At 45.4% G+C, this 60,948-nt stretch overlaps 1 protein-coding gene across 1 annotated transcript; it reads right to left on the reverse strand.

Moving 5' to 3' along the window:
- Window positions 1–31,437: 31,437 nt before the first annotated feature.
- On the reverse strand, window positions 31,438–53,529 carry WNT5A (Wnt family member 5A). The gene is made up of 5 exons (XM_088798508.1): window positions 52,206–53,529; window positions 45,994–46,127; window positions 44,527–44,777; window positions 39,616–39,908; window positions 31,438–35,822 (listed from the first exon to the last, which is right to left on the reverse strand). The coding sequence occupies exons 1-5, from the start codon at window positions 52,209–52,211 to the stop codon at window positions 35,364–35,366; spliced, it is 1,143 nt and encodes a 380-aa protein (XP_088654634.1). The 5' UTR covers window positions 52,212–53,529; the 3' UTR covers window positions 31,438–35,363.
- Between the last annotated feature and the right edge of the window lie 7,419 nt (window positions 53,530–60,948).

Raw genomic sequence — 60,948 nt, forward strand, 5'->3', positions numbered from 1 at the left:
GCATCCCTGAGCCTAGAAAATATAGATCATGTGTTGTCAATTGTCACCTTGGCTAGAGGCAGAAGGATGGACTTAATGTCCAGACCTTCCTGTTGACAGGTCTTCAGATGCTCCTCTCCAAGGTTACCCTTCCTCAGAAACATGGCGGTCCCATGTTGGAGATAAGTCCAATTTGCTCCAAGTACCTGGAAAGTTCCTGAACAGTCTCCTGTACCTTTGTTTATTCCTCAGATATTTAATGAGCATTTTCTAAGTGCCAAGAACTGTTATACAGTTGACATACTGTGATGGACAAGACGGACAGACCCTGGTCTCATAGGGCTTACATTGTAGAACAGGGCTTGGCAATCTACAACCTACAGGTCAAATCTGTCTCACTGTGTTTTTCTGTAAGGTTCAAGACCTAAGAATGGTTTTCACATCTTAAAATATTTTTTTAAATCAAATGGAGACTACTTCATGACACACAAAAATTATATGAATTCCAAATTTCAGTGTCCACAAATAAAGTATTGGAACACAGCCGTATCCATTCATTTCCATATTGTCTAACTGTGCTCTTTCACACTGAAACAGCAGAGTTGAATCATTGTGACAGAAGACTGTATGGCCACAAAGCTTAAAATATTTTCTATCTGGCCCTTTACTGAAAAAGTTTACTGTTTAGAAGGCAGACTAAACAGGAAAATATGATGATTATAGACTGAGGAAGACACTCTGAAGAACATCATTGGGGTGAGATGCTGAGAAGCGCTGATGCCAGGGGGTCAGGAAAGGTGTCCCTGGAGATGGGATTTGAACTGAGACCTCAAGGGAGACAAAAAAAATAGTTTCTGAAGGGTCACTGGGGGAAAAAAAATCCAAACAGTAGATGTAGCAAGTCCCAAGACGCCGAGGCAGTCAGAAAACAGCATGTGCTGGGGCAAGCAGGAATGGGAGGCAGGAAGGCGACGGAGAAGAGATGCCAGTCAGGCAGGACAGGATCGCTCCGATCATAAGAGTGAGACTAGGAGCAGAGGGTAACTGACTACTCCAGTAACCTCAGAGAAAAGTGAACATGGCGCAGACCAGAGCGGTGGCATGGAAAAGCAGATACCGGATAGAGTCCAGATCTTTTTTGGATGCAACGCCCACAAAACTTAGTGCTAGATTGGCTGTGGGGAAAAAAGAGTTGAGGGTGGGGGCCAGATGTCCAGCTTAAACTAGGCAGTTGATGGCACCATTGGTAAGATGGGAAGGCCTGGGGAATTACAGTTTGCATAAGCGTAGGGGGAGAAATTGAGAACTTGTCTTTAAGATGTCCAAGGAAAGATGCCAAATAGGGGTTAGATCTAAGTGTCTGCAGCTCAGGGGAAATGTTGGGGATAGAGATAGAAAATCTGACAAGCCCACCCTTTGAGGCTGTATGTTTAAAGAGACTCATTCTGAAGATCTCACTCATGAATCAGCCACTTCCTGCCCACAGGCCGTGGGGTTTCAATGGCCACCAGCAACCAGATGCTCTAAGTATGCCCCACCCCTCCCAGCCAGAGGAACACCCAGCACACATCCATTTGGCCATCTGACAAACATTTATGAGCATCTTTTAGTCTCTTTATCTCCTCAAGTCACACATGTTGGTTACTGCCTACTGTCCCTAGGCATTAAGTAGAGTTCCTGGAGGGAGGACAAGTTTTCATTACAAGAGGTCACCACACCTCATTATACAGAGCTCGTGAAAAATGTCATGTGCTCAACTTGAAGCAACCCTGGGCCTAGGAAAACCTACCTCCTGCTTTCAGAAGGAGAGCTCAGCTTAGAAATGCCAGGGCGGTTAGTTAGACAAGAGAGGGCTCTATGGACTTCTGCAAGCATTTTGACTCATTTGGGTCACTGAGAAATTATTAGCAAGGTCACCTCTCAGGCACCACTGGCACCAGCTCCCCACCTCCTTGGCAAGCACCGTCTTACAAGTATACAAGCATAAAATTATTCAATTTGTACCCCGGAGACCCCTCTGCATTCTTTCAGGCTGTGAGGACCTCCCAACATCAGTTTGACAGAGGTGTTTATCAGTTCCCAGTGGTGAAGGTCCAGTGCAGGCCCTAAGGCCTTCAATCTCCACCCCCACTCCATGGCCCTAAGTAAAGACATTGCAAGTACCATTAAAACCTTCAAATGACAATGGTCTTGACAAAATTCAAGGTGTCATGCACTGCCATGGAAACATCACTGGCTCAAATCTAGAACCTGGGGTTCCTCCACTGCCTCTCCCACCAGATGGCTGTTTGGGCGCAGAGCGTGCCCACTTTGGGTCTCAGGCTCCTCATCTGTAACAGGAAGAAGCTTATTCCCTATTTCAAAGGCATTGGGTGAGCATGAGCTATGCCAGGCCCTTAGGATACAGATATTGGTAGACAGTTGCCTGCCCTCAAGGAAACTAGAGTTTAAATTGGATCCTTGCTCAAGGTGGCCTGGGCACAAAGATGGTAGCCATGATCGCCAATTGACATGCTACACTAGGTATGCTCAGGGCTAAGCAGATTACATGAATGACCATCTCACTCTGCAATCCTCTGAAGGAGGCATTTTACTACCCCATTTTAACAGATGGGAAAACTGAGATCTAGAGAGGGAAAGCAACTTGTCCAATGAGGTCACATACACAGCAAGTAAGAGGCAAAGCCAGGACTCAATCCCAGGCAGGCTGATTATTACTGCCCTTACTCTTCTGCACTTGAAGGGCCTCTCAGTCAGGTTGGTCTTCCCAGGGAAGGCTCATCCTGTGATTCCAGTGCCATCTTTCAGGCAGCCCCTGACTGGAGGCCCCCGGCTGCTTTGTAAGTTCTGATAGTTATGTGCTCTGCCACTTTATCAGCATCTCGGGACCTCAGTTCCCCCAGAAGCAGCTCAGGATGTCCAACATAGGAAGAGCCTCTGTGGGGGCAGAGCCCCAGAAAGTAGTTTCCAGGCTCTCGGCCTCACATAGACAGGTGCTGGCTCAGGTAGTAAATGGCCATCAACTGTGATTGCATGGCCATCAGCTGTGGCTAGTTGGCCGTCAGCTGTAACCAGTGAGCCATTGGCCACTAATATAACTGCTGTGGCTACGCTAGGAGAGCCGAGGAGAGTGGAGGAGAGTGAAAGAGAGTCGTCGGTGGGTTGCACACAAAACGGACAGCAGGTCGCACGTCCAGTGAACCCAGCCTCCAGTGAGACCGTAGTGGTATGACTCCCCTACCTATGGCTCCGTGGGTGTTCCTTTTTGGCCTCACCATATCCTGCGTTATGAGGGGAGCGGGACCAGAGACCCTGCAGGCCGCCCAGCACGACAGCCTCTGAAGCCATCAAGGCAAATCCTCTCATTCTAACAGATGGGGACACTGAGGCAGTGGGATGAAAATGAGCAGAAGAACCATCCCAGGGTCTCGGGGGAAGTCTCACCTCATGGTCACATTCTTCTCTACTATCCCTCTCAGGCATTTTATCATCATTTAGCAAAAGAAAAAACTGGGGAGCCGACGCAGGAATTGGCTTAGCCAAAGTCCCCCGGACAGAACGTAGCACTGTGAGGAGTGGAAACCATTTATTGCTAGAGGCAACATGGAGACCAGCTGAGAGTGTGGACTTTGGAATCAGCTGGAGCTGGATTTGGACCTGCTAACTATGTGACCATAGGCGGTTGCCCCGACACCTGCAAATGGGAACAACTTTAGTGGCACCATCATCAGGTTATTGTGAGGATAATAAGACTGTACATATAAAGGGTTGAGCACACTGCCTGGCAAACAGCAATCCCAGCAAATATTGAGCATCTCCTGAGTGCCAGGGACAATTCCAAGTGTTTTGATCCTTCTTAACAGCCTACCGGGGAGGTGCTGTTATCTCAATTCTCAGACAGGTGAATTGTAGTAAGTCACTCACCCGAGTTACTCGGCTGTGAGCTGGTGAAGCCCGGATTGCTAGCTGTGCAGTCCAGCTCCGGATGCCCGAACTCTTCCTTGCCAAGCTCTGCTCCTGTCTGCACCTGGTTTCAGTGCTGCAGTAGAACAGGTACTGGCTGGCACAGGTGGCATTCCTTCCACCACATAGCAAACAAAGCTGTGGGGATGAGCAGGAAAAGAAGCCATGGATGGGCAGGTCATTCCGTGCAGGAAAGCAGGAAGCAGTCATTCCCAGGACAACAGAGTATTGAATGCATCCCTGGCCACGCAAGCTCTCAGTAGCCCAGAAGGCCAGTGAGAAGAGGCCTGGGCCCCCATTCTCACAATCCACCTTCAGGTGAACCCACTGGCAAAAAAGCGAGTTGGGTGGGCTTTGTGGTGTGGCCAGCATCTGGAGAGAGCCCCGCTTTTGCAGATTTTGCGGAAGCAAGTTTTACTGAATAGGAAGGGCTGTGTCCAGCCCGGCCATCCATAGCCCAGCAGTGGGCAGGGTTAGGAGGGGTCTGTCCTCTTCCGAGTAAGTGACCGCTGTGCGCTCTGAAGCTACAAGATCCGCATCATTTAGAGCAACCGAGCCTGCCTCCCGCAACTTGTGTTGTGTTCTTTCTAGTAGTTTGTCCCTTCTTCAGAGCTGGGTGATGTGATGGCTGTTGTGCTCACCCGTGTGCTTTAGAAAATAGAGTGGAGAATGGCAGGAGGGTCTTCTCTGCTTTTGTTGAAACCCACATGCATCATATTTTCTTAAAGTGAAAAAAAGGGTCACGGACATTAGATTTGCACTTTTCTGACTTTATTATTCCCTTCTGGTTTCCTTACCAAGAGTGAAGGATAATCCATTTGGGTAACTGCTCTCTCAACTCCAATTTCCCCATCACAGTGCATGCATGAGCACAGCCCAAAGAGCCCCTCGTCCAGGATGCACAGATGGACAGGGACAGTGGACACCACCTGAATCACATGGGCTTTAAGACAGGTAAATGCCCAGCGCCTCTGCCAATGCTAAGATGCTATGCTTCCCAAAGCCTCATTTGTAGTGGGTAGGATGGAATGAGCATCTCCTTGTATGTGAGGAATTTGTCGATAATAATAAAGCCCTATAACTGTACATACAACTCATTGAATCTCTACAACAATCTTATGTAGACCCTAGGATTATTCCTATTATAGGGATGTGTGAACTAAGGCATAAGGTAACTGATCCAAGGTCACACAGGTAGTTCATAGCAGAGCTGAGATCTGAGCCCAGGCAGACAGGCTCTAGAAACTGTATTTTTAAACTCTAAGCAGTGCAGACTCTCTAAAGTGGTTCAAAAACATGAAATGCCCTGCCCACAAGATACAGAATCATGGCTTAGAATCCAGCTTGTGATCTTAACAAACCACAATGGGTTAAAGCTCAGGGCAAACTGGTGTGATCCACCCACACTGCACTGGATGACCAGTGCCCTTCCCAGTCTCCCCAGCCGTCCAAGTACACTCTTCCCATGCCCACCAAAGCCTACGTTGTCTCGTTTCCAGATTTGAGCCTCCTGTTCTTCCTCCTGGGGCACACATACCTTCCCCTGTGCCTGGATCCCCTACCCATCCTTCAAGACTGAACTTTCACCTGCCTGCCACCTTGACTTTCCCAATCTGAGTTTTTGCCCCTCCTGCATGCACACCCAACTCCCTCACCTCTGCACATATCCCAGTAATGCTGTCCCCCTTCCAGACTGTCAGCTCTAAGAGGGAAGAGCTGATTTCTGTACTTGGCATGTGACAGCATCTCAGTACATTTTTAATGCAGGAATTTAAGGGGACTGTGAAGCTTGTGGCTGCCCAAGTATACCTCAGGCAGAGGTCTTCTTTCAGTTCCTCTAAGGTATCATGCTGGACCTTTGCACATACTTTGCCCATGTCCTAAACACTCTCTAATGTCCTTTTTTATTAAGTCTCCTGTCCCCAAGCCTGGATTGGGTTGTTTTGTGTTCTCATAGTCCCATGTGCTTTTTCTTTAAGCAGTAGTTTCCAAAGTGTGGTCCCTGGACTTCTGGGAGGTCCCCAAGACCCTTTCAGTGAGTCCACAAGATCAAAAATACTTTTATAAATCACTAATTATTAAGAAGATACCGTACACCTGAAACTAAAATACTGTTGTATGTCAATTATGTTGCAATGAAAAAGAAAATACAAAGCCAATTATAGTAGGTGCTCAAAAAACAATCAGAAAATGAGTGAACCAAAGCCCCACTGATGAGCCTGAGAGTCGATGTGTGTGCCTGAGACAAACCCCATCACCCCAAGGGCAGCTCTAAATGCCACACTTGGGAAGGGGCTGTGGAAGACTCCTCCTTGCGTAGAGAAGGGGAGGGGAAGGAGAAGAGGCAACCCCTCCCCTAGAACAGGGCGCCCAACTGGCAAAACCTTCAGGCCCAACATGGTGCTATAAATATGCGACTTCCCATTTGGCTCTGCTTTTTTCCAATTTCTTGCAAATGCATCTGGAACACATTAGAAAGGGGTCAGACTGGTTTGGAAAATGTTTGGGTAACTCTGGACATGGGAGGTGGAACTGGAAACCTGTGGGGAAGAGCATGACCACCCCCGACAGAGTTCACGGTTATGGCTGGAGAGCTGCTGCCTGCCAGCCCAGGACAGCTCCCGGGGCCTCTCCCTCTCTTGCCCTACCCATCTGGAGGCCTCTGGCTCCACCTTCATGCCTCACAGATCCCCTTTCAGACTGGCTTTGTAAGGAGACAGCCTTCCCTCCGCCTCTCCCCCCATTATCCTTCTCCCATTGCCTCTCCTGACCAAAACCACAACTCTACCGGACCGTGCTCCATGAATAATAAATGGTAATGACAGTCATCATAACCCATAAATTATTTCCCATCTGTTGAGCCCTCATGTCCCAGGTAAACAGCTTCACACTCTTCCACGCTCATTTTAGCCTTTGAATAAACCCTCAAATCATATGTATTCATGTTACCACATAGCAGATAAGGAAACTGAGGGGCAGAAAGACAGCCTAACTCTCCCATGGTCACAAAGCTGAACCTGCAGCCCAGAATTACCCAGGACCAAAGTTTGTTTTGTGATCTCTCCGGCACACCAATATCCCAAGAACATAAAAGAATCAGTTTAGAAGCAGATTCCTTTTCTCCTGAATCAAGGAGATGCAGAAGCAGCTAAGAGAAGGAGCTTGAAAGCCAAGGGAAGTTTCCCACGCGAAGCACCTGGGCAGCTGTGACAAAGGGCTGCTGCTTGAAATGTAGCCTCCTCTACCCTCAACTGTAGCTCCTAGTCAACTCTAGTTTTCAAATTAAATTTCCAACACTATCCCCATGAGTTATCGGGATGTAAGCAGCTACAATGGACTCAAAAACCCCACTTCCTCAGCCTACCCCACTCCCCAGAAGAAAGGAGTACTTCAGAATAGAGATAAGTTAATTTTCAAAACACAAGTTCTTTCTCTTGGACTATCCCTGAGAAATCCAGGGTTAATGTTTCATTCTGGGCATGCAGTGGAGACCAGCCCAGCCCACAGGCTCAGCAGAGCAGAGAGAAAGGCAGCTGGCCAGGGGTGCTTCCCTGCTCCTGGCTCCTGGCCAGAGGATAGCACAGTTCTCTAGCCTTCCAGTGGCAGTCAAAAAGGGGCTGAAATGGAAACCCGGGGAAAGGACCTAACTGCAACCAACTTCACACCAACTTTTCCCAGGTCTAGACCTGCGCTGTCCCAGAGAGCCACCATGAGCCTGTTGTAACTACCACAATGTGTCTAGTCTGAATCTAGAAGTCCCGTGTGAAATATACTCCAGATCTCAAAGATTTAGCACAAGAGAAAATATGACTTATCTCACTAATGCTGTTCATGTGGATGCTGAAACGGTAAATATCTTTGATATATTGGGTTAAGTAAATTACCAGAATTAAGTTCACGTCTCTCTTTTTGCTGTTTTTAATGGGCCATTAGACAATTTGAAATTCCATAGGTGGTTAGCATTCTATTTCTATTTGACAGCCCTGCCCTGGGCTGCGTGGTAACTCCCAGAGGCGAGGCGCTGGACACAACCACCCCTGGTGCTTCTTCCTCCCACTCCAGCCCCCTGGCTCAGTCACCAGCCACACCCTCCTCCCCTTTGAAGCCTGCCCCTCCCTTGCTCCAGAGCTTGCCAGGCTCCCCATTTCAGGTCCTATCAACCCTAAGCCTCTCTCCCCAGCCTTCCAGGCTGCCCTGGTGGATTCACTGGCCCTGTTCTGACCTTAGCTAGTGACCCCGGAAATCATCTCCATCCTCCTTTAATCCCTCTGCCTTCCTGGCACTGCGGTAGGGCCCCAGGTAGAGGACAGCCTCCCTCCTGCCTCCACTCCTCCTGTGGTCATTACCTTCAGAAGTTTGCATATAATTGCTCCTTCCCCTCCTCTTTAATGAGCTCCTGGCTCCCAGGGTGGAGGGAACATGGGCCCAGACTTGCCCTCCCACTGGAGCTGGTTGCTACCTAGCCACACCCACCTCACCCTGGTGTTCATGCCTAACAGGTGTGGGCCCACTGAGCCCAGGCTCGCACCCTGAGCTGCTCAGCTGTCAGGTATTGACCCTCAGGCAGAGCCAGAGTGATAAACTGAATGCTCCCTGTTCCCATGACTTCTCCCCAGGAGCTCCTTTGCTAGCAGTGATCTCCCTGCCTGCCCTTCCTCCAAGAATTCAGACTCTGCCTCCTGTGGAAGCCCTCTCCCACCACCCCAGGCTTTCTTCCATCAGCTCAACCGAGCTTGCTCTTAGAAACTCCAAAAGCACTTACCACTGGGGCAGGAGGAAGCCCCTAATGTTTGCAGTCCTTTGACACTCACCAGGCACTTTCACTAGCAGAGTTTAATTCTTCCAGCAATTCTGAAACCGGGCCTGGTTGGCACCCCCATAGTAGAGGCTGCTCCATGCCCCTGGCCTTGCCTTTCCTTGACCTATCTGGCGCTTAACAGTAGATCATCCCCCTGCGGCTTGAGCTTGGAATGTCCCTTGTCCCACCCAGTTCCCTGTTTTAGAAAATTACCCTGAAACTTATGGTTAATACCTTTAGGCTTATTGATCACAATCTCTACGGTCTAGCATTCTTCCTAGGCTACTCCCATCATTGTTCCTGGGTTCCTGACTCCACCAGAGAATCACATGGCCAGAGGGAAGGCTCCATACAGACCTCAGGAACCATCACATACACCTTAGAGGAACACCCAGATTTTCCTTTAAATACACAAGCTGGTCTGAGGATGGTAAGGCAGCTTTTGGAGGTGTTAACCTGCTGCCTTCTCAGACCACCGGTGCTCTGATAATAAACATTTATTCTATGACCCAACTCCTGTGTCAATCTATTGGCTGAGAGGCTCAGGCAGCATGAGTCCCGGACTCATTTGGCCTCTGGTTTAAATTCCATGTGGCAACAATCATGTCCATTTTACAGATGAAGAAGCTGAGGTTCGTTGATAAAGGAACTTGCTCAGGATCATGTGGAGCCAGGCTCTGAAGCCAAGCAGCCGGTCTCTAAACTTCCACACTATTGAGTATTGTAAGACCAGCACAAATGGACCAAGATTTGAATCCCAGCTTTATCATTTTCAAGACCTATGACTGTGCAAGCTTCTTAATTCCTCTTTGCCTCAGTTTTATTTGTAAAATGTCAGTAATACCCCAGAGTTGTTATGAGGGTTAAGTGAGTTGGTGCCGGGTTTACATTTGAAACATCGCCTACAGGAGCCATGTAATAAGTCCTCGATAAGTAGGAGCTATTGATGATAGTGAGTGCGTAGTCTTCTCCAGCAGGCTGGGAGCTCCTGGCATAGGGAGCCTGGGCCATTCTTGGTCTCCTTACCCTGGTCTCCAGTGATGGTCTTGAGCGCGCTGTGATAATGACAGCAAGATGGAGGGATCCAGGTGAATATAGGTGTGGACTAAATGTTTGTGTCCCCCCCCCACCCCCCAAATTCATATGTTGAAGCCCAAACTTCCAATTGGTGGTATTTGGTTTTGGGGCCTTTGGGAGGTAATCAGGGTTAGATGATGTCGTGAGGGTGGGACTCTTGATGGGATTAGTGTCTTGACAAGAAGAGACACTAGAGAGCTCTCTTTACTCTCCCCCCCTCCCCTCCCTCTCTTCCTTCTCCTTCCCCCCCCCCCCCCACTTCCCCTGCCTGTGCTGTCCCTATCTTGAATAGACACAGTGACAAGCTGGCCATCTACAAGCCAGGAAGAGGGCTCTTACCAGAACCTCACCACGCTGGCTCACTGATCTTAGACTCCCTGCCTCCAGAACTGTGAGAATCAAGGTCTGCTGTTTAAGCCTCCCAGTGTGTGGCATTTTGTTATGGCAGCCTGAGCTGACTGAGACAGTGGGTCAGCCTGCTTTTGATCCTTGTTAAGAAAAGCCCAGAGAGTGAGAAATGGTGCTGCCCAGCCTCACAGGACTCCCCAAACCTCAGCGCCCCTTTGCATGGAGCACCTCATAGCTGTGGCAGAAAGATAATCTTCTCTTCACCTCTGTTGGACCCCTTCACCAAGAAAACAATAAATTGAAACAGTCTGTGTATGAGAAACACGTTCAGGGATGTATCATCCGCACACTGACTAAGTGGGGGAGCAGGGGGTCCCCCTGAAGAATTTGCACACCGTGGAATCCAGACCATGCTTTAAAAAACAACTACTACAATACAATTCCTTTTCTTGATTCCAAAAGGAATAATGCACATTGTAGAAAATATTTTAAGGATGAAGCAAATACATGTTAATTATACCATCAAGAGACAACACACCATTAATTTATTGCGCATTTTCCCCCATCTTTTCAAGGCCCATATGAAGAGCCTTTCCATAAGGTTTTTCCATAGATAAGTTCAGGCTACAGATACTCTTCCATGATCTGCCTTTCCCCTTCAATATTCCATCAGAAATATTTTCCTTTGTCATTGAAATTTCTTTGTAAATTACATTTTAAGGATGAAATATTTCATCATCGGGTTGTACCATAATTTTGTTAATAATTTCCCTATTGTTAGATATTGACGTAATTTCTAATAGCACAGTACCATAAATAATGCTGCAATGAACATACTGCTACTTACATTTTTATTCACCTGCCTGTCCCTGATTATTTCTTTATGATGGATTCCTAGAGATAAGATTACTGAGATTGGCTGCGTAAGCCATTCTATGGCTAACAACCCACACTGAGTAGCATTTTTCTGAAAGTGCCTGTCTCACCACATACTCAGCAGCATTGAGTATTATCCCTTTTTAATCTTTTGATAATGTATTATGATACTTTGTGCATTACTTTAAGTACTGGTGAGGAATAATCAGCACGGGTTTAGGTAATCCGGCTCTAGCAAAAAAACACGTAAGAGAAATATTTTACTAAATTTGACAACAGCTGGAATTAGACATTTGTTTTCAAGAAATGCAGTATTATTATGTTTAACCTGCAGTTTTTAATTCCAACTTGTGGCTAGCAAAGTACATAATGTAGAGGCTTGAACAGCCCAGCTTTACGGAATAAGTAAGCAAAAGGGGTGGCAAATACCAATATTTATGGAGTGGTTCCAAGTAACTTGTTCTTAACATGCAATACCATATTAAATCTTAAATCCCACAAAGTATTGTTATTCTAGTTCTGTAGACAGGGAGACTGAGACTCAGAGAGGGTTCATAAGTGACCCGGATCACTCAAGCAGTAGCTGTGCAGCCAGGATTCAAACCCAAGTCTGTCTCCTCCAGAGTCCACATTCTTTTCACTCCTCCAGGCTGCAGTGCAAATAATGGGTGGAAATAAAGGTGACTTAGTCTGAAGGTCAGCTCTCTTATGTAAAATAAAATAACCCCATACAATCTGCTTATTTTACTAGATTCTTCAGCAAACTTTTTCCCGTAGAAGGGAAAACCTCATGTAGCAGTCACCTAAATTATCTTCTACTTAAAACATCAGTGATTCACAAATAACCTAGCACATTTGCATGTATTGTATTCCTCAAAATGTAGATGAAAGTTAAGTGTAAAAAAAATAAAGTCCAACAAAGGATAACTATGTAGTAATGAGGAATCCCATTCACAGAGAGCTAAACGCAAACAAAAAATCCGTAATTTAGAGTTGTCAGCAGTTTGCGAAACCTCTGGTTGTTATATGACATGAACAAGATTATTTACAATATACCAAAACATATAAAATACTGGCTCATAGAAAATAAAAATCAATTTCTCTGAAATAATTTGGTACCACAAATCTGAATTCAGTCGTGTCTTTTAAAGTTGCATTCAGAAGATGGAAAACACTGATTGTACTGTTGGGAAGAGGCACGTGTTGTTAGTTACCTAAGAAAGGTGTAAGAAAGGACCCAGAGAAGAATGAAAAAGATGACTGAGACTAACTTTAATACTTTTTATCAACTATTTTGAAAAATTGGTTGAGAAAAAAGTTGATTGTCCTTTTTCTCCTCTTTTCATAAAGTGAGCTTTAGCAAGCTATACCCCTTTTAAGAATGCCCCAGACAGAGAAGTTAAGTATATTCCTGGCTACTGTTAGCAGGACTTCTCCTTTGGCAATCCAGCCTGTCTGTCTGTCTGCCTTTTCTCCTTCCTTCTCTCCCTCCTTCAGCTTCTCTATTATGAATTACAAATATAAATATACTGTTTTGGTATAAAGCCCAAAATCTTCAACACAATCTGCAAGCTCTTAAGGGGCTGGATGAAAAATTGTCCATTTGGTATCCAGGAAAACTTCCATTCAAGATTGATGGTCAAATTAAGACATTTTCAATAAAACAAAAACTGAGAGAATTCCCATCAACTCACTGAAGGAGCTTCTAAAGGCTGCATCTCAATGCACCAAGGAAAATGAACTGAGATCACAGAAAGTCTAAGAGACAAGATGTTGGCAAATATGTTAGAAAATCTAAATTAACATTGACTATATAAAACAATAATTACAATGTCTATTTTAGGGTTTTAAACAACTAATACACAGATCAAGTAAGAGCATATAAACTAGAAGGGAAACTGGAATTAAAATGATCTAAGAACCTCTCATAGTTTGAGGGGACTCACCTGTAGGCTGAGCAGGTATCACTGTGATAGGAGCACGTGATCCTCCTCTACCACTTGCCTCAAGCAGGAAGATCTCCCCACGCTCACCCGTGGCTTCATTTCCCTTGACTGCTGGCCAAGTGGATTGATTTCTGCTACCGCTTGGCAGAGTTCCTCAAACGTCACTACTTAATGCCACAGCAGCTTACGCACAGCTCAGTGGTGCCTTGCTTTTCCAGTCCCAGATCAGACTCCCAAAGGAACCTAAATGCTCTGTGTCAAATAAATATTTTCTGATTCTCCCTTTTCCCAAGCATCACTATGTGAGTCTGACTTACATTCGTTCCTCATTCATTTACTCATTCATTTATTCAACACTTTTGCATACTTACCAGGTGCTCAGTATTGTTCCAGGTACACAGGGAAAACTCCTTGTGAGATCTCAGTCTGACTCTCTCAGGCGCTAGCCTAGAAGATCCTGTTTCTATTACTTCCTTGGGAGGGAGGTGAGTGATACCAACTGCCAAACTGCTGAACAATCCTCTATCCTCGAACCAAAACATCTCCCAGCTTCAAGTGTGAGGGTAGCCTTCAGTTAGAGAACCTTTCCCACAGTTTTCAGGAGAGGTAATTACACACGGCAACCATGATCTCATGTATCGATTTTTATATTTAAAAATGACCTTTAATTATTGCCAAAAAAAATCATGTTCATCATAAAAAGATTAGAACACAAAGATTAATAAAATTAAAAACTGACTGCACTTAGAATTACTGTGGACATTTTGATGTATTGCTGTTCAGACCTTTTTTCATATACACACACACACATGCATGAGTAGTCTTACCTATTCACTTCCATTATGAAATAGAACATTTAGTCTGAGGGCAAAAAGGGGATCAAGACCCTGGATATCATCAAGCACCCCTTGAAAATCACATGATCCCAGGATTAACTATAAGTTTTTTGTTGAAAAGTTGCAAAATCAACAGCATACTAAACAGTAAGAGAAATACTTTCAAGTGGTTTCCCCCAAAAATAAAGAAAATATAACTCTATATTATTATCTATTACTACATGTGAAATGGCCTCACCATTCCCTACATATCACAAAATAAAGCACTGAGAATGGCATTGCCCCCACAGGAAATGTGTCACTCTGTGAACACCTCATCAAAATTTTCTCCTCTATTTTTTTAAATTGTGGTAAGAATACTTAACATGAGACCTACCCTTGTAACAAATTTTACGTGTACAATACAGTATTGTTAACTATGGGCACCATGTTATACGGCAGATTTTTAGAATTGCTTTGTCTTACATGACCGACATTTTATATCCATTGAACAGCAACTCCCTGTTTCCCGCTCCCTTCAACCCCCTGGAAACCACCATTCTACTCTCTGGTTCTATGAGTTTGACTATTTTGGATTCCTCATGTGAGGGGAATCATGAGGTATTTGTCCTTCTGTGACTGGCTTATTTCACTTAGTATAATATCCTCTAGTTTCATCCATGTTGTCACACATGGCAGGATCTTCTAAGTCTGCATAATATTCCCTTGTATGTATATATCACATTTTCTTCATTCATCTGTTGATGAACATTCTAGATTGTTTCCATATCTTGACTATAGTAAATAATGCTGCTATGAACATGAGAGAGGAGAAATTTCTTCCTGACCCTAATTTCAATTCTTTTGGCTATATACCCAGAAGTGATATTGCTGGGTCATATGATAATTCTAGAAATTCAGACAGGAATCAGGCTTAAGCCAAGAGACTCCACTCCCCGTCCTCCCTACCCTCAACTGTGCTGACTGTATAATGGACAGACAGGTGGGCTAATCAGATCCTCTCCCTCTGGATCATGAAATTCAATCTGATAGCGAGATTACTAGGAACACAGATCAGGAGAGCTAGGAGCCCTGATCTGGAGCACAGGTTTCCAGGTGGCTGTTTTAGTCTCACCCGAGGAGCCTAGAAAAATATAGATTCACTCCAAGGACTCATGCCAAGCATAATGAATCTGAATATCCAAGGGAGGGACCGAGAATCTGTATTTTATAAATCTCCTTGTCGATTCTACAACTTTGTCACATTTGCAAAGCACAGCAGAGGGCAAATTCATGAATTTCTGACCTGAGGTCTCCAGACTCATCTGGATGGCTGGAGTCGTCCTTGGATTCTAGGAGACATCTCAACATGTTCCAACAACTTTGCATCTTGTTTACTTCAGCTGGAATTAGATTCTGTGACTGCAGTTACCAAGAACCTTAACTAACACAGTCCAGAACCATTGGCACACTGAATGTCTGTTCTACCGTGTTTCCCCAAAAATAAGACCTAGCCAGACAATCAGCTCTAATGCGTCTTTTGGAGCAAAAATTAATACGTATAAGTCTCAGTCTTATTTTACTATAATATAAGACCAGGTCTATATAATGTAATGTAATATAATATAATATAATATAATATAATATAATATAATATAATATAATATAATATAATATAATACCGGGTCTTATATTAATTTTTGCTCCAAAAGACACATTAGAGCTGATTGTCTGGCTAGGTCTTATTTTGGGGAAACACAGTATTATAGATAGCCCTGTCTTTTGCGTTGCAAGTGCTTCTGTGGAGCATTTCCCCACATTTGGACATTGTAGACATACAAGAAAAGGAGTCCACAGAACCAGACAGCTGATGTGTGAGTTTCAAAGTCTAAATTCTGGGTGAAAATGCCGTCTGTATTTCTGACTTACTTCAACCCTGTTGACCACAGGTGCTCGTGTTAATGAAAGGGTGTGGAGACCATAATTTCTTCATTAGACTCATTGAGCACCTAGTGGGTGTAGGCGTGGTCCTCGGCCAGCGCTTCCAGTAGAACTTTCCTCACTGATGTAAAGTCACTATAGCTACGCTGTCATTTCAGATATGTGGCTATTGTAACATGGCTAATATGACTGAGGAACTGAATATTTTGTTTTATTTTAATTAACTTAAATTTAAATAGGCATATGTGACGAATGGCTCATGTATTGGACAGTGAAGTTCTACATACTTCACCTAATTAATTATGCAAGGCAGGAAACGCCAGCTTAGTTTCACAGATGGGAAGAATGACATGCCTGAGGTCACTGAGTGAGACAGAGCAAGGATTCAAACCCATATTTAATCTATGATATGATAACATACACAGTGTGTGTAAAACATGGATAGGGGATCAAATAAAATGGCACATCCCATCTCTGAGACATCAGCTCTGTTTTAGTTACAAAGCCAAAACAAAAAGGAAAGCCACGAAGCAGGACACACACTATCAATTCTTCCTAACCATGCAGACGTCCAGCCAACAGGCTTGGCTTTCTCCTCCAGTCGTCCTGGCTCAACGCGGGCCTTGTGGTCGAGTGTGTTTTACTGCAGGCCTAAAACTCCAGATATCTCAGCCTCCAAGAACAAAAGTGATTGTGGGGTGAAGAGGGAAGGGGGCCAAAGAGGCCGTCCCTCCTGTCTCCTAGGGTGGACACCATGTCTGACAAACCGAATCCAGAAATCCAGGCCTTTAAAATACCGCACCGATGCAGAGAGGGCCCTGCTGCCCTGGGAAGCAACCGAGCTGCCTCCTCCGCTCCCCACGCCCCGCCCCAGGAAAACTCCATTTCTAACAGTTACGGTCAGCCATTTAAATCACATTACACTGTAAGTGGATATACAAATTGTCAGCCCTAATGAAATTTAGGAGGAAGCAGTGGGAGAGGTGAAAACACTTAGAACTGGTTTCTTGGTTTTTGAGACCCGAATCCAAGTGGTTTCAACCGCTCGTTGGAAACGTGCTGGGAGCGCGGTTTTTCTGCCAGCTTACGGAGGTCCCTGGGGATTCACGGTTGTCTTCTTCCCTGGGCGCCCTGGAGCTGCCCCTCATAGTGGACATGGAGCTCCTCGAAGCAGGAGAGGATCTCATTATCGCACCTCAAAAGGCCTGGCACTCCCACGCATTTGGGAAATACGGGACGAAAGAATGGAAGCAAGCAGCTCCCATGCACAGCCTAGATCACGAAAGTCAGAAGGGGCCCTAGGAAAGGAAATCCACCTCCAGGATGCCAGAATCCCCCTGTAGAGACTGCTGGGGGGGGGGGCAGTAAGAATTGCCCCCTTTCAGTCCGTTCCTCCAGAAAACACGCACTCATGAGACAACATGCTCAACAGCATAGTGGATTAACTAATCAATTATCTACCACGAAATAATGTATCAGGCCTCTCTCTAGGGCAGAAGGGGTTCTGGCAGACGCAAGGGCTTGCGCATTAGGATAATAATATCATAGCATCCCTTTACTGAGTGGTTACCAGGTGCCTGTCACGGACACAAACACTTTCCTGCGTAATCCTCACGAAACCCCTGTACAGTGCATAGGGTTTGCCCCTTTCATAGAGGAGGAAATGAAAGCTCAGAAAGGTCAAGAAACATGCCCAAGATTATGCAGGTGTTTCTGATTCCAAAGCTCAGCTTCAGTTCCCCCACCCCCACCCTCATGTCAGTTGAGGAAACTGGACAGCAAGTGGGGGGGGGGGGGTGTACAGGACAAGGACGCACCAGGGGGAAGTTTTCTCTATATCATGATATTGCTGAGGTAAAGCAGTGCAGGCAAGATTTTATTTGCCTCCTTTTTCTTCCCAAATGTCAGGGCTTGAGGTCCTATTCTCCACCTCAGTACAGCATCAATTTCCTGGGACACGACATTGCTGGACAGGAAATCAAACTCATTCACGTGACCCTGTCCAAACCATTGTCCATGTGTCTTGGAATGAGGCCCAGAGAAGGGAAGGAATTTTCCAAAAGTCACACAGCAAAGCGGTGGCCAGCATCCAGACAGAAAGTCCTGTTGGGCTGCTCAAAAATCCGGGTCCAGGATTCTCCCAGCCCTGGTTCATGTGCAGAGGAAAACCTTGCCTGACACCCACCAGGCCCTCTCATGGCACAAGTTCGAGCACTTACAGGAAGAATTCTGATGCAGCCTCAACTCAAAAACTAGGACAAGTTTGAAATGTTGGGTTCTGGGCCAGAAATGAAATGTTAGGTTTCTTCCATTTCCAGCCTTCCATGTTTCTCTCTCCAGCAACCCTGGGGTACTGTCACCTAGAGGATAAAAAGAAGGGCTCTATAATCCGACACCTAGCCTTGCTTCTTACTGGTTCTATAGTTTGGGGAAAGATAACTTAATATTCTGGGACTTCTCTTTCTTCTGTAAAACGGAAAGAGTAACACTTCTTTTTGTCAGATGCCATGAGATCAAACAAAAATATAATAGTATAATACCTAAAAAAAAAAAAAAAAAAATCCCAGTATAGTGGTACCTCAGTTTCCAAATGTAATCCACGAGCTCTGAAACGTTCGAAAACAGCCGACAGCTAGGCCTCAGGATCTTGCACTCAGCGGAAGCCATGTGACATGTTCGACTTCTGAGTCGTGTTCGAAAACCGAAGCATTTACTTCCGGGTTTACGGCGTTCATAAACCAAAATGTTCATCAATGGAGATGTTTGAAAACCGAGGCACCACTGTATCTGCAAGTGCTTGGTAAATGGGAGCAGTTGTTACTACACCTGTGTTGCCAGTTGCACAGGTCTTCTTATTTCTGCTTTATGTAGACAAGGAAACTAAGTCCAAAGGAAGCTTGGTGGCTTGCCAGAAGAGGCATAGCTTGCTACCCACAGGAAACAAAGTGGGGTAAAGGGTGTGCCTAAAATTCAGGAGCCAGAGGCTGTGCTTCTTAGCCTCAGAAACTTACTCTGTAAAGAGGAAGTGAGTCCCCACCTTACTGGTGTCCTAGGTCTCTCGTAAAACATGGGAAAGCGTTTTGCAGACTTTCCCAGGGTCAGGGAAGGACTTGGCATGTCTGAGCTGAGGTTAAGCCCATCCACTGACTCCCCACTTTCTGCTTTCTTAGCCTGAACCTGATCAAGAACCTACAGGAGCCCCCTCCCAGTGCCTCCAAGGGATCGCCTTGCAATTTGCTGAATCAGGGAGGCGCATGAGTCATTGAAAGCCCATCATGAAAATCTAGTTGGTTTCTGCTCAGGCCAGCGAGAGCCACCAGCACCACCATCATCATCCCTACTGCTGCTTGAATGCCTACTCTGTGCCAGGTCCTAGATTAGCAATCTTCACCATCACCCTCTAACATTATCATCAGATTGTTATGTTACAAAGGTGAATATTGAATGAAGTTCAGAGAGGTAAGTAACTGGCCAAAAGACACGCAGCTAGTAAGAGCAAAATTTGGAGCCAGGTTTTTTTTTATTCCAAATTCTTTGTCCTATCCTCTGAATCTTACTTATGATGGGTTTCTGGGAATAGGAGAAGGGTATCCCACTGCAGGTGCTGTCACAGGAGAGAGGCGAGGTAGAGCCTCACTCAAACACTGTGGAATTCTGACCCCCAGGAGAGACTGTTTGCAAAGATGCTGCAGCAACCTCTCCGATCCTGTACAGATCCCCTTTGCAACGTGACTTTGCCACTTACTTCTCTTATGGAGTCTATTTTCCCACCTCTGTGAATTGGTGCTGTCTTTGCCCTTAGGAATTTGACCAATAGAATGCAGCGGAAGTGATAGAGTGAAAATTCTAACTTCAGGCCTCCAGAGGCCTTAAGCTTCCAGGCTTAACTTCATGGAATGTGCTATCACAAAGTGAAGGAACTCCAGAAAGACCCAGCCAACAGCCAGAATCAACTGTTGACTTGTGACTGAAGCCATGTAGGATCATCCAGCCTCTAGCCTATCTGCCAGGCCCCAAATAACAACAGCAGAAGAACTCCCCAGCAACCTCAAACTCGACTGTTGACACACAGGATCATAAGCAATTACAAGATTTATTGTTTTAAGCCATTAGTTTTGGTATGAATATGGTGTATTATTCAGCAACAGACAACTAATAAAGTTACTGACCTAATTTCTCCTGGCTTCAGTTTCCTCATCTGTAAAATGGGAATGATATTCACATTCATATTTGATAAGATTGTTATAAAGAGTGAATGAGATGAAGCCTGTCAGTCGTGAAGCACTGGGTCTGGCACAGAGGTACCATGTTTCCCAGAAAATAAGACCAGGTCTTATGTTAATTTTTGCTCCAAAAGACGTGTTAGGGCTTATGTTCAGGGGCTGTAATCCTGAAAAATCATGCTAGGGCTTATTTTCCAGTTAAGTCTTATTTTCGGGGAAAGACAGTAGCAGCATCAGCATCAAGGTTTACCACTAGCACGAGCAGCTCTGGTTAGGATTTCTGAGGAAAGTAATGTAAGATAAGCTCTTTGGCAGGTGGGGCAAAGTGTACAGAGAGGGAAGCTCTGGCACAAGAGTGCGAGGTATAACTTAGAGCAAGTCACACTGGTAGAGCAGAGATGTGCAAGCATCTGGCTAGAACTGTCCCAGTTACACGAACCTTAGGTGTCCCAAGTTAGGCTGAAGGCCCAGGATTACAAAGGTTTGAGCCAAGGCAATGTAATACCAAAATGTCCCTAAGATCATGAAGGTCTTCCTGGTTTAGGAACTCAGGAATTGAGGAGGCAAGCGTCTCCACAGGGTCACTGAAGGTCAGTCCTGAACATGCCCCACCCCTGCTGAATACCGTCTTATGGCTCCTTATGCCCCGTAGAGGGATGTGTAGGACCAGCTGCAGTGCACCCCAGCCTCACCCCCCACCGTTCCCCTTTACCTTCACATTCCAGCAGACCTCTAGACCCATGGTTCCTGGGATGGACTACGTCCTCTCCTACCTCTGGGCCTTTGCACAAGCTATGCTCTCTTTCTTGAATGCCCTTGCCCACTGCTCCACCACTTACCCTGGATAACTCCTACTGGTCTTTAAAAGCTGAGCTAAAATATCACTTTCTCTGGGGAACATTCTGTCCCCAAGTATGGCTTTAGCTCTCTTCTCCAGGGCTCTCATGTCACCCTATCATTCCCTGAGCCCCTGTCATTGTAACCACTGGTTACTCCAGAAGGGCAGGGAGTAAGTTTGTTTCGCTCACCTCTGTAACACCAACACTCAAAACAGTGCCCAGGACACATTAAATCCCCTTCATATGTATAAGTGATAAATCAATAAATAAATTGGATAGGTCTTTAGAGAAAAAGCAGCAACAACAAAAAGAAAGACACTTGCAAGGGACCTTCCCAATCTGTTAATATTCTGCCCAGGGGACCCCCCATTGTGTCTAGGGACTCAGTGACAGCCCTGGGTCTGACTACAAGAGCATGCCAAGTGGACTGAAGTACCAAAAGAGGCGGTGTATTGGGTAGAATAACTAAATGCTATATACAACTCCAAAATGTCAGTGGCTTAACACAGTACATGTTTATAATTTTGTCACACAACAGTCAAAAGAGGGAGTTTCTGTTCAGCCCATGGTTTTCCTCCATGTGGTGGGTCAAGAACTTAGTTTTCTTCCACATCATAACTTCATCAACCCCTAGCACTTCAGAGTCCTCTGCTCCCAACTGGTGGAAGGGAAAGATGCAGTGGAGAACTCACACCAGCTTCTCAAAAAGCCATGCCCCCAAATTGAAACACATCATTTCAGTTCACCTACTATTGATAAAGACTAGTCATGGAGCCATACCTGGATGCAAGGGAACCTGGGAAATGTAGTCTTTGGTTAGGCAGCCATCTTCCAGTATCAACTCCACATCTACAAACAAAGAACAAGAATTTTTGATGGACAAATGGGCTCTTGGGTCAGACTTATGCTCTCCAGACTTCCGTTTCTTCATCTATAAAATGTAGGTAATAACATTATTACCTCAGAAGATTCTTGGAACTGTTAAGGAAAAACCTTTAACAAATATCTGATACAGAACAAATGCTTGTCAAACATTACCTCCCTGACCCACTTTTCTTTTAACTAGCAGAAATGAGATTTGTCTGAAGGTGTTGGTCAGAGGACATCTGGGTCTTCTCTTCCCTTTATTTTTTTCCCTTTTTTTTTAAATTAAAGTTTATGGGGGTGACAATTGTTAGTAAAGTTACATAGATTTCAGGTATACAATTCTGTAATACATTATCTATGTCTCACATTGTGCGATCACCACCGAGTCAGTTCTCCTTCCATCACCATATATTAGACCTCGTTTACCCTCTTCTAGAGCCCCGCTCACCCTTACCCTCTGGTAACCCGTAAACTATTGTCAAAGTCTATGAGTTTTTGTTCCTTCATTTGTTTGTCTTGTTCTTTTGTTGTTTTCAGTTTTATATACCACACATCAGTGAAGTCATATGGTTCTCTACTTTTTCTGTCTGACTTATTTCATTTAGCATTATAATCTCAAGATCCATCCATGTTGTCACAAATGGTCCTATTTCATCTTTTCTTACTGCCGAATAGTATTCCATTGTGTAAATATACTACAACCTTTTTATCCACTCATCTATCAAAGGACAGTTTGGTTGTTTCCATGTCTTGGCCACCGTAAATAAAGCTGCAATGAACATTGGAGCACACGTGTCTTCATGGATAAATGTTTTCAGATTTTGGGGGTCGATACCCAGGAGAGGGATTGCTGGGTCATATGGCAATTCTATTCGTAATTTTCTGAGGAACCTCCACACTGCCTTCCATAGCGGCTGCACCAGTCTGCATTCCCACCAACAGTGTATGAGGGTTCCTTTTTGTCCACAGCCTCTCCAACACTTGTTACTATTTGTCTTGTTGATGATAGCCATTCTGACTGGGGTGAGGTGATATCTCATTGTGGTTTTGATTTGCATTTCTCCGATGATTATCGATGCTGAGCATTTTTTCATATGTCTATTTGCCATTTGTATGTCCTCTTTGGAGAAATGTCTCTTCAGATCCTCTGCCCATTTTTCAACTAGGTTGTTTTTTTTGTTGTTGTTGAGTTGTATGAGTTCCTTGTATATTTTGGATATTAACCCCTTGTCAGAGGCACTGTTTACAAAAATCTTCTCCCATTCAGTTCGTTGCCTCTTTATTTTGTCTACGGTTTCTTTTGCTGTGCAGAAGCTTTTAAGTTTGATATAGTTCCATTCATTTATTTTAGCTTTTACTTCCCTTGACTTTGGAGTCAAAATCATAAAACGCTCTTTGAACTCAAGGTCCATAAGTTTAGTACCTATGTTTTCTTCTATGCAGTTTATTGTTTCAGGTCTTATGCTTTGGTCTTTGATCCATTTTGAATTCATTTTGATACATGGTGACAGACAGCAGTCCAGTTTCATTCTTTTCCACATGATTTTCCAATTCTCCCGGCACCATTTATTGAAGAGGCTGTCTTCTCCATTGTGTGTTTTTTGCTTCTTTGTCAAAAATTATCTGTCCATATTTGTGTGGGTTTATTTCTGGGTTCTCAATTCTATTCCATTGGTCTGTGTGTCTGCCAACACCATGCTGCTTTGATTACTGTAGCCCTGTATTACAAGCTAAAGTTAGGGAGTGTGATACCTCCAGCATTGTTCTTTTTTCTTAGGATTGCTTTGGTTATTTGGGATCTTTTGTGGTTCCACACAAATCTGATGATTTTTTGTTCTATTTCTTTAAAAAATGCCATTGGGATTTTGATGGGGATTGCATTAAATCTGTATATTGCTTTGGGTAATACGACAATTTTAACTATGTTGCTTCTTCTAATCCATGAACACGGAATATCTTTCCATTTCTCTGTTTCTTCTTCAATTTCTTTTAAAAATGTCTTATAGTTTTCAGCATATAGGTCTTTCATATCCATGGTTAAGTTTATTCCTAGGTATTTTATTCTTTTTGTTGCAATTGCAAAAGGAATTGCTGTTTTTTGTTTGTTTGTTTCATTTTGTTTTTTCATTTCTTTTTCTGAGATTTCATTGTTCGTATATAGGAATGCAATGGACTTTTGTACGTTGATTTTGTAGCCAGCAAATTTACTGTATTCATTGATTGTTTCTAATAGCTTTTGGGTGGAGTTTTTAGGGTTTTCTATATATAGCATTATGTCATCTGCAAAGAGTGACAATTTAACTTCTTTATTCCCAATCTGGATGCCTTTTATTTCTTTCTCTTGCCTGATTGCTCTGGCAAGGACTTCCAACACTATGTTGAAAAGCAGAGGTGATAGGGGACAGCCCTGTCGTGTTCCTGAACATGGAGCAAAGGGCTTCAGTTTTTCACCATTGATTATGATATTAGCTGAGGGTTTGTCATATATGGCCCTTATTATGATAAGGTATTTTCCTTCTATACCTATTTTATTAAATGTTTTAATCATAAATGGATGCTGTATCTTGTCAAATGCTTTTTCTGCATCAATTGATATAATCCTATGATTTTTGTCCTTTATTTTGTTTATGTGATGTATGACATTGATGGATTTGTGTATGTCGAACCATCCTTGTGCCCCTGGGATGAACCCCACTTGGTCATGATGAATAATCTTTTTAATGTATTGTTGCATTTGATTTGCTAGAATTTTGTTTAGGATTTTCGCATCTGTATTCATCAGAGATATTGGTCTGTAATTTTCTTTTTTGTGTTAACCTTACCAGGTTTTGGTATGAGGGTAATGTAGCCCTCATAAAATGAGTTAGGGAATATTGTCTCTTCTTCAGTTTTTTGGAAGAGTTTGAGTAGGACAGGTATTAGATCCTCTTTGAAGGTTTGGTAGAATTCACTAGTGAAGCCATCTGGTCCCAGACTTTTGCTTTTGGGAAGGTTTCAGATGACTGATTCAATTTCCTTACTGGTGATCGGTCTATTTAGATTTTCCAGTTCTTTGTGATTCAGCCTAGGAAGGCTATATGTTTCTAAGAACTTGTCCATTTCTTCTAGGTTATTGAATTTGGTGGCATATAGTCCTTCATAGTATTCTTGGATGATCCTTTGTATTTCTGTGGCATCCATGGTAAATTCCCCTCTTTCATTTCTGATTTTGTTTATTAGTGTCTTTTCTCTTTTTATCTTAGTGAGTCTAGCCCAAAGGTTTGTCAATTTTATTATTTTCATAGAACCAGCTCTTTGTTACATTAACTTTTTCTATTGTCTTTTTGTTCTCTATTTCATTTAGATCTGCTCTGATTTTTGTTATAGCCTTTCTTCTGCTGACCTTAGGTTTCATTTGTTCTTCTTTTTCTAATTCTTTAAAGTGTAATATGAGGTTATTTATCTGGAATTTTTCTTGTTTCTTGAGATAGGCCTGTAATGATATAAATTTCCCTCTTAAAACTGCTTTTTCTGCATCCCAAAAATTTTGGAAGGATATATTTTCATTCTCATTAGTTTCTATGTGTCTTTTGATCTCTCCTCTAATTTCTTCTTTGATCCGGTCATTCTTTAAAAGTATGTTGTTTAATCTCCACATAGTTGTGGGTTTTCCTGCTTTCTTTTTGTAGTTGATATCCAGTTTCAAAGCCTTGTGATCAGGGAATATGTTTGGTATGATTTCAATCTTCTTAAATTTGCTGAGGCTAGTTTTATGTCCCAAGATATGATCTATCCTTGAGAATGTTCCATGTACACTAGAAAAAAAAATGTGTAGTCTGATGTTCTAGGATGAAGGGCTCTATAAATGTCAATTATGTCCATTTCATCTAATGTGTCATTTAGGGCTGCTATTTCTTTATTTTCTGTTTGGTGATCCATCCATAACTGTCAATGATGTATTTAGGTCCCCTACTGTAATTGTGTTTTGGTCAATTTCTCCCTTTGGTTCTGTTAGTAATTGTTTGGTATATTTCGGTGCTCCCTGATTGAGGGCATAAATATTGATGACTGTTATGTCTTCTTGTTGTATAGTCAGTCCCCTTTATCATTATAAAGTGTCTCTTTGTCTCTTGTTACCTTTTTTATCATGAAGTCTGTTTCATCTGATATCAGGATGGCTACACCTGATTTTCTCTGGATACCATTTGCTGCTTGGAGTGTCAATTTCCACCCTTTCACTTTGAGTCTATGTTTGTCCTTGTAGCTAAGATGTGTCTCTTGGAGGCAGCATATGGTTGGGTTTAATTTTTTGATCCAATCTGCTATTCTGTGCCTTTTTATTGGTGAGGTCAGTCCATTTACATTTAGGGTGATTATTGATATGTGAGGATTTCCTATCATTCTATCTTTGGTTTTTTAGTAAGGCTGTGTCTCCATTGTTTCTTTGCTTTTTTGTTGTTGTCTATTATTTCTGTGTGGTGGTATTCTATGATTTTCCTCCCCGTTTCTTCTTTTATTACAGTATATATTTCAGCTCTGGATTTCTTTTTTTTTTTTTTTTTTGAGTGGTTACCATTAAGTTTATGTAAAAGAAAGTTTCATATTTAGAGTATTCCATTTTCTTCAGCATGCTTACTTTCTCCATTCCCATATTCTGATTCAGGCCTTTACTCTTTTACGTTTTGGTTGTTACAAATTACCCCTATTTATGCTTATCGAACAGCCTCCTTCAGTATTTTTTGTAGTACAGGTCGTGTGTTAGAAAATTCCCTCAGCTTCTGTATGTCTGGAAAGGTCTTTATTCCTTTTTCATGTCTAAAGGATATCTTTGCTGGATATATTATTCTTGGCTCATAATTTCTCTCTTTCAATAGTTTGAATATTTGGTTCCACTCCCTCCTGGCTTGTAGAGTTTCTGCTGAGAAATCTGATGATACTCTAATGGCTTTCCTTTGTAGGTTACTGCCTTCTTTTCCCTGGCTGCCTTGAGGATGCTTTCTTTGTCGTTGATTTTAGACAGCTTCAATACAACGTGCCTTGGAGAAGGCCTGTTGGGATTGAGGTAATTAGGTGTTCTATTTGCTTCTTGGATTTGATGATCCAGTTCTGTCCACAAGTTTGGGAAGTTCTCGTCGACTATTTGTTTGAATATACTCTCTGTTCTCTTCTCTCTTTTTCTTCTTCTGGTATGCCCATTATTCTTATATTGCTCTTTCTGATGGAGTCAGAAAGTTCTTGTACAGTTCTTACATTTCTTTTAAGTCTCAAGTCTCTTTCTTCTTCCATCCGTGTCATTTCCAGATGTCTATTTTCGATGTCACTGCTTCTTTCCTCCATCTGGTCAACTCTACTACCTAAGCTGGCTATTTCATTCTTCATTTATTTTACTGAGTTCTTAATCTCCAGAAATTCTATTTGGTTCTTTTTTAAAATTTCAAAAATGCTCATGCTGTTCTTTGATTGTGTTTCTGAGTTCATTAAACTGCCTGTCTGTATTTTCTTGCATGTCGTTGAGTTTTTTTAAGAACTGTAATCTTGAATTCTCTGTCATTTAAGTCACATATTTCTGTGTAGTTAAGTTCATTTTCTGGAGACTTTTCATTTTCTTCCTGAGCTGTCTTGTTACCTTGGTTATTCATGGCAATTAATGATTTATTATTTCTCTTCCTAGACATCTACAGGGTGGGTTCTGCAACAGGTTGATAGAAAGAGGTCTTTCTTTTGTTTTCCAGTAGTTGTTGGTAGAATGTTTTATTTTCTGACTACAGCCTTTTATTCTCTCTCACACTGTAGTGTTATATTTTCTCTGCACTATTCCAGCTTGTCACACAATGAGGGGATTCCCTGGAATGTGGGCTTCTCCTCTGTGAACAGTTCACCTGGGTCATAGGGTGCCGCCTCGCCTCCGTGGGGGGATGTTGAGAGCTTCTGAAGTTCCAAAGTTCTTCCTGCACCAGATTCAGAGCCCATGTGTTTTAGCAGCTCTGTTTACTCCTGCAGTGATCCGCCCAAATAGGTGGGGACAGGAACAGGGGTAGATTGTGAGAGGTGGCCCAGAGCAATGGCAGCAACTACCACCACAGCCAGTCCTCTTTCCACAGCTCCCTCCCCTTTGCCAGAATTAGTTGGGCTGTGAATCTGTGTCTGCAGACCACAGTTCTCAGAACTGCAAATATTCTGTTCTTTTGATCTGACACTGCTACTGTTCCTCTTCTAGCACTGGGCTGGTGGGGACGGGGTGAGCTCTGGGAGGGTAGGGAGGGGGCAGCTAGTCTCAGTGCCTAAGGCTTCTGTTCTCTGTGGCAGTGAGGCTTAAACCACCATTTTCAGCCTTCTTTCCTCAGTCTTTACTCTGAGGTCTCTGCCGTGAGTGTTGGGTTCAGCCGTGTTATATGCTGTCCCCTCAGCCCTGTGGGCCATAGTCAGCCCTAGCAGTCCGAGTTCTTCCCTGTCCCGCAGCTGCGGTAGTTCCGGGATGCGGCGAGCTTGGAGCACTGAGCTAGGTCAGCGTCCTACGCCCGTGCGGCTCCATCTCCACACTTCTCCCTTCCCTCCTCCCCTGCTCATGCAATTTGCCCACCTTTAGGTGAATTCAGTAGTGAGACTCTTTGTCTTGCCTGTCTGCTGTGCAGGGAGTCCTTTGTGGAGTTATAGTTGTTCAATTTGTTGTAAATTCCAGGGGCAATTTCAAGAGGCTCACCTCATGCCGCCATTTTGATGATGTCATCTCTCTTGCCTTTATTTACCTCTTCTGCTTTTCACACCTTCCTCTTTCCCTCTGTCTTCCCTTTTCTGTTTTCCCTCCCTTTCTTTGTCCTTTCCACCTTCACAGTATCTTTATGTCTCAGGACTCCCCACATTGCCTCCATGAGCATCTTCTTTCCCATCCCAGTCACCTAGGCTGTGAAGTGGATGAACTATTCATCAGGGCCCACACCTCCATTAGCAACGGAGTAGATGCCAGCTCTCTGGACACATCACCAGGTAGCACTCCATCATCCCCTTTGCAGCCACAAAAGGCAAGCCAGGCAGCTCTTGACCTCAATAGAATGCATCCTCACAAAACCTGTCAGAGAGAGGGGGCTCCATGCCAGCTCTTCCCAACTTGCCTAGAGGATCGTAACAGGTGTTAAATGAACAGGAGTCAAAACCATTCCGACAAACTCAGAGTTAAGCAGCAGCTTTCTTTCCTGCCGCGCTTTGATTTTAGCACGGCCAATATGCTAATAAACAGCATACATCTCTCAGTGGGGCAATGATCCATCATTCCTCATTTCCCAAACTTGCTTGGCAGTAAAACTCTTTCTGTTGAGCATCTCCTGGGTCTGTGAGTGATGGCATGCTCTTTAGTAATTGCAGCTCAGTAATAAAAATCAAAGAACAGAGCACATATTTATTTAGCTATGTGGGGGCGGGCTAACTAGGAAAATTTCGCCAATAATTTGTCTTTGTTTTTAATATGAATTTTCCCCCTTAAGTTGCTACTATTATGAGGCTTTGGAGGTGGCTTTTCAGGTTATACCATGTAATTTAGGTATCAGAGAGATTCAAGAATGGTGGTGGGGCTGAAACCTGGAAATGGATGTTTTTCATTCACTTATTAAATATTTATCAAGTTCTTATGATGTGCCAGACATTTCTTTACACCAAGAGACTAATCTTTTTTGTTTGTTTTATTTCTTTGTTTTAACCTCATTGGCTAGCTTATGAATACAGACCATTTAGTTTAGACCAATGGTTTTCAACTATGGTGATTCTTCCCCCCAAGGGACATTCAGCAGTGTCTGGAGATCTATTTTGTTGTCACAAATGGAAGGGTGCTATTGGCATCTAGTGGATAGAAGCCTAGGATATTGTTAAACATTCTATAATGTACACAACCGTCCCTCACAACAAGGAATTATCTAGCCCAAAGTATCAATAATGGTGAGGTTGAGAAACTCTTAGAGGAAAAACATTTTTAAAAATCTTCACAAGTGCATGAGCCTGCAGGGGTTAGTTAGGTGGCATAAATGGCTGATGAACTGGACATCCTCAGCCCTGTCTCAAAGGGGCAATGGTTCCTTGAACCCAGCTGATCATTACTACAGGGGACCCATGATACCATGAACCCTTCCCATTTTTCAAGCCAGAAATTCAAATTTGAATGTGAAAATGCTCATCTTTTAAATGCCGGCAACTAATTTGAGTATTTGTAATGCTTTGCCAAACAAAATACATCTGGAAACATGATGTAGACAGACCACAAGTTTGCAACCTCCTTCCCCGAACACCAAGGGTGCCTTCCTAGCATTGAGCTAGCTAGCAAACATTTAGAGAGCTCTTACGATGTACCAGAACCTGCTCTAAGCACTCAACATGTTAACCTTTTTATCGGTACAACAACCCTACAAGGTAGGTGTAACAGCCTCTGCCATTTTAAAGACAAATGTTCAGAGAGGCCATACAACTTCCCTAAGGTGACATAGCAAATGGCAGTACCGGGATTTCAACCCAGGCAGTCTGGCTCCAGAGCCTATGTCATTAATTACTAAGCCAGCCTGCCCTGTGGAAGGCACTGCATCTCCATATTCTCCGTAGGAAAACTTGCAAGAGATTTCTCTGGCTTATTAGTCAACCTCGGCAAGTCACAGTCGACCACTGTGGTTAGCCTGTATTCCCCAAGTGTTCAGACCTCAGCCCCTCCATCTAACAGTGTGGTTCTCAACTGGGGGTGATTCCGCTCCCTGGGGCATATTCTGCAATGTCTGGATGCTTTTGGTTGTCATGAACGGGGGTACCACTGGCATCTAGTGGGTAAAGATGCTGCTAAAAATCGCACAGGACAAATGTCCACAACAAAGAAGTATCCAGCCCCAAAATACCAATGGTGCTGAGGTTGAAAAACCCTGATCTAATCACCTGGCTGGCAACTGATGCAACATAAAAAAATACTACCAGCAGAATAATCCAGGTGATTCCATCTGTTTATCTAGAATAGTATTATCTTATTTCTCTCTTCAAATCATTCTATTTTTCTTCTCTTGCCCTAGAATTTCATCATAATCCTATGTCACTGTGCTAAATGCCTACACTGAATAATCTCCTAATACAACACATATGTCAGCAGCAGCAGAACAAGAAATAGAAAGATTAGTCTAGGCAAAAGAAAAAGGAGCATTAAAATACAAAATAAATCTTTGAGATTCGACCATAATATCAACTACCGGAAATGCGAATGTTCTCTTCGGGATGCCCTAACCCATAATTGTGCCCAGTGCCCGCATCAGACTTTGATTGCCATGAACACCATCTCTGCTAAACACACACGTGACCGCTCTGATTTCATAGAATGATTTTAATAGAAAAGTACAAGATATGAACAAAAATAAATAATCTTTATCTCATTTCTAACCCAGCAAATTGTACACTGCATGTAAAACTGGTCTAAGATGCAGTTTTCCTCATTCCTTTCTTGGTTTCAAAATACTGAGACACATGTAAATTAAATCTTCTCAATTCAAATTGATACATTTTTGTTTTTAATAATTGTACCCACCTTTAGTCATTCTACACCAATTTTTTAAAGTTGGCTAACAAAATGAAGTTTCACTAAAATATTATCCAATCATCAAATGTAAGTGTAAAGTTTGGGCAAACAGGTATATTATTGAAGATTCCTTTACTAAGTTTTAATTCCTACATTAGTGAATATTTCCTGTATTAAAAACTCATTTCACCATCTTACTTTCAAAACACGGCATCTGTTTTTCACCATTCCACTTAGAGAGGAGAAGACTAGAGAAGTTGTTTTTTTTTTTTTTTTTAATTAAGTATTTTAAAAGTAACCTTTACAGTGATGATGCAGTATTTTAGATCTCTGTTTTGGTGTGTATCTGCATTTCCTATATTCTTTAAATTATAAGTACCTTTCTGTCTCTATTTACATTATGGACCACTCAGTCTTTGGGAACTGTTTTTGCTAATAATGATCTCTTGGAGTTAGCCAGTACCAGTCTCTTACTTGAAGTACTTATCCAGCTAGAGTGTCATATTTGATAATTCCAGTGGCTTGAGTAATGTTTTGCAAAAATGAATTGAAAATTGGTATTGGCAAAATCATATGAGAGAAGGGTTTAGGTAGGCTACTAAAACATATGCAGTCAGGAGGTCAGCAGCTGAACAGATAAACTGGACTAAAATTTAAAAGTCTTCCTTTTACTTGAGCCCATAATTACTATTTTGAACATGGCTTCTGCTTGTCACTGCCTATATATAATTTTTTTTGTTGTTGTTAATTTTCCTGTATTGGGAAGATCTTTGAATGCATTCCAGGATGAGAAGGAAAAAAATATGCTGACACTCCTAAATCGAGTATATGTTTTTGCAATAAAGAACACTGGTCAATATACAACTGAGGAAAAACTGAAACAGATGTGAGTCCCAGAACCACAAGCGTTTGAATTTGCCCAGAAATGCTATTTTAAACACTCTATATGTTGGTCTACTGTTTTTTTGTGGAATAATGCATTCTTGGCATCCTTAAAAGGTTTCAATATGTTACAAGGTTATCCGGAAAGAAAAAAAAGCGAAGGGCTAACATATCAATCTGTGCAGTGCTCGCCAGATTTTGGTGTACACTTTCAGAAAGCACGAGAACTCATATTAATTGCACTTAACACAACGAACTTTTAGTTTCCAATAAGTTTTCATTCTCCGCAGACTGAGGCTTACTTTTCATGAAATTACTTTCAAAGGGGTACAGAGACACTCAGTCCCCAGGAACTGCAAATGGAGAGGTGCAATAATTGCAGTGGTAAACACAAATACACTTTTTTGGACTAAAGCTCTGGTCACGGATAAAAGCATGTGCCTTTTTCAGTTCTTCTCTGAGATGTTACAACAGCAACACGCTCTAAAACAATTAAGTTACATGCATAATGCTGAAAGAATGTGAGCAATCCTATAACCAGCTTTAAGCCATCTGCTTGATTTCTTTTTTTGAGGAACATATATAGGAAAAGAGAATTCCCCTTTTGTTCCCTTACACTTAGAAATCTTTTGAAGCTTCCAAATAGTTTGGTTTTGGTAAAATTCTCCGCTCCTCTGTTATCCTGACATGTAGTCTTCCCTAAACTCTCCCTCATGGTTTCTGAAAAAAGCTCCACATGAATTATCCGAAGGACAATTGAAACCACTTACCAATATACAAGTAACGTTTTATTTTATATTCTATCTCCCATTTGGCGTAAGCCTTTCGATGTTTGTTTTTTAAACCAGTAAAATATACAAATCACGCAAGGCAGAAATATGTACATTAAAAGTACAGAATATAGGCCATAGAAGATATACATAATATCTGAATGACAAGTAGAATATTTTACATTAAATAGTTTCTTTTAAAAACTAGGATTGTTAAACTCAACTCTCTTCATAAACATGAATCACTAAAAAGGAACAAAATCTGATTTAACAAATAAAAAATTACTTCATGGTTTTTGTATAATAAAAACCAAAAAAGTGACATTTTAAACTAATTAGTGCTTTTTAATTTCAAGATCTTTTGCTTGCAACTCACTGCAACTGAGGGGAAGCGAATATCCTTGTGCAATAAATTAAGAGCCACAGATGGCTGAGGTGATGTGAAGGCCACCAAGTCTATGATTGCAGGAGAGGTGTATCTTTCCAAACTTTTAAAACAATGCAGGTCTGAGATAAGAACACATTTGCTGGCACTTTTTGGAAACAGGTGTCCTTGTTTTCAAAAATTTATAAACTAGCTATGTAGCTGGTGGGTTGGATTTTCTTTAGGGACTCAAATAGGTACTATTAGATCTACTAGGCACCAGTTTCCACTCTGAAAAATGAATTAAGGAAAGCGAACCACTGACCGTGCTTCTGAGTTTTGAATCTCTCTTCATTTCCACATCTATGACAAACAAGTAATGCCCTCTCAGGAAAGTGGACAGAAATGGAGGTTGGAGAAAAGGGGGAGGGGCGGGGAAGATCCAAGAAATCTTCAAACCAACATGCCTATCAGTGAGGAAGACCTTCTAGATTCCTCAGAAACAAGCTGCTTCGTGATGCTCAAGGTGGGATCGCATCAGGGCCACAGCCCAAGCTCAACTTGAAACCTTTTGGAAAAATCCCAGTTGGATGGCAGTGAAGGACAACAATGCTCTAGACCGAGAAATAACCCCAGAGTAAAGTGTAACTCTAAATCACTGGCTGCACTGAGATATAATTACATTTATATTTATATATATATGTATATATATATATATATATATATGTTATGTACAAAAGACTTTGAGATATCAGGCACCATTAAACCACATTTCCCTCCCCCCTTATAAATGCAACTGTTCAAGTACACTAGGAACAGTTTTAGGGTACACCTGCAGTATAATAGGAAAAGCTTGAGTGGAGAGTCTAAACACAGGATCATAACAGTGAAACGCTGCAACACCTCTGTGAACTCCATTAACCAAATCACGTCATTAAAACATAAAACTACTGCTCCTCAGAATAAAAGTTTTAAGGAAAAAAATCCCTAAGTAGTGAACTGTTTTCCACGTGAAGCTCTTAATGGTTCACTTCCTGCCCTGCAATCAAAGGGGACCCAGTGGAGCAGCCTTTGGAAACATGGCTAGCCTCACCCCCTTGCCACGTGGCGAGGAGAAATCAGACAGAGCTTGGGGTCAAGTGGGAGGGCAGATTTCACTTCTTCCCCTGGAAGAGGTTTTCTACTCTGGTGCAGTGCTGTACTGCACTCAGTTACCTTGTTTTTTATGCTGGGAGTCTGTCAATGGAATTCATTTTTTATTTTCATTATTATCATTTATTAACCAAGTATCCCTAAGAAAATTACAGTCTATTTTCTTTTTATATTCAAGCCAACCTCCCCCACCCCTATCCAAACAAAAAGTCTACAACAACCCAGAATCATTCGCGGATGCTTTTCCAAGCTGATAACCTAATTCCTATAACAGCTTCAAATCATTGTCGTATTATAGGAGTTTTTAAGTTTTTTTAATTTCCAGGGCTTTCTGCACATCTCCCCAAGTTTCAGTAGCTATTAGAATAGGATCGTCTGCACATGGAATGTTTGAGAAGTGTGAGACACATGATATACCTTTTTTTTCTTTGAGGGATATGAGATTCTCTCTCTTACGTTTTAAATTACCATTTTTAAAATGTTTCAGGTTGGCAGCCCCTGGGAAAGCAGGGGGAGTCGGGGGTGTCTCATTTTTTTGTTTGTTTGATTCTCAAGACCTTATACCAGAGCATTTACAATTCCTTTTGGTCACAGAGGCTGAACTGTGCATAGATTTGGACCACCAGATGCTACCTGTCCCATATGACCCCCTAGTTGAGAAAAAGAAAATGTATTTCCTTTACCTTCTAGATGTGCACACAACTAAGTTAGGGTACGTGTTATTTCCCCCTCACCCTCTACCATCAAAAGAAGTCTTGTCTTACCTTTTCAAAGATCCACAAAATAAATATTTTTCTTGGTTCCCACCCTCCCATCATTGCCAAATAATAATTATAATATTAATAATAAACCACAGAGTTCTTAGATGGGAAGAGAAAAAAAATGGTTCCGTTGCAATTCTTGGGGAAAAATAAAACAATACTAAAAAAAAAAAAAAAACAGAATCACTGTACTTTCTATAAATAAGTGGGTCCTGGGAACGGGGCTGGGTGACAGGCGGGCGGCAGGGCACCCACTATTTGCACACAAACTGGTCCACAATCTCTGTGCACTTCTTGCACTTGACGTAGCAGCACCAGTGGAACTTGCAGTGGCAGCGCTCCGTCTGCACGGTCTTGAACTGGTCATAGCCGCGGCCGCAGCACATGAGCTCACAGCCATCCATGCCCTCAGATGTCTTGTTGCACAGGCGGCCTTGCGTGCCCAGCGAGCCCGTGCTCTCGTTGCGTACGCAGTAGTCAGGGCTTGGATCGATGTAGACCAGATCCTGCGTGGTGGGAGAATTGAAGCGGCTGTTGACCTGCACCAGCTTGCCTCGGCCATTGAGCCGCATGGCGGCGGCGCTGTCATACTTCTCCTTCAGGGCATCGCCCACCTTCCGGAAGTCTGCCAGCTGCAGCCAGCATGTCTTGAGGCTACATGAGCCGGACACCCCGTGGCACTTGCAGGCCACATCAGCCAGGTTGTAAACCGTCTGTGGGGAGACGGGGACAGTCAGTATACAAACTCACGGAGGAGCTCAGACCCAGGACCCCCTCCACTTTCCACGTGGAACCATGTTCACCGGCTAAACTAGGGGCACAGCTGTTTCCTCCTCATTCTCCACTACCAGAAGTCTGCGTTGCTTTCTTTCAAAAGTCTACAAAATAAATATGTTCTTAGCCCCTCATTATTACACATCATCATAATAAACAACCACAGTTTTTTAATAGGAACAGGAAAAAGATCGTTCCAGTTGCTTCTGTTTTGCAGGGAAAAAACATTAACTGCAACTAATACGTCTTGAAGACTCATCCCAGAGACTGTGCACAATTGTTGACTTGCACCACCTTCATTAGTCCCCACAACCAGCCTGTGAGGGAAATGCTGCTATCATCCCCATTTCACAGAGAAGGAAAGTGAGGCCCAGAGAGGTGAGTTACTTACCCAGCTACTGGGAAATTGCAGTGCCAAGATTTGAACCCAGGCAACTAGGCTTCAACCTCATGCTGAGATATGCCCATAGGCTCCTAGCTGGTAAGTGGTAGGGTTGGGAGGGGGTCAAGCCCAGGTAGGATCAGGGTTCAAGTCTTTATATACTATTACGACTACTATTATTGCTGTGTGCCAGGCACTGTCTTAAAAGCCTCTACACTCTTTATCTCACTAAAGTTATAACTTGGGCTAGATTAGATGATGGCACAATGACACAGAGAGGATAAGAGGTCTGCACCGGTCACACAGCTAGACTGTGGGAGAAATGGGCCTGGATCTCAGGTATTCTGCCTCCTGCTACCGGAACAATCCCTAGCCCCTGTCCCTACTGCCTAGGTTAAAAGAACCTACCCTGGATCCAGGCAGACATGGGTTCTGTCCTGACTCTGCACCTGAATACAGGCAGCTGGCTTCACCTCTCTGAGCCTCCATTTTCCATCTGTGAAGGGAATTGTGATGGCACCATCCTCACACCCTGTTACAGGGTGAAATTAGAGGCTGCATGGAAAGTATTTAGCATGCAGGATACAATCAGTAAATCTGGCCTTTCTCCAGGATGACAAGGGCATGGCATCTGGGCACTGATCCCGGGCCCTTGCCCAGTCACCCTGGCCTCCCAGGAGCAGCGCTGAAGGGTCCGGCCCCACAGTACTGTGCCCAGCGGTCCGTGAGGTGGTGGCTACCTATTTATAGCCCTGATGGCCCACAGTTCCTACACCAGTTACCCTCCAGAGTTGGCATGGTATTGCAGGTTACAGAGGGCCTGTCAGGAACCTGGAGGCTGGAGTGAGTTAGAAGGCTGCTTCCACCCAGAACAGCCACCTTCTTGCTTCAGGATTCAGAAGGGGCTTTCTTAAAAAGGGGCGAAAGTGTATTCCCTCGGCATAAAGAGTTTCAGGCAAACAACTAGTCTGAGGGAGGGTTTTGCAAACTTGTTTAACCTTTACTCCCTGTTGAGGAAAACAAAAAAACTAATGTCTCAAGGAGATTCTAATATGATTTCCTGGCACAGTGTCCAAATTCTCTGCCCCACCCCCATTATTCTGAAGAAAAATTGTCTTCTATGTAACCTCATCTGCCAGGATCTAAGCTCAGCTCACTGCCTGAATTATAAAACACACGGGGAAAAAAACCAAAAAAAAAAAAACCCTCAATATAAAAAAATGCAAATGTTAAATGAAATTATAATATTAGAGGTGCTTTTCCAAGCCTCCAAAATCCCCTCTCTCTACACTTAGAAATCCCTTGACCCGCTCTCCTTGGTTACTAAGCCCCCAATGATTTCTCTACATGAGAGAAATCTAAGAAATCCCCAAAGATGGAGGAAAGCACCAAATATGGGTACAATGGGGCCCAGAAGCATCAGCCACATCTCTGTCCTGGAGGCCTGTTTGGTGTGTGGTGCTGGACAGACACACTGCACACAGGGAGTAAAGGATGTGTCCCTGATGAGGACAGGAGCAAGGTCTTCTGGGTTCCCAGAGAGAGCCGGGCTCACATGCCCACTGCATGGCCTCGGCTTGGCCGCAGTGGGGAGAGAGTCCACCCACACTGCAGGCTCAACAGTGGACACCTGAGAAAGGAGAGGCCACACTCCCTCTGGAGCAATTATCTGACACCTCAGGGCAGCACTGGCCAAATTCTGCAGGGGTCAGTCCTTCCCCTACACCAGCAACTGTTTAACATCAGATTTGAGAAGCTAAATTAGCCAGGATTATCTAGATAATCTTTGCCTTCTCTATGTCTTTTACTTCATAATGTTTAGTAATTATCATTTATCACGCACTTTACTACTGCTGACACTAAACTAAGACCTTCGACTGAACCATATGAGGTTGTTATTTTGTAGGTCAGAAACAGTCACGTATGGGTAATTTCATACGGTTCAACCTACTATCTGATCCCAGTTAGTCCCCATACTCACCCCAAGAGGTCGTTCATGCCATGGCCATTTAATAGATGTGGAAATGTGGGGACTGAGGCTCAGAAACAGAAAGAACTGGATTTTAACCTAGATTTCTCTAATCCCAAAACCTAGAGCCCTTCACCCCTAAGCGGTGATACATGAGTTTAATTTTTAAAAGCCCCTGGCTTATATCTCACTCCATTCATGTTCTTCCATGGCCATGAAATGGTTCTCTAGGCCTCAGTTTCCCAATCTTTAAAATGAGGGTGTGCAACCAGACGGTACTAAGGCTCCTTTCAGTCCTGGATATTTTACTTTGCGATTATCTTCCCTTTTCCTCACCCCAAAATACAGAAGAGTGAAATCTCTGACCAGAAAGTTCCTGGCACCTACCTTGGATTCTGTGAAAAAATAATGGCCCTGGTTTTCAATGCTGCCAAAGTTAAGAAAAGTTTTCACCCCTTCACTTTAGAACAGCCGTAAAGTGCCATGTGCTTAACCACAGGGGGGAAAAGGGTCTTTTTAACTGTTGTGGAGAAGCTAGCATTTCATATTCCCTACCAGGGGATGGGTTGAGTAGAATGGGGACACTCAGGAGGGCCTGCCTGCAAGACGGTACTCTCTGGGCACTTGTGTCTCTCTCATCTCTCCAGAGCCACCCACAATTGGCCTGATAGTCAGACTACTAGGACTGCTGTAGTTTTCCTAGAAAAGCTCTTAAAACAAAACAAAACAAAACAAAACAAAACAAAACAAAAAACCCCTCAGTCCATCAGGCCTGCTATCTAAAGACATAAGGAGGAGAAAGAAAGGAGGTAAGTCCTGGAAGCTAGGGAGAGGGCATTCTCAGCTGGGCACCTACTGGGATAAATAACTCCCTCTCCCAAGTTTAAGTCCAACTGCAAACTTGTTCCAGGGAGGAGGGCAAATATTAATATTTTGACTTCTGAGCTAGGCTGGTCATTTGCACTGAGGACTAATTAAAAAGGCCGAGAAAGATCTTTCTTAGGCAACTGCAGGAGCACCTTGGCTGGAGGAGGCCAAGGCAGGATGATTCACACCCAGGAGGCTTCTGTGGGGTGCATGCCCCTCTTCAGAAAGGCCTGTGGCCTATGTGTGGGGGCGGGGGGGGGAGGAAAGGGGGGGGAGAGAGAGAGAGAGAGAGGAAGAGAGGAAAAGAGACCAGAAAAGATAGAAAGGAAGGGAAAGCAGAAAGAGAGGGAGACAGAGACACAGAGAGACAAAGGGACAGAACTTACGGAGAGAGGTGGTGGCAGAGGGAGGGATAGAGAAACCAGAAGAGGCCCGGCTTGGCTGGGGGACGAAAAGAGGGGGGCAGGAGAGCCGGGGATGGGGGCACGACGCAGGGGGAAGGGGAGGCACTCACCCTGCGGCCAGCCTCATTGTTGTGCAGGTTCATGAGGATGCGAGCACTCTCGTAGGAGCCCTTGGCGTGGATGCGCTCCCGCTCACGCGCGTCCACGAACTCCTTGGCGAAGCGGTAGCCGTAGTCGATGTTGTCGCCGCAACCGCCCCACAGCCAGTCCCGCGGCAGGTCCTTAGGGCGCGCCGCGCGGCTGCAGCCACAGGTGGACAGCTCGCCCTCGCGGCACGCGCGGCTCATGGCGTTGACCACCCCCGCGGCACTCACCGCGTATGTGAAGGCCGTCTCGCGGCTGCCTGCGGGAGAGGACGTGGGTCACCTGGGAGAGCTGCGGAGGGGACCGGGAGAGCCCCCGACACACAGCAGCCGCTGGCTCGGTGAGGGGGGAGGGGAGGGGCGAGTCTGTTCACACAAGTCCTGCTGCCCCAGGCAGAGCCCTCCCTCTAGGATGGAGAACATAGAGAGCCCCATCCCTAACTTAAACCCAGGCCCTGCGCCCACCTGGAGGGGAAGCCAAGAGAGACCCCCTAAAACACACAGAAGCAACAAATGACAAAGGAGTAGCACATCCCTGATCACTCTGCTCTGACATTTCAGAGCAGAGAGGCAGGGCTCCAGGCAGTGCTCGATGGATTTTCTCTATAACTCTTTTGAAAATATTGGAAACGTATTTCCAAAAATGCACAAGAAAGACCTCATTGAAGGAAAACACAGAATTTGGGTAGACTTCCTTACACTTAGTTTGACGTTTGAGTTATTTTCATTTTGCGTACGTATAAGGCGGGGGCATAGAATTTGCTAGGTTTAGAGCCTGGGAAAGTCTGAGGCCCTAGTGGAACCCAGACACTGCAGCAGCCACACTTGTGGCCAAACTAGTTCTAGCCTGGCTTCCCCCTCCTCTTCTGAAGTGGTAACCTCTCCTCCTGCCTCCCATATACATAATGAAGGATAAAGCTCTTGACTTTCCCAGTGGACGTTTCTATACAGGTTCCTAGAGAGTTGTACATGAACCTTGCCTCTTCTTAAATCCCAAGCTGAGGGGACTGATACTTCTCATTCAGGAAGATGAGTGTCAACCTTTAAAGCAGCCTGCCTGCTGGTCTTTCATGATACTTCTGCATCTCCCTGACAGCCTGTGCCTCAAAGTGTTAGAATAATAGCAAGAAGGGAAACGACACAATCTAAAGGGAAAAGAAAAGAAAAAAAAGGCTTCTTCCTTCTCCAAACTTATAAATAATGTACAAACCTAGGGGGGAAACAGTTTTCTCCTTACCTAAAACTTGTAAAGACTACCTCCCTGTAAAATGGTTATATCACAGCCCTATTTGTAATGAGAAAAATGGAGGCCACCATACACAGCCTTAATCTCTGCTTGAATGTGAAGACATTTCTACATGTAACAAGAAGCCACTTAATAAAAATGTTGTACTATGAGAGAGAAAGGGTTAACACCAGGCCAGCTGAAACCGGGCCTGGTGGTGGTGGGATGAAGGGGACTTACTTTCCTCAACTGTAAAATAAGGGTATTAATGCCTAAGAGAAAAGGCCTCTTCTGGCACTAAAATCCCTATAGCAGAATCAGTTTCTCCTACACTTAAAGAGCTGGCTAACAATCTTTATTTGGGGGGGGGGGGAATGACACAAGAACAGCTGACAACAGAACTCAGCCCCAACCAGAAGGGTCATTCTGCAGGAAGATGGCTATGCCAATTCAAGGACCCAGCAGACCATCCTTTTCTGGGACTTCTGCTCCACACTTCAATCCACAGCCATTTGTGACCCCCACCCCCCCTTCCAGGAATGGCAATGGTTGTGATTTACCACAGACCTCCCCTCCCACATTTTGAAAAATGAATAACTTGAGACATGTGCTGGGGTTGGCAGGAGGATCCAGAAAGTTCCTGTGGGGTGTGACATCTATCTTGCTCAAATTAGAGAGGCAGAGAACATGGGGGGTTGAGGGGGGGGAGAGTGGAGAGAAATGACGAGAGCAGACAGATTCTAGGGAGTTGTTTGAGGATTAACACTGATAATACAGAAAACGCTATGGCCCTGGATGGGAGACTTGTAGAATAAAGAGGTAGCTAGAAGAAGAGGAGATAAACAATCCTCTAGAGATAGAGAAAAATAAGACACTGTCCTGTGAGTATACAGAGCATAAAAGGGCTTTCATACAAAACACAATAATGCTGCTTGTTTCGTAAGTCTATGAGCATTTCCTTTTTTGCCCGAGAATACAAACCTGGTAGAAGTCTCTAAGCTAATTGGTCACTGCAGGGAAAACGTCAGTTTGAAAAGTGCTCTTTGGCTAATAGCCTGTGGGTATAGTCATCCTGGATGGAATACTGCTGGTTCAGTTATGTTTCCCTCCTTGTAAATCTACATCCTCTCCGAACCTCACACTCCTTAAAAATGGCGCCTTTCTGACATATCTTTTCACAGCATGGAAACAAAGAAGAGACAGAGACAAAAGCTAGAAGAAAGGGTAGCATAATGAAAAATGAGAAAGTTTCCAAAATGAAGAGTGGGCCCTTCATGAGGCAATTGTGTACAGTGCCTCCAAAGCAATTGGCATCCTAGAAAAATGAGTTGAAGGGGGGTTGGAAGTGGCAGCCCTGAGTTTCTCAGACACTGGCCCCATCACAGGGTCAGATTCTCACGGACAAGAATTGCTCTCCATGTCCCTGGTGTACTAAGTGCTCTGGAGTAGACACACACATACACACACACACACACACACACACACACACACACACACACACACCACCTTTCAGCTTCAAAGGTGTTGTAAGTTTTCCCTTAGCTCATTCTCTTCAAACATACCCCTAAATAGAAAAGTGAAAGCTAAGTAACTTCCCCACTATTGGCGTTGAGTCCATGTTCCTCTTCCACATAAAGCTATTCTGGTTTTTCTTCTCTCCAACTCTTTCTTCAATAAATAGAGAAGGGAAGGCGCTGTCAGTGTTCTACCACAAGCCACCCAGCAGCAGCTTTCTTCCTTGAGACCCCAGGCACCTGGGGAACTTATGGCAAGAGAGATGCAACATGTGCTCTCATCCTCCCAGGACAGCAGCTGACTTGATGATAGTATCTAGGAAGGCTCCCTCAAAGGCTGTCAGAATGTTCCACTCCCACCCACTTGCCATCAACCCAGACTAGTACCACACAGCTGAGAACCAGAGTGTACTAGCAAGGGACAATTAAATATAGGCCTTTATACCAAGGGTTCTGTATATTCCCTGAGGAAGCAGACTCTTTGAATCCTGGACCACATTTTAAATAAATCTCCAGCAGAACTCAAATCCACTTAGCAAATGATAGCTTATTCTGAACATTTTGGCCCAAAACAGGGTACATATGATGATGAGAAGATCTTAAATCAAAGCTGTGTTCCAGTGACTACACAGAAAAACAGTTCAATTGCTGATTTCTTTTCTGGTTACCATCAGAGGTATACGATTTTTGCTAACTCATATAGTTGTGAAAAAGTGCCCCATAGTTTGAGAGGAGGGCAGTTTAGGGGGAACATATAAAGCAAATGTGGATGAGGGGGAAGCTGACAACTTACCATCCTGATACAACTTTAAAAATGGTTTGACCTCCTTTACAATATCAAAATGCAGGGGAATTAAATCTCTACCACACCCCCAGTTAACTACATAAGGCAGCCTATATTCAGGGAAAACTCCTGTGTTCCTGAAGCTTAACTCCTAAATTCCGATCCCAGTATATACATTAGCACATTTTAATCATTAACAGGAAGGACAAAGCCCTATGAAACTTTGCAGGCTGAGGCTGCAGACCATTTTCCCATTCAATTAGAGGAACGGCTTCCAGTCCTGTATTATTTTAGTTTATGAAGCCGCTTGGCTCAAACATCCACTGACAACTCTTTTTTGTTCTCAATGAATACACTTTTCAGGGTTTTTTAAAAAAGCATTTTATCCATCCGTGACGGATATTAAGCCAACTTTTTTATCTTCAGTCAGTATAAACAGTTAATTGCTTTGATAAATTACTTCTTATTTTAGGAGTCACTGCAGTCATATTAATTATAAGGGCTTGTTTGCATAAAAGTAAAGAGACCTAAAATATTCACACTAGAAAACACACACGGGACCACATCTGTCAGATAGTACCCTATGCTATTAAAACAAACCAGAGGCAAACTGATTTTTCAAATTCTTTGCCTTTAGCCTACTTTTAATGCCATCTCCTGCCTGAATGGAATAACAAGTTCCACAACACATTTAAAATAAAGAATCGGACTGTGAGTGATACATTTAAAGTTTTGTTTTTTTTAAAGTTTCTAGGATGAGATCTGAAGTATGTGCTTTTATATCAATTGCCTAAATTGCAAATGTCAAATGGATCGCTTCTAATTAAAATTCTTTCTGGAACTAAAAATAAAGCTTTTAACATATATATCTCTATAGCCTCAGGGATTATCTATATTAGGAAAATTAGAACCTTATTCACTTCCAACCTATCCAGCATTCTGAAAGATGACAATTTTTAGTTTGCTTCTTGGGCCATTTGAATTCTGGCTTAAGTTAGGAAACGTCTTACAGTTAAAAGAGTTTTGAAGTTTAAAAGGATATAAATGACTCAGCTCTCCTCATCTACTTTTGAGAAACCAAAATAAGTGTACTGCTTCTATTGTATAAAGTGTTTCTTAGAAAAGTTAACTGTTAAGAAAAATGCAGGTGTCTTTAATGTTCCCCTCCTGGTTTGGTTAAAGAAGTCCAAAACAAAGTGTAATCAGTGTAGGGACAGAAATTAATACAGGTGGCAACGACAAAAATCCCCTGTTGGAAAATTCCCTCCTTATCAAGCTGGTTAGTAAACACTAAGGACTTTTTCTAGGAGAAAAGTTTATATGTATATTTAAAAATATGTTAAATGGTTTCCTACCTATCTGCATAACCCTGCCAAAAACGGAGGTGTTATCTACGGTGCTGCAGTTCCATCTTCGATGTCGGAATTGATACTGGCATTCTTTGATGCCTGTCTTCGCGCCTTCTCCGATGTACTGCATGTGGTCCTGGTACAAGTGGCATAGTTTCTTCTGTCCTTGAGAAAGTCCCGCCAGTTGGCTGCAGAGAGGCTGTGCTCCTATGATATATACTTCTGACATCTGAACAGGGTTATTCATACCTAGCGACCTGAAAAGGGGGTGGGGGGGGGGAGATGTGCATTCAAGATTTACGTGAACTCTCGAGGTGGGCCCCCTGAAAGCATGTCAGCAAGACACAGTTTCAAGCACACAGATGCTTTTTCTCTCCTGCTTGTCCTCATGACAAAGTATGAGAAGGGCTTCATAAAACTCCTCTGTTTCAACTCCACTCAGAAAACGGAGGTATTGTGTAGTCCCCATCCCGTCATCTGGCTCCTCAGAGTTTTACTCCCTTCCTTGCCCCCGCTGCCATGTACCTGAACCAATATTTCTGAAAGCCACTCAGAAAAGAGTGAAACAGGAGTTTCAGGGACAAGCCTCTAACCTTAGAGAAGTGACTCACTTTGCCCCACAAATTGGACCGATCTGCCTTGAAAACATGTGAATGCCGAAAGTAGACACAATTAGACTTAGATAGGAGATAGCAGTTCCTTTTGACTGATGGAAGAACAGTGGGACAAGTATATAGACTGAAGAAAATTCTCCATGCTCTGGACATTTTAAAAGGGTTCCTTATGTGATTGTGAAGGACCCAAGACAGGAGATCCAGTGAACAGAAGTTATGTTTGACAGCCAGAAAAACACTGCTCATTTACAGGGAAAAATATCCAGAACGCCATCAAAAGCAATCCCCTGTATATACTGCAGCCTATCTACAAGGCCCTTACCAGAAAGAAACCTACGTTTAGGGACATCTGACTACTTCAAGTTCACCTTTTTTTTAAAAAAAAATTGAATTTCGAGCCCAAATACTTCTCCACAGGGAGTTTAGCTGTCTTTCTAGAACTCTGCCTGCATCGAACCCTGAAGGTTCACTACCTCAAGTGACAGGAAGATAAAAGGTGGAACTCACTCTTACTACGCAGAGGTGGCAAAAAGTAAATTTTATAGATAGGCTTACAATTATTAGAGAAGTGAATTTTGGTTCCCTTTTATTACATGATAGGCATACATCTGAACAAGGGCCTCAAAGAAAAGGATCTAGATTTATAGGTTCTGATTCTTTATGGAACTCAAGATAAGCTTCACAATATTAGCAAATTAAAAGAAAACTCTGATTTAAAGATCTATACAAATAAAATGTATTACATATGTGTGTATTAGATAAATGCACAAACTCAGGACTCAACTTTAAATATTCCGGTATCATACAAATGAATCTTTAAAAAAAAATAAAACAAAATATGCACATAGAATGAACTTACCACCAAGAATTGGCTTCTATTACAACCTGGGCGAAGGAGAAAAATATGGCCAAAGCCATTAGGAAGAACTTGGAAGACATTGTACTTCCAGCCATCCCCAAAGCAACTCCTGGGCTTAATATTCCAATCGACTTCTGGAGAGGGAAGAAAGGAGCAGATGTTTATTGCCTCTCAGATAATTTTCAAGCATACAAGTTTAAACAACGGAAGCATCCGGGTCTCTGAAGTTTACTGTTGATTGACTGCGCTTCTCCTCCGTGAGTTTTTTGATGGCAAGATATAGGCAGTTTCTTTTTCCAAATTAATCCACCCACGCAACCTCACCAGGAAATCTGATTTCGCTGGGATCCTGCGCGCGGGGCACGCCAGCGATTACAAACATGTCTCAATGCTGTTGAGTCAAAGCCCCGGTGCCAGGCGCTGCCTCCTTCCTGCTTGCTCGAGTCCCGCACCCCCTCGCTCCCCTCTAGTTCACGCTGTGCTCGGTCCCTCCACGGGAATTCACTTGGGAACCCGCCGCCACCCTCGTCCTCTCCCCGACCTGGGCCGAGCAACAAGTGGAGCCAGAATTAATTCCATGGGCGAGAGGAGCGCGAAGGCGAGTGGAGCGCGCCGCCGCCGCTGGCTGCGGAGGAGGCGGGGTGGCCCGGCGCGGGGGTGGTGGGTGGGGGCAGGACGCGGGAGGGAAGGGCAGGGGGTGGGGGGCGAGGCCCCGGGGAGCAGCGCGCGCGAAAGTGCCCAGCTGGGAAATGCAGCTCTGAATTAACAGCGTATGTTTCATAATCAGTTTGCGGGCCTCTTTGGGAGAAGCTACTTCCAGAGGGGGAAGGGCAGCCTGGGTTTCCTTAGGACTCTCTTCAGCCAGATTAGAGTGGGGAGATGGAGATGGCGGGGGGCGCACAGGAGTGAATGCGGACAGAGCTCTCTCCCAACCAAGGAATCCAGAAAACAGTGCGCTCCTCCTGCGGCCTCTTCCTCGGACTCAGTGTACCCCAGAGAAGGGATGGCACCCCAGAGGAAAGAAGGGAGGCTGGGTCCCGCTGTACTTGGAGAGGATCCCGTCCCTGCTCTCCCCACAATCTTCCTCCAAATTCTGTTTTTTCACTCTCCCTCCCGCCTCTCCCTTCCCCACTCCTGGCAGCTGCCACGGAGAAAGGGGAAAGGAAGCCAAGGGGGACTCCAGTTTCCTTTGGTCCTAGTCTGGAGTTGTCTGCCACTTCGCCATCGTGGCTCTGTGAGTCTGGCCTTGGAACACCGTCACCCCAACCTCCAGCCCAATTCAGACTCGGTTCGGTCAGTCCCGAACGGTGAGGGTGCAGGGTCGAGGCCAGAACTGGTGAGAGCGAGCCCCAGACGGGACCAGAGATGCGCTGGCTCCCGCGCCGCGGCTGAGCCCCTGGATTTCAGGGCGCAGAAGGCCGAGCGGCGAAGGTTCCCGTCGTCAAGAATTTCGGGGCAGGGGCGGCCCTGGAAGTTTCCGTGGCCGTTTCTCCCCGCTGGTGACTTCTCCACCTGTCCGCGGCGAAGGAACAAGGTGGTGGCGGGTGCGGGTGGGAGGAACAGGTTTCCAAAATCTCCTTTTACATCTCTGATAAGTGTAACCCGGCCGCGCAGCACCTCCCGCAGCTCCTGACGGAGCCCCTTCCTCGGGAAAGGAAAGGTGAGCCTCCTCCAGGCGGCGGAAGGGCCTGGCCTGGAACCTGCGCCGTAAATGGACTGATGCGACCTAGACAACTGTGGAGACGCGAAGGGGCTCAGGAACTTGCCACGGCTTTTCCCTGCCAGCCGCCCCTTTGGGCCGGACACCTCGGGGCTTCTCCGACAGGAAATGCTTATGTGGTCCCCAGTGCCGGCTAACCAGGGCTCCGCGCCCGTGGCCCACTTGTCCCCAAAACGCCGCAAGGCTGGGGGTGCATTCCGGAGAATAGAAACCTGGGGTTTCCCCAGCCTAGGAGAGAGATGGCTTGGTCTCCCTCCCCACCCCCGCCCGAAGTGTCAAGTTTCCTCCAGGGGAGGGGTGGGCTGCGAGGTTTCCTTCGCGCGCAGTCCAAGCTGCAAAGTCGACTCTCCCCATAGGCGGCCAAGGCCGCGCGCGCACACACTCATGCACACTCACACTCATGCACTTTCACACACTAACACGCGTACACAGATACACTCGCTGCGGTGTGCTTCCGAGACGACGGCGCAGATCGTTGCCCGCCGCGCGCTCTTTCCAAGCTTCCCGACGGGCGGGGCGCGGGGCGGGGCGCCGGCAGCGGAGAAATTGATAACAGATTCCGCGGATTACAGCGGATCTCTTTGTTAGAGGCGAAGCCACACAAACCGAGCCCACTCCAGGCCTGACGACCCCGGGGAAAGTCCACCCGATCCCAGAGCTAGGGCCAACTGGGAGTGGGCCATTGGGTCTCCGCGGCAGGGGTCTCCCCAACTCCAGGCTGGGGGTAGGCCGGAGGTGTCCCCGAGGGGATCCGCAGGAGAGCCCCGCCAGTCGAGTCTCCACTTAACCTCGCGCGCTTGCCCGGAAACACCTTGGCCCCCTTCCCACTCCAAACACCGCTCAACCCAGAAAAGGCCTCACAAGTTTGAAATATTGAAGGAACCCACAGCGAACTCACTAATAAATACATTGACTTTGGGGTAAACATCCCTGCCTTGTCTACCAAGAGATCTGATCCGAAAAGACAGTACGAAATGAGACCTCTCCGGAGACCGTCAAACTGAGGGTAAAACAAAAGTTCTAAGCAGAAGCTGAGTTTTCCAAAGAACGGACTAAATGTATTCGAACACTTCCAGGGCCCCGGGAAGCCGACTTTTGTAAGGATTTTAGCAATCTGTTCCTTGCGTGCGATGGGGAGGGAGCATTTGAGAGGTTCAAACACAGGGGAAGGAGAAGTTAGGTGCACGGCGTTCGCGAGCCCTAGTTTCTAGCCCAGAGCAGCTCCACATAGTAGTGGCTGCGCATTGTCTCTCCTCCAAAGTCTTCGCATTGGATTAAAGGTGTTCCTAACTTTTATTTTTTTTAATCAACTGGGGTGTGGGCCAGGAGTGATGAGGGGTGAGAGAGGGGAAACTGTCGCGCTAGTTAGAGGATGTTGGCGGACGACAGAAAGTATCGGAACGCGCGCGCAAACTCACGCAGCACCCAAGTTCCCCGCCCGCCGCCCCTAAAGAGAAATTCCACAAAGGCAGGGAGAAGATCCTCGGCCACTGGCGCTGCCTCACTCGGTCTGGTCTGGGCATCCCCTTCCACCAGGCTCTTTGTGTCCAGCACCCCCCACCCACTCCCACCCCCGCCCCACCAAGTCTGGGAGTGGAAACGATGAGGGATACCTATTAGGAGCAAGAAGTGAGTTTGACCTGGGCTCGCGGTGGTGAAAAGTGTAGGAAACTCCAAGAATTTGCAGCTCTTGGTGGGAAAGAAATTTTGTTTTCCCTATTATGCTCTCTTCCCAAAGCGAGTAGAGATATGGGGGAAAAATGCAGGAGAAAAACACGGTTGCAGCCACAAAGTTGGGCTGTCCTGCCTCGAGGAACGCCGAGAGAAGTGGGAGGGGATGATGAAAGATGAGCGGGCCAAGGCCCACAGGAGGTCCGCTTTGGGGGAGCAGACAGGGAGACAGGGCTCCCCTATGCCTCTAGCCTGGGTCCGGGCGTGGGGGGCGGGATGTTTCCACAGCGCTGTGTGGGGGTTGGGTGGGGTGGAGAAAAGGTGGAGGGAGCTCCTGAAGCCCAAATCAGTTCAAGGAACGTGAGCAACCTTTGATTGCCCCTACTTAGAACAGACAGTAGGTCCAGTAACAGGGAGTCTCCAAGGGAGAAACAGTGGCCAAGTCTAGTTCTGTTCCCTGCCTCCCCTCGTCCATCCCCCAGACTGGGTTCTTCAGACTGCAAGTTCTCTCTCTCTCTCTCTCTCTCTCTCTCTCTCTCTCTCTCTCTCTCTCTCTCTCTCTTTCTCTCTCTCTCTCTCTCTCCACACTTCTACCTTCTCACACAGAATATCTTTAACTCAGCACAGGCTCTCAACTTTGTCCAGAGGAACAGTAGTGTCCAGCGAAAGGAGAAAGAAAATTAAAGATCAGTTCAACCCTCACTCTTCAGAGGTAGTTTCAGTTACGCTTTTTAATAGACGAAGAAACTGGGGGCAACAGAGAGAAAGAAACACTTGTTCTCGATTACAGAGAAAATTGGTGAGAGCTCCAAGGCCAGACCTGAAGCCTCCTATAGGGCAACACTCTTGTTCCTAGCCCTGGAGAAGAGGTACCAAACTCCCTCACTCGCCCGAGCCCCACTTGATGGGTCGGACCCAAGGCCCCTTCAGTGCTGCAGCGGTGGCGCAGAGTAGCTCGTTCTCTGTGGCCTCGGAGCGGCCCTCTCGGGAGAGTGGGACCTGGTGGTCTGGAAGGATGTGCGCAGCCAGAGGTTGGAGCTAGAGACGAACAGCGACCCGCTCGCCCCAAAGAACCGACTCCGAGGCGTCCTACCTCAAGGAGGCCAACAGGGGGCAGCCGGCACCGCACGGCGAGGATGAAAAGGCAGAGAGGGAAGAGCTGAGCTCCGCGCGCAGGGCGCTAACCCCTTGTGCACCGGGGCGCTCGAATGAGCGGAGGGAAAAGGCAAGAGAGACTTTAGGGTCGGAATTTGGAGTGGGGGGCCCTCCTTTGTGCGGGATTGTGCGAGACTTAGGCTAGTATGCTCAAGACCCGAGGACAACTGACCCTTCACCACCTCCCTCCCGCACCCCATACACGCAGAGCACAAATCCACACACTCGGATACATACAATATCCACTGTCTCTCCATCGCTTGTACGCTCTCAGTATTGCCCTCTCGGAACTCCCTTGGCAGGGGCCATCTAGAAATTAAATCTCCGCACCTGGCTGGAGCTGCAGTGAACTTGGTAGGGCAGGGGCTGAGGAGGTGCGATCCCACTGCTGGGTGCAACTGACTTCCAAACCGCAAGTTGTCCATTTAAAGACGAGCAGAGAAGGGGGCCCCCGATGCCAGACTGGGTTTTAAAAGAAAAACAAGGCCGCGGGGTCTCCAGGTTTAGTTTTTCTTTTTAACCTTTTTTGGTGTTTTTTTCTGGAGGGGGAGTTGTTTGCTTTTAGGAAACATCCTAATTCCAACTCCAACATTATTTTCTAGAAAGCTGAAAATGGGAGATTCAAGAAAAATGAAAGTAAGGATAGAAGCTTGGAGAACAGAGAGAGGAAAAGTTGTTTGGAAAACAGCAAGTTATACTGTAGGAAGAAATGTTAACTTTTCTTAAAAGTGAACTCTCAGTGACCCTTGGAGTGTGTGACTCGGCTTTAACATACAACTGACAATTAAAACAAACAAGAGTTCACAAACTGCCCCCCTCCCGCTCTCCCAAAGCGGAGGCCCAAATGTTTCCAAAGGACTAGGCAGATTCCGCGCAGGGGGCCGGGGCGCGCTTTCCCGGCGGACAGGATTAGAGGCACCACCGCCAGCACTCCCCGCCCCCATCACCGCGGCTAAGTGCCGGAGCTCACCCAGTGGCGGCTAATAATGCTAATAACGCGACCCTGCTCCCCGCGTCGGGGTGCGCGCTGGCCCCCCCGCCAAGCACTCTTAAAGGCGCAGGGCCTGCAACCCTAGGGTTCCCCCGCCACGACAAGCCTGCAACCTAGCCTCTGGCTGCAGAGGGCAGGGGGTGCGCTGCTCTGGGGTAGTCGGCTCCGAGCCCGGCTTCCCGGTCTCTCAACTGAGGACTCCCCTTCCCCTTTCCAGGCCCTGGCCACACACCTTCTCGGTGCCCCACGCAGTGGGCGCTTGGTAAATATTTGTTGAATTGAATCATTACCCTGTTACTGAAATATACATAATAAATTACACTCGAGTTTCCCAGGGCAAAAGTAAAGTCGTCCGTGAACAGCACTCAGTTTTTCTGCCCTGGCTCTTCCCCACTTTTTCTCCAAAGTCCAAAAGGTTTGCAGAACGTTTGGTGGGACAAGAAAGTCTCCCGGGAGACAGAGGCAGTGCGCAGGGGATAGGGGTCGAAGGGGTACGGGTCCCTGCCAGCTCCGCGGGAGTTCCAGCTTCTCGAAGCAGTAGGAGAAATGGAAGTATAAGAAAAGGTGTGTTTGTGTGTATGTGTGCGGGGGGGGGGGGGGGGTCAGTTGACTTCCAAAAGAAAAAAAAAGTAAAGGAAAAAAGTGGCGAGCGTCTGCGGCGCTCAGAACACCTACCTTCATGGCGAGGGGGAGGGGGCCAGGGAGGAAGTCGCCACCAAAGCAAGGGCAGCGGAGGAATCCAAGCGGAGCGGCCGGGTTAAGCCTGGGGGTACAATCCTGCGCAGAGCTGCGGACTCCACCTGGACGCGTCTGGCAGGCGCAGGGAATCGGAGCCGAAGCGGTCGCTGGACCCGGAGTCTGGGGACCTGAGCCGGAGCAGGGCTGGGATGCGCCCGGGAACCGAGGGGGCGCGGAAGCCCGCCAGCCAGCCACAGGGACAGGGCCTGGCCGACGCGCAACAAGGGAGCCGCGGGTCCGGCGAGGGCGCGCAGGCGACTGTTCCGCGGCGAGGCGCTCCCTCTCCAACGTCCATCAGCGACGGCGGTAATTAGGGCTTTCCAACCCCAAATGTGGGCGTGATTGTGCAAAAGACTTTACAACAAATAATAAAAAAATTCTTCACAAGAGGGTGAAAAAAATGCCCCACTACTCAACTCTGGCCTGGGGCGAGAGAGGGGGGTGATCCGTGCGCCCAGGTGCCCCCAGTTCATTCACACCACGGATTCTGCAAACTCCCGGCGGCTCACGCCTCCTGATCGCCAGCTCCTCCTCTCAAAGTCTGTGGCCGAAACGTCTGCTTCCAGGCGCTGACCCTGCGGCCGCGAGTGAGTGTGTGGATGTCTGTGTACACACACAGACACACAGACACACACCCACACACGCCCACACCTCCCCCCCCACACACGCACACACACTGCAGCTTTGGGGCCACAGAACAATCAGGCGCGCAAAGCTTTTTCTCCGGGAGATGCCGCTGAAAACGCACAAGTCGCCATCCGAGCTGTAAGAGTCAGCGCCAACTTTTGTCCTTTCATTTTAGGGTTTGGCAAAAAGGGGGCGCAAAATGGGTAGAAGTCGTCCCCGGACGTTCTGTTGCGCGGTGGTTTCGGGGGCGATTGCCCCAGGGGAGACACGGACTCCCCCCTCCCCACCTCCTCTTTCTCTCTTCGGGTTAATCCCCCTCTTTCCCCCGCCTTTGCAGGGCGAAGGACGACAAGAAGCGAGGGCACGGAGGGCGTGGGGCTGGGGAGGGGCGAGGGGATCCGCGGCGGTTGTTCAGCTCCGGAGGTCCATGGCCGGCGCGGCTGCCCACCTCCTCGTTTGGCGCCCGGGCCCCAGGGGCGGGAGAGAGAGCAGGCGGGCGGCGGGCGGTCGAGGGCACGGCGGCGGCGGCGGGAGGAGCTCGCTTGGCAGCGGCCGCACCGAACCGGACTCTGGACGGCGGAGGCGGCGCCTTGGAGTTTGCAGCAGCCTTCCACACGATCCTGTGCCCCGCAGACAGACTGACCGACCGCAGCGACCGCGTCCCCCCCACCCACCCCCGGCCCTCCTGGCCAACTGCCTCTCTCTCTCTCTCTCCCTCCCTCTCTCCGGAATCCTCTTTCCCCTGGTGTTCTCCGAGGGGGAAAAAAAAATTAAGTTGCAGAACCAAAGGCTGCTGAAACGAGAGAGGGAAGAGGGGGAGAAGGGGGGAAAAAAAAACACACACACAACTCCACTTTGCCTATGCGCATGCGTGTTGAGTCCGGCCTATGACAAACTCCGCAGGATTTTAAAGCCGTACCACGGGCTGGGGTGCAGGGGGGCGGGATACACTCCCTGCTCGAGCCCCCTTCTCTCAGCTCCCCATCCCCCCCAGGCGTCTGCCCAAAGAGTAAGGTCCACTCCGCAGCCGCTGCTTGCACGCCGCCCGACTCTGCGCTCCTTCCAAAGCCGCCGACCCGCGGGAGGCTGAACCCCAACTTCCCAGGCTGGATCCGTTGGCTCGCCTGTCCCAAGCCGTTTCCATTGGAGCTGCACCGGGGCTGCTGCTCCGGCACGGAACATCTTGGAGGACCTCCTCCCCATTCTTACCCCAGGGGGAGGGTACCTACGCCCTTGGGCTGGAGAATAGGGTAGGCGCACACATCCTGCAAAACCCCCAGTGTAGTAGATTTGGGTACTGGGGTGCGTGATTGAGCATCTGACTGCGACCCAGCGTATCCAGATGCGACGCGTGATCTTGCCGGGTGGATCTTGTCGGGTGCCCTCAGGTGAGAAGCCTGCGAAGTTCGGCAAAACCGGGTTTCTGGCACTGGAAATTCTAGACAATTTCAGACACCTGTGGTTGTTGGGACTCAGGCGGGGCGGGGTTGGTGGATGTGTGCCCCCCACCTGCAGCCCGCCAAGCAGTGCCTCAAACTGCAGCGCAATTTTTGTTCTCCATCCTCCCCTATTCTCCAGACAGTCCAGGTAGAAGACACACACACACACACACACACACACACACACTTCCCGACCGTCATCTGGCATGCACTTGACCTTAGGTGCAAAATCCGTAGCCTGGGGTACTTCAGGGTGCTGGCTGTTTTGTTCTGTTTTATTACTTCCGTACCCCAATCCTACCTCTGGCTGACCACCCCAGAGTGCGCAGGGAGAGGTTCTGGTGACGCTCTCCCACCTTTCGAAATCCTTTCCTGGTCCTTACTTGTCCCAGTTGACTGGACCACTCCCCAGCCCTGGCCTTCTTTGCCTGGCGTACCAAAACGGCAAGTGTGGGTTTCCCATGAACTACAAGAGATGTCCTTGTTCCCGCGGGGCTTGCTTGCTTTCTCCGGGGGTACAGGCAGCCTTGGAGAGGAGGAGGCCAAGGTTATCAAAGATCCCCTTGGGACATCTTTCCTTCACCTCCTGAATCCACTTTCCCCTCACCCCCTCTAGGCCTCAGCCACTTAACGATCTGTGGGCATTTCGGAGTTTTCTAGTCTATCTTGAGATTTGCCCACGCCACGGCAGGCAAGTGTCTAAACAAGAGGGGTCGCTGCCTGGCGCATCGACCCTCGGCGGTTTACTTTATCCACTCCGTTTTGCCTGGCCACTGCAGCCTGGGATTCTCCTGGCTAGGGAGGCACATGTGCTTCTGGGCAGGCACCTTTGTGATGCCTCTTGGCATCCATTCCTCAACCGCATGTGGAGGCACTGAGAAATAGCAGGAAATGAGTTGGCTAAGAATGCAGCAGCTCCCAAAGGGTGCTGAAGCCGCTGGGCACCTGGGTGCCCAGAGGCAGTAAGCTTAGATGATCCAATTGCCCGGAAGGAAAAGACTGTTAGTGTAAGAATTTTTGCTTGTCTATGTAGCCAGTCCAGAAACACTGGCTACCCAACCACACCACCACCCCCTTTTTTTTGAATTGCAATATTCTGAATTATCTGGATAATTTCCTGTTTCTCTCCAATGACCTTTGCTTGTTTGTGTAGACACAGCCCCAACAGTTTTATTTCCTGCTTTGCTGTCTTTCCTGTAGTGGGAGGTGTTCTTTAGTAGTGGTTAAGAGTGAGAACTCTAACGTCTGGAGTTCCATTCCCCTCTCTGCCACTTTCTAGCTATGAAACCTTGAACAAATCATTTAGCCTCTCCATGTTGTAGAATCCTCTTAAACACACGCATAGAACAATAACAAAACAAATGAAAAACAGACATATAATGATCTATTACACAACAAAGAAAAACAGAAATATAATGACTACCTGGTAGGGATGCAGTGAAAATGGAAAGGATGACCTTAAAACTCAGGGATGTGGTGAGAATGCACAGTAATGATCATGGATCACTTAGGGTGGGTCAGGCAGGTACTGGGCACTCAGTACCTGATCTTCCATAAAAAGTAGCTCTGAAAACAGAGGTTTTTAAACTCCGTTGGTGTTCAACTAGATCTCACGTGACAAGACCACTTATAGTCTTAATTTATCACTGTTGAGTGAATGTTCGTACTTTTCACAGAAGAAATATGAATGGTGTTGCATTACTGGGTACTTCCCCAGACCTCACTGGGGCTGTTTGTAAACTAAATAATCATATGCCCTATTTTAGCTTTCAAACAAATTCCAAAATTTCCGACAAACCTATCTGGCCCCAAGGACTTCAGATGAAGGATTGTGAATTTTATCTGATGGTATTAATAATGGGTGCGCTGAGATTACACCTCATGAGGATGCAGTGAGCTCTGTGATAGTGTTCTCATGGCTTGTAACCCCAGTGCTCAGAGCAATGCCTGGCACTTAGTAGGTACTCAATATTTGTTGAATGACCAAATGAATGCATGCATGGATGAAAGGATTATTTCCAGAGAAAAATGTCAGGGGGAACCAACAGGAAGTCTACTTTGAGCCTTCCTTCCGTTGAGGGTGCTGCTCTGGAAAGCCAGGCTCAGTTGCAAGAGCCAGTCCCACTATGGGTGTTGGTTGATTTGGGTGGGTGATGAGCAGACAGTGTGAAGGAGGAAGTCAATGCCTCTCCATCTCCATCTTCAAAGGTCCCTGTTCCACAGAACTCCAGTTTGTGGAATTCCAGCTTTCCCCTTACAACTGTGTGTGCATTTGGGTGTATGTACTCAGATTGAGTCATCTGCAGACACACTGGCAAGGCATCACCATGCTCCACTCATTAAAAATGCTTTTGAGTCTGTGGAACAAATAAATCAATATTTTTGGCTGCTGTCCCAACAGGGTTATTTCACAAAACAGAGTGCAAGATAAGGAATTTATGAACATCTCATCCCTGTGCCGCCTTTCCCAGTGGGAGAAAGCAGGGCCTGGGCTGACATTCTGGGAAAATCTACCCCCCTCCCCCGTTTTATACCAGGCAAATAATATTTTATGGCCATGGGTTTATGGTGGTGTTTTAATGATCCGCTGTAGAAAGCGGTTTTCTCTCCAGTCAGAATTTGTCAAGAAAGGCCGGCGGCCATAAAAAAGGGATGGGTCCCAGGGACAAACAGTCTCCATCTTCTGAAATAAACCAATAAAGAGCCCCAAAATGTTTACTCCTTCACCTCAGAGTCAAGACCAGCCAGGCTGCCTGTGAGAGCCCCCCCCCCCCCAACACACACACCCCGTGGGGGGAGGGGGGGAGCACTAAACAGGACAAGAGGCTGAAAGTGGTCAGGGGCTTCCTCACCACCACATGGCCATAGTCAAAGTAATACCATCATATTGTGTGGCCACTGGCCACTGGCCTGGTGGGGACAGAGGCTCCCTTGAGTTTAAAGGACAGTTTTGGACACTGAACCGACTCAAGGAGGCTCCTTGAAAATCTCAAGCTCCCCTTGCACTGGGCCCGATCACGGTGACCTCCTCACTTAGAGTCCTCTTTATTTTTATTGTAGAGTGCTTTTTTTGGGGGGGGGCAGAATGGATACTTTGATTTTTTGTGTTTTAAGGGATATCAGATTCAAAGAGACCTGAGTCTGAATCCCAGCTCAGCGTCTTACTGACTGAGTGACCCTGCAGGTGTCACTTCCCCTTCTGAGCCTTGATTTCCTCACCTGTAAAGTGGAATATTTTAGGAATGTTCTAACAATGGAGGTAATATATGGAAGGCCTTGGTCCAACCTCTGTTCGCGGCAGTAGCTGCAGTGATTTTTTTCAACACTAAGAATAGTCTGTCCCTGGGTCCTGGGTAAAATCTGAAGACAAATGAGTTTCCCGAGGAGGGTGGGGGCAGAGGTCCCAGAAAAGGAGAGAAATGTGGGAGGCAATTATAACATTATTTGCCATGTCTGCCTGACAGAATTCAATAAGATGAGGCCAAAAAGTGCTGAGATAATGAGTATTACCTAATAATAATAATTGCTGGTAACATTTATTGAGCTCTTACTATGTGACAGATGCCAGCCACTGTGTGAATAATTTATATTCATTGCTTTGTTTCACCCTTACTATTTCTTGAAGTAAATCCTTTTGTTATCCACCAACATGGAGAAAAGGAAAGGTTCAAAGAGATCACAATTTCTATAAACCCAAGGTGTTTTAGTGTTCAAACCCGAGAGTTTGAACCCTAGTAATCTGATTCTAAATAACAGAGGCTTGCCCACCATACTTTATATAAAGACAAAACTATTTTTGGAAAAGCATTTGCTTGGTTCCTCAAATGTGCCCACACTTTCCCCGTTGGCCTCTCCTACTACAAAAGGCTTACCTTAAGTGGAAAGAGTCTTTCCGGAAAGCTTCTGATTCACTCCACTGAGCACTAAACATGAGTACCACCAGAATCAGCCACACCAGGAAAGCCTGATTCAAGTGCAATGCAGTGGAGCTGTAAAAGATTTGTCCTTATTTCATTAATTGGCTTACTATGAAGGCATGACTTCCCTGCCTTCATTTCACCACGACCATCAGGAACCATAGCAACCATACTCAGCCATCCACCTGGAATTCGGAACTGCTCTCTGAAAAGGGCTCGGTCAGGTGCTCCTCCTGTTATGCCTGACGAGGACATGAAGGTTCGCTCCCCCCAGTGCAGCTCAGATCACATCAGCCCCCCACTTAAAGCCCTTCAGGGACTTCCCAGTTTACCAGAGAAAGCCTAACAAACTTAACCTGCCTGCAAGGCTCATCAGAATGCATCCTTTGCATTTGCTGTTTCCTCTGCCTACAACGCTGCTCACTCCATTTAGGTCAGCATCTCAAAGTACATATTACCTTATTGCAGCCCCAGTTCTCCCTGCCAATGATTCTCTGTATGATTTTCTTCTTTCCTCGCGATCTAAAATTATCTTATTTCATTTTCATGCATGTTTATTTACTTGTTTCTGTTTCCCTCACTAGTACGTAAGCTCCAGGAGGCAGAGATCTCATCTTTCTTGTTCAGTGACTGGCACAGAGAAAGTGCTCAGAATCAATGAATGAATGAATGAGCATGCCCATAGCCACCTAATGCCTAAGCAAGGGTTTGAACTTTGGTAATCTGACTCTAAATAACAGACACGTAACCAACATACTTTATCTACGTGTACATAAAGAAAAAAAACTATTTTTGAAAAGATGCTTCCCTTGTTCTTGAAATGCTTCCCGTTTCCCTTTGGTCTCTCCCACGTGTGGCTTACCTTAAGGGGATGGAGTCTAATAAGAGAAAGAGTTTTCCTCTAAAGAAAGACACTATTCCATTACTCTCCCCTTTTGCCATATTGTTTCTTCTAAAACGTTGTTTTCTCTTAACTGGTCTTTTCTTGTAAAAGGCAGCTGGCATGGTCAGTCTTGTCCATTCCATATTTTATGTGGGCCACTGGGCGTCTAGGTGCCTGGTCTAGAACATAGATTAACCATTTCTGGGAAACACAAGTCCCTTTACTAACATGAAAGAAGCTTTCTTACCTGAGAGAGAAGAAAATGCTGGCATTTTTATTCTGCTTTGTTTTCCTTATTGTTTACAATTTTCAATATTGTGTGCCCAAGTCTGTGTATTAGGATTTGGAAATCTGAATTAGATATTCTCAGTAATTACTTCTGTTCCCAAACGACCCATTACACAGCCATACTCCTTTGGGTATGTAATAGCAGGTTTTTAAATGTTTCAGTTAAGTTCCTTTCTCTGGAAGGAGAATCTGGAAAACTGTAACATATTTTGAAAAATTTGGACATGCTGTGAAACTAGCTGGCATAAGAATAAGATCTCATTAGAAAGCAACTGAATAATACTCAGATTAAGTTCTAACTAGATCCTAATATAGATCACATTTGTCCCTTCCAAATAAGAACCAAAGAAGAGTCCTTTCATGACCGCCTGGAGAACACATTTGAATGAGTATTAAAATGGAGTTTGCCCTAAGAGGAAAAGTGTATCTGGCATCTCAGGGCTACTTAAGAATATGAACGTCTCTCCTTGTCAATTTCAGCTATGTAACACTGAATTTTTAATATCAAACTAGTGATGGAAAAAAATTTTATGTAAGAGAGATACATAATGGCAAAATATCTCAATGAAAAGGACAGAATTTAGCTATTTAGTCAGTTACTTTCTGACACCAAACTGTGCACTAAACATCTAAGAAGCTGACAGCATTTTTTAACTTTTCAAGAATGTTCTTACATCATAGTAATTTCACACCTTATTGAACTTTAACTGGAGTAACTCTTCTATGCAAATATGCTCAACCGCCTTAAAAGGGACCACAAATAATTCTAAATAGTATAATTAAATCCCAGGTTTTTAAAGCTTTGTATATTTTGTTGCTGTAATCATCAATGCTCCATAAAGTGACAATGTTATGACTTCCCAAGTCTGTCTCAATAAATCAGTGAATTTGGATAAAAGCTTTTTTTATCCACTCAGATTAATCCTTGATTCAGTGTTCTATAAGTGTCCATTAAGGTCAAGTGACAATTCATTGACTTTGAAAAACATGAGAAACACTCCCAGGGCAAAAGATCCCAATGTTGCTGAATGTATTTAAAGTAAGTGGTTTTTACTTAAGCAAAGATTTCTACTTAACCCAGAAGAAAAGCAGTCACTCCTTGGAAATACCACAGAATTCAGGAAAGTGAAATGAATGATGGTAAAGGATTAAATTTACCTATTCCAGCCGGTACATATATCTACCAAGTATATACAGGAACATGATGGCTCCACTCAGGTGTCATTTGTGGACAACCCTCTTCTCCTAAACCCAGAAGCATGATCAGTCATGGAGATATGTCATAACAGAGATTAGTTGGTACATAAGCACCACCCCTCCCTTTGTTCTGCATGCTCAATTCAAGGATGTTTGAATATCTCTCTTTGCTACTTAAATTGAAATTCAATCCATATGATAAAGCATCATCTGTTTCAAAATTCAACAATAGAAAATAGAAACAAATAATAAATTTCAAGAGTCCATTTGTTGGGATTGAATTATAACTAAAAGGAATAAATCAAAGAGCAGCTTAACACACATGGAAA

Source organism: Rhinolophus sinicus, chromosome 5 (genome assembly GCF_057876585.1).
Source record: "Rhinolophus sinicus isolate RSI-liver-muscle chromosome 5, RSI-T2T, whole genome shotgun sequence".
Lineage (NCBI taxonomy): Eukaryota > Metazoa > Chordata > Mammalia > Chiroptera > Rhinolophidae > Rhinolophus > Rhinolophus sinicus.

Excerpts from the sequence above, each read along its gene's own strand:
- WNT5A (XM_088798508.1), bottom strand. Across the intron at positions 44,778-45,993 it reads ATAGAAGCCAATTCTTGGTG|GTCGCTAGGTATGAATAACC; the intron begins GTAAGTTCATTC and ends CCCCCTTTTCAG. Across the intron at positions 39,909-44,526 it reads TGGCAGGGTTATGCAGATAG|GCAGCCGCGAGACGGCCTTC; the intron begins GTAGGAAACCAT and ends CCTCTCCCGCAG.